General features: G+C 32.7%; 4 protein-coding genes across 5 annotated transcripts; 1 reads left to right on the top strand and 3 right to left on the bottom strand.

Annotated features, from left to right (window-relative positions):
• Positions 1–4,121: 4,121 nt before the first annotated feature.
• On the bottom strand, positions 4,122–4,813 carry LOC105775900 (cell wall / vacuolar inhibitor of fructosidase 1). Its single transcript, XM_012598395.2, has one exon. It carries the CDS (start codon positions 4,777–4,779, stop codon positions 4,255–4,257), a length of 525 nt encoding a protein of 174 aa, XP_012453849.1. The 5' UTR covers positions 4,780–4,813; the 3' UTR covers positions 4,122–4,254.
• An 8,512-nt stretch (positions 4,814–13,325) lies between these two features.
• On the bottom strand, positions 13,326–14,976 carry LOC105775091 (uncharacterized). Its single transcript, XM_012597629.2, has 4 exons — positions 14,857–14,976; positions 13,975–14,566; positions 13,794–13,897; positions 13,326–13,714 (listed from the first exon to the last, which is right to left on the bottom strand). The coding sequence occupies exons 2-4, from the start codon at positions 14,525–14,527 to the stop codon at positions 13,682–13,684; spliced, it is 690 nt and encodes a 229-aa protein (XP_012453083.1). The 5' UTR covers positions 14,528–14,566; positions 14,857–14,976; the 3' UTR covers positions 13,326–13,681.
• Positions 14,977–40,429: 25,453 nt separating this feature from the next.
• On the top strand, positions 40,430–50,382 carry LOC105776489 (flowering time control protein FCA). Of its 2 annotated transcripts, none has more exons than XM_012599159.2 (19): positions 40,430–41,108; positions 41,484–41,566; positions 41,805–41,883; positions 45,297–45,379; positions 45,487–45,538; positions 45,975–46,042; positions 46,282–46,348; positions 46,500–46,579; positions 46,667–46,737; positions 46,972–47,034; positions 47,133–47,295; positions 47,761–47,835; positions 47,919–48,485; positions 48,784–48,957; positions 49,042–49,230; positions 49,315–49,353; positions 49,754–49,816; positions 49,892–49,937; positions 50,046–50,382. In XM_012599159.2, exons 1-18 carry the CDS (start codon positions 40,754–40,756, stop codon positions 49,934–49,936), a joined length of 2,316 nt encoding a protein of 771 aa, XP_012454613.1. In that variant the 5' UTR covers positions 40,430–40,753; the 3' UTR covers position 49,937; positions 50,046–50,382. The 2 variants fall into 2 exon arrangements, with proteins under 2 accessions (XP_012454613.1, XP_012454614.1); XM_012599160.2 differs by having other exon boundaries at positions 49,754–49,823.
• A 3,022-nt stretch (positions 50,383–53,404) lies between these two features.
• On the bottom strand, positions 53,405–55,291 carry LOC105776490 (probable WRKY transcription factor 48). The gene is made up of 3 exons (XM_012599161.2): positions 54,545–55,291; positions 54,215–54,358; positions 53,405–54,110 (listed from the first exon to the last, which is right to left on the bottom strand). Exons 1-3 carry the CDS (start codon positions 55,039–55,041, stop codon positions 53,681–53,683), a joined length of 1,071 nt encoding a protein of 356 aa, XP_012454615.1. The 5' UTR covers positions 55,042–55,291; the 3' UTR covers positions 53,405–53,680.
• Between the last annotated feature and the right edge of the window lie 16,798 nt (positions 55,292–72,089).

Raw genomic sequence — 72,089 nt, 5'->3', positions numbered from 1 at the left:
AAATATGAACTTAAATGATGTTTATATATTGATGATGGATAGTAACTAAATCTTATGGTGGTTGGTTGATGGAAATGTTGCATGTTTAGTTTTTGGGTCAAGGACTAAATCATAACAAATGGACTAAATGGAATAGACTTCAAACCTAAAACTAATGCCTTTAGGTGAACATTTAGATAGGTGAGACCGAGAGGAGAACCTATTAAGAACCAATGTGATTGTCCCAATTTAGTTTAGTGAGATCGAGAGATAAACCAAACTAAATCACCTAATTAGGCAAAATGATGACCAAAAGGTAAAATTGAACCAATTAGGAATTTGAACCATTTAGATCCCTAATCTAATAATTGACCAGTAACATGAAAGCCAACCGACCACTTTAGTAAATTGAATTGATATTTGTGTACTTTCATCTATTTTGCAATTTAGTCCTTCTAAGTGTAAGTTAGTGTAATTAATCTTTGATGATGACTTTTCATACTATAATACTCAGTGAGTAGCTAGCTAGACTTTGTAATTTCATGCATTTTCATTGTTAGTCACTTTATCACCCAATCTCTCTTAGGTTTGATCCTCAGAACACTCAGTGTTCCATTGTAACATAAATATTACAGCTGACCTGTCACACTTGTAGTTGAGTCATTTTAACTTCTGATAATTTTATGTTGATTCTTTACTTGATGTTCATGCTTAATAAGTTCAAGTTAAGGCCACCAATTATTCACCATTCATTTGGTGAATGAATACAAACATATGGCAAAACAAAAGCATAAAATCATTTTTTTGGAAGTAACATGAATGAATACAAAAAATTATTCACTATACCACCATTCATTTAGCAAAACAAAAGCATAAAACCAAGTTGAACATATGTTAATAAGTTCAAGCTAAGGCCACTAATTAAAAGATATGGCCAACACATCATGCTTAAAGGATCAAATTTTAAAAATTACACTTTAAAGCAAGCCTTTCAAGTAATAATGAAACTAGTATATATATAAATGAAATAGACTCCTTAGTACGTTCTATTTTAGCCACTAATCATATATAAAATAATTTCCTAGTCTTCTAGCCCCACAATGGTGCGATGTCCCATAGGTTAGGGCGAGCATAAAAACCTTCATGTAAAATCTACGCGCAAAAACAACACATAAGCATCAGCTTAGTAAGTTCAAATGGAAATCACAAACACTTACCTCATCCCACCGTTTTTTTGGCCAATGTGTAAAGTTTAACTCTTTGATAATGATGGCATAAATGAGGAGGAATTGTAAAAAAAATCTCCTATAGAGGTAACAAATCTAATTATTTATGCAATTACATTAATACCATCCATGGTATAAGAACTAATAAAATATGGCATTTATCACAATGAATATAACATTCAATTTACCAGGAATAATCCTTTTTCAATATTTTTATTTTTGTTGCCCTTAGTAATCTTAGCAAAACAAAGGTCATATATTTGGGGCTAACCAACCAAAGCAAAACAAAGGTCATATATTTGGGGCTAACCAACCAAACTCTCTGAAATACTATGCTAAAAGCGCTATCATCTGAATACTATAGAAATGGATCCATATACACTTGCCTTATGACATCAATCACGGTTTCAAATGCATCTTCTAACATATGTATACCATATTGACATGTCAACCATATCCTAACTATTTAACTAAGTTTACAAAGGCATTACATTCATTTTTTTTAAAGTCACATTAGCTATTTCATAACACTTTCATTGATATAAAATTTCAATGATCACAACCATGATTATCACCACTTCATGAAACTTCATATTTAAGACAATATAATTCAATCATGGAAATTATGTCCACTAGTCATACATATCACTGCAAAACAATATAAAATTTTTTATAACTCATTAGTTTAACTATAGCTCCATTTCAACACTCTTTACACTTGGCCAACATTAAAATTACCATTATGAATTAATATGCTCATTTATATTCACCCACTCAAGCACACAACACATTTAAACAAAAAAAAAGTAATATACCAAAATAAGAGTAGAGTCTCCTCAATCTACAATCTTTCCTTTACATTGCTTGTAGTCCCTCTCTCTACTTGTTTCTCTTTATTAGACGATAAATACTTATATTAATAATAAATAGCCATTAATATGGCTTAACTACTTTCTAAGCAAATAAAAACTCAATTTAAACATGATGAGATGATGGAAAAATCATTTCTCTTACCCATAATCAAGCTTTCTCACTCTACCCAACAAACTTTTAAGTTGTGGTTGGAAGAAAATGATGAAGAAAACTAGCTGGAGAAGAGGTATTTAGAATGGAACTTAAGAAAGAGGCAAGGTTGGTGGTGAAATTTGAGGTAAGAATGGAAGAAGGAAGCAAGAAAATGGAAAAAGAAATTATCCTCCTACTTCAAGTGGTTGACAACAAGTGCAGGAAGAAGTCAAATCTCTTATTGTAAAACCAAAATAAACCTTTGTTGTAAAACCATGATCCAATGGCCCTCATTTAATCCCACCTTCATCTAATAACTCCAATTATAAACTCTTATAAATTGACTAATTTACTCCTCTAATGGTAAAATTGCACATCTTAAACACTTCTCTCTAAGTCTATGACTCACTCAATGACATTACCACACTTCAATAATAATTCCCAATGTTACACTCTACTATAAAATTACTAATTAATGTAAGTTTTATTTTTTGAAAATTTACTACACTGCCTTGAATAGTGACACATAGGACATCATAAATTTTGGGATGTTACATCATTACTATGATAAAGTTGGTGACATTAGACCTTATTGTTATAAGCTCCTTAATAATTTGAGATGGGAGCAAAATATAAAGGTTGCACACAGTGTTCCTATATCTTAAAAGAAAATGCAGGTGAGAAAAGTTCAACAGGTAATCAATTATGAAGATCAAGGAAAGATTGATAATCAAGTCAAACGTGAAGTTACCCTTGAAGACCATATTGAAGATAAAGGGATTGCCATGAATACTCAATTAAAGTTTTATAAGAATAAAGGTGTGCAAACTTGTGAAGATCATAAAGGTGGTAAAGGTCCCAATTGTTCTACCAGTTAGAATGCTTATTCATATAGCACCATGTCATATCCCCTTAATGAACTTTAAAATGGAGCAAGGGGAGTGTATTATCCTTAGTACTAAGGGAGAGAAAATCTTATTTGTTTTATGACTTGATTGAAAATTGAGCTATCGAAATGATATTGCTCGGGAACTAGCCTAACGATATTTATCGTTCTCTTTGATGGATTGATTTAATAATTTTTTAGCCCTATGATAGGTGAGAAGTTTTGATATGGTGAAGGAGATGTGTAGTTTGTTGTTGAATCTGATGTTACCTCACTAGAAGCCCCATAGAATTCGTATACTTCAACCTTGCACTAGTTTCACTGTTGAATAAGAGGAAAGGTTTGGTTGTGCATTTCATCTTTAGAATTTTTTTTTTCAAAAGATGGAGAAAGGTGTAATCGAATTTAGTTAGTGTTTTGCTTTCTTGAATAATATTCCTGAGTTGATTCACATGTTATGCTGTCGTGAATGTATTTTGCTACTTAAGAACTTTTACCAAAAATCCAAACTTACGACAATTTTGATTGAGAATATATTTTGATTTTATTCAAGATAAATAAGAAGTAAAATTTATTGATAATCCCAAAATTTAATCAGTAAATATTTGAGTTTAATAACAACAGTATCTCAGTTGATAATATGAGGATATGGAGCATAAGAATAAGCAAAGCATTATCGGCGCTGTGTAGCCGATTTAATTAAAGCATTTTTCAATTGGGATTTCTTGAGGATTATTTGATGATTTTGATCAAGATAAAATAGAGATAATTGAAGATCATATTAGCAATAATTTAAGTCACTTGCTGACCATTTATGTTGTGAAAAACCAGCTAGTATATCAAAATATTATCTCACTTATCCTTTACTTCTAGTTGAAGTCGTGAGGACTATAAGCAGGTAGTAGTGGCATGAGATTAGCTAGTCGAGAGCTTAGAGAGCACGACTTGATTCCTTTGTGAGAAATTTTATTATGTGTTTTTATTTCACCTTTGAATGTTTGCGCTAAAAAAGTAAAAGCTAATTACACCGATTTTGTAATGGCATACTTCATCGATGTCAACAAACATGAAAAATCATCAGATAATTCATAAATATCTCATTTTGTTTTAATTTATTTATCATCATTTAATAGCAAAGAGAACTGACTTAACATCAGCCTATAGTAACAATGAGGCAATGGATTGAAGAACAACAGAAAGATCATGCACAGCTTTGTTTCCACTAAAGATTGGAGAATTGGATGGCTTTTCTGCAAAGCTGTTTTCACATGCCTGAGCTTCATTTCCAGCATCAGTTGCACTCTGAACAGCAAATTTGGGGTTGTTTTTCTCAATTGCATCAATTGCTACTGGGATATCAGCCTGGATAATGGTGTTATATGAAACAATGCAACCTTCCAAGGCCTTTTCCAAGGTGGGGTCTTTGACACTTTTAAGCAATGCTGAAATCTGATTCAATGTGGCAATGGCTTTAGCTTTGACACTGTCAGCCACAATCCGAGCAAGCCCCGACACATCCGCGGTCGAACTCCGGGGGTCGGATTTCAAAGTCAAGACGCAGAGATCGTAAAATGGAGTCTTTTTGCAAGTGGTTTGAATTAGGTTGATGTCTGAGTAGCTTACAGTGAAAAATGTGAAGCAAAATACAGCTTCAAGTATGAATAAAGAGATGATTTTGGTCATATTTGGGTGTTGGGAATTTGAAAGGTAACTGGAATATCGCTTAACTTGCACGTAAAATGGCTTTGGTTTAAAAAGAAAAAAACGTATTTATAGGCTCCAGAATGAATTTTCTCAATGAAGAGGAAATCATATATGGAGCAAAATAAGGCAAAAAAATTTGCTATACGTAATTTTGGCCCAAAGATTGTAATTGCCTTTTAGAATTTAAAAAAAAAAAAAAAAAGTTGTAAAGTAATCCTGTCCTGATAAATTCTATTAGTTCTCCAATTTCATAACAGTTGAAACAAAAAATTTGGATGCTAATTAAATAGAATTTACTAATTATAACGGTTAATTAAATATATATTATATGTAAAATTGAATCTAATTTTTTGAGGAAAAAAATCAAGATTACATAAATCATAACCAGCTAGACGTATTTATTACCACGGGTTAATTTATCATTTGGTACCGGAGTTTGGTCTCAAGGCTCAGTTTGATACATGAACTTGGCTTCAAAGTTCAATTTAGTACCTAAACTAAACGACATTATGCGACCAAATAAATGTTTGACACATGTGCTCTAGTAAAAAAAACATAAATACTTAATTGAATAAAAAAAACGTAGATGCTAAATTGAACATTGGAGGCAAACTATGTACCAAATTCGGACTAAAAGGATCTCAAATATCAAAATAAAAAATTAGATACTAAAATAAACATTAAAACCAAACTTAAGTACTAAATCAAGAAAAGAAACTCAGATACTAAATTAAACATTGACACTAAAATTTAGTACCAAATAATGTATTAAAGATAACATAAATCTAATTTCAATTTTTTATAGGTAAGGGTTAATAATTTATTATCATTTATTCTCAAAAGTAATAATTTATTATCATTTAAAGATAAGATCCATAAAATCACCTGTCATAATTACTATTTCACTTTTCGGGTCCATTAAAATTTTAACAAAATACTTCTTTTTAACATGTTTATGATTTACAGTTATGAGAATATTTTCATAGTACCTATATGATTTTCTTTTTCATGTTTGTTTTACTGTCTATATTTAGAGCTCGTAGTTACCCTTCCCAACAATGTTATCTCTAATGTTTAAATTTGTGTTCTCCCCAAAAAAGTGTAATAAACTTAAATACCAAAATTATATATGAACTATGATTTAATGTGCAATTGTATACATGAACTTTGATTTTGTGCAATTTTATACATGAAATTTTGATTTGATTCAATTCTTGTAAATTATTAACACAATTATTGATATAACATCATTTTATGTTTATATATTGCATACACAAAATAATTATATTTATCCAATATAAAAATAAATTGATGTATTTATTTCTTTAAATGTGTATGATTAAATTAAAATTAAAGTTTCAAGTATACATTTGAACCAAAATTAGAGTTTCATTGTATAATTGCATCGATTATAGTTCATGTATACAATTACACATGAATCAAAGTTTATATATAATTTTAAGATTTATCCCTACATAATACTTATATAATTATAACCAAACATATTTTGTACTGGAAATCATATTGTACTTCATAAGTATGCATTTAAATTTTTTGAATAAATAAATTCTCTCAGTTTTTATTCAACTTTTAATTCAACTGGTAATGCTATTGTTAGGGATGGTAAAAAAAACTCGAATCTAATGGATTTCGATTTGATTCGATGGGGTTAGGTTTTTTGTTTGAAATTAGGTTGCAGGTCAAGTTAGGTTTAATTCTCAAATTAATCAAGTTCGGGTTTAAGAAAAATGGACATGCATAATATAAAAATAATAATAATTTAAAAATCATTATTCTATTTAATAAAAATATATATATAAAAATAAAAGTGTGGCATATTGAGTAGGAGTTGAAAATAGCTTTAATTTTTGGGTCAAATAAATAAATTAATATTTAATTTTGATCGGATCAAGTTATTATTATATCAAAAATAAATAAATTTGAACATATTTAAACATTTATTATTTTTCAATTTAAAGATTTGAGGGTTAATAGATGGAAATTTATTTTATCATATAATATTAATGAAAAATAAAAAAGTAAAAGACATCAAATGGTCGAAATCTGAATGGTTATTACTATCAATATCAAAGCGTCAATTAATTAAGAACTGTGATTTTAAAACTTTGCTTAAAAATGATAAAAATTGTCTGCCGTCTCTGGCACGGGTTCTGTCTGCCGTCTCTGGCACGGGTTCTTTGGGTTTAGGTTTTGTGTTTGTGTTTTTCTGGATTGCTGAGGGGTTTTGATCTCCTTTTATTTTATCCCCTACGGCTTCACGATTGTTTCTCTCTTCAATTGGTGGGCTGAAGTGCTTCTTCAATTCCTGCAACCATGGAGACTGAATTAGCACAGTTATCAACTAATGAAGATGAAGAAGAGATCTTGCAGATTCAGGATGATCTACATCCGAATACAGACGTGGGAGATTATCAGCTTGTGGGGTGTTTCTTAACAGCAAGCATCATAAATTTTTCGGCAATGTAGAGTACCCTAGCAAATTTATGGCACCCCATCTGTGGGGTACAGATTCGTGATTTGGGGGAAAAAAGGTACCTTTTTAAGTTCTTTCATAGTATGGATATGGAGAGAGTTCTAAAGGGTCTTCCTTGGACTTTTAACAATCATCTACTAATTTTGAGCAATCTGAACAGAGGTGAGGATCCGTTAAAAATACCATTAATATTTGTTCCATTCTGGGTACAAATCCATGATGTTCCAATGGGTTTATTCTCTAAAAGTTTAGCAATGTTACTGGCGAATTTTATTGGAGAATTTTTAGAGTATGATGTATCAAATCTGGGAAAGGAAAACCGAAATTTTATGAGAGTTAGGGTGGAGATTGATGTCAGGAAGCCATTAAGGAGAAAGAAGCAGGCTATGTCTAATGGTGTTTGTTCGTATGTTAAATTCAAGTATGAACGCTTATCACTGTTTTGTTTTTTCTGTGGTCGGTTGGGTCATAATGATTCTTATTGTGAGGCAAAAATGATGCTTGGATCAGAACCCATAGAGTTGGGTTGGGATTTATCTCTGCGGGCTCCATCACGTAGAGCTTTGTCTAAAGAAAGTATTTGGCTGCGTTAAGAGGATGAGGGAGTTAGGGAAGTTTGTTGGATGGAGAACAGGCTAGGGGAGAAGGGTTCAAGTTGCGGGATTCTAAGAGTCAGTGAGTTGAAAACCATAGATCCAATATTGGGTTTCAGTTTAGAAGGGAAAAGTACAACTTTGGAGAAACCATGGTCATATAAGAAGCACACATTTATGGATCATGATCTAGAGGATGAAGTTGTAATGGGGGAAGAGGGGAAGAAGCGGAATAGGGGTGAAATGGAAGGACAGATACTTTTATCATCGGCGGCTAACAAGAGGTTAGCCGACCGGTCGCAATGAAAATTTTATGCTGGAGCGTCCGAGGATTGGGGAGTCATCGGACGGTTCGAAGACTTCAGTACGTACTGAAGTTAAAAAATCCCAAAATTGTCTTCTTCATGGTGACAAAACTTAACAGAAAGCAGATGGAAGTAGTTCGCAGGAGATGTGCGTTTTATAATGGGATTGAAGTAGATTCTGAAGGGACAAGGGGAGGGTTATGTTTGGCTTGAAGAACAGATATTGATGTTGGTCTTCGCAGTTTCTCAAAAAGACACATTGATGTGTTAATCGATGATAATGAGAAAGGTGTGAAATGGAGATTTACAGGTTTCTATGGTTCCCCATATGTACAAGACAGGAATGTGTCATGGGATACTTTGAAAAGATTGGCCTCAGGAGTGGAAATTCCATGGTTAGTTTGTGGAGACTTTAACGAAATCAGGTATGGTTTTGAAAAGTAGGGAGGGATTCCCAGAGATGAGAGAAGAAAGGAGTGTTTTCGAAAAACGCTTGATGATTGTCAATTGAACGATGTGCGTTTCGAAGGTAGTTGGTTTACTTGGGAAAGAGGTAATTTACCTGAGACAAATATACGAGAGCGCCTTGATAGAGGAGTCGCGAATATGGGTTGGATTACAATGTTTCCAGAGGTGAAGGTTAAACATCTTTCCCATTCATTTTCAGATCACTGTCCTCTTCTCATTGGTACTACAGAAAAAGGAGTAAAGGTAGGGAATAATGATTTTAAATTTGAAACCTGATGGTTATTGGAGGATTCTTTTATTGAGGTGGTTAAAGGCATATGGGAGAGTTCGACAGGAGACTTGATGCAGAAACTGGAGATTTTGAAAATAGGATTAAAGGAGTGGGCAGGAGAGGTGGAAATGAGCAGGAAAAGATCTAAAAAAGGATCTCTGTAATGTTATTTACAAAGTTATTGCTAAGGTGATAGCTAGTAGGCTTAGAAAGGTGATGGGGATTTGTATTGATGAAACCCAGAGTGCTTTTGTTCCTGGGCGATTAATCTCTGATAATGTGATGCTAGAATATGAAGTAATGAATAAGTTAAAACAGAAGAGGCTGGGGAAAAAAGGGTTCATGGCCGTTAAACTTGACATGAGTAAGGCTTATGAAAGGGTGGGATGGAGTTTTACTGAAGGAATTATGATAAAATTGGGATTTGATTCGGAATGGGTGAAGGCTATTATGAATTGTTTTTCTACTGTTTCCTACTCAATTGTTATTAATGGACATAAAGGGGATACATTTTCTCCTAGTAGAGGTTTGAGACAAGGCGATCCACTTAGACTATTTTTATTTCTCTTTTGTGGCGAAGGTTTATCGAGTTTACTGAGGCAGGCAGTAAAGAGGGGCTCGTTAAATGGCGTTAAGGTTAGAAGAAGTGGGCCGCAAATCTCCCATCTTTTATTCGCAGATGATTGTGTTTTGTTTGGTGAAGCAACAAGCAGAGGTGCAAGTATCTTAAAGGGCATTTTGGATGAATATAAATCTCAATCAGGACAGTGTAAATTTTGAAAAATCATCCGTTTTCTTTAGCAAAAATACTTCCGAAGAGGATAGAAGACAAGTTAACTCGCTGGGGGTCCGAAGGTCGAATGAACCAGAGAGGGAAGCTTTCCAAAATCTGAAGGATAGGTTCAAAAAAAGCATCGACAATTGAAGCATTCGATTTCTTTCACAGGGAGGCAAAGAAGTTTTTATTATAGCCATTTTACAGGCTACTCCTACCTATTCGATGGCATGTTTCTTATTTCCCAGAACACTTTGTGATGAACTGGAACACATTGTGGCCAAATTCTGGTGGCAGAAAGGGAAGGGAAAAAGAGGAATCCATTGGTGCACTTGGAAGAAACTTTGTTGTTTGAAAGAAAATGGGGGAATTGGGTTTAGAAATTTTGGTCAGTTCAATATTGCATTATTTGCGAAACAAGGTTGGCGTCTCATTAATTTTCCAAATTCGCTTTTGGCTAGAACTTTAAAAGCAAAGTATTATCCGGATTCTTGTTTCTTAACAGCGAAGCTTGGAAATTTACCTTCTTTTACCTGGAAGAGTATCTGGGCTGCTAAAGGTTTGCTCCAAAAAGGGATGTGCTGGAGAGTGGGCAGAGGAGATAGCATCTCTGTTTGGGACGATTGTTGGATTCAGGGGGTTGACAAAATCGACATAAACAACAGTACATCCAGGAGGGAAATTAAGTTGGTTGCGGATCTTCTTGATCACTCAAACAGAAAATGGAACTTGGGGTTAATTCAGAATACCTTTCCTGAGGATATAGTTCGGAAAATCCTTCAAATTCCCCTTGCAGAGACTGCGCATGATGATTTTCAAGCTTGGAAAGGGGAGTTATCAGGTGAGTTCTCTGTCCGCAGCGCCTATAAACTATTACAAAATGCAAATATGGATCCTAGTGACTATTTATTACAAACCGAAACAAAGGATTTTTACAAAAAACTATGGAGCCTTCAGCTACCATCTAAAATTGCGTTTACAGTCTGGCGAATCTCTTGGGACTTTATTCCATGCTTTGTGAACCTCAGAATAAGGAGAGTGGTGTCAAACGATAGATGTCCCCGATACAGTTCTGAGGTAGAAGGCAGCCTTCACGTCTTCCGAGATTGCCCTACGACAACAGAGGTGTGGCATTTGTTAAATTTCGAATGGGTTATGAATAATAGGAGCCATACTATATGGGAATGGTTAACCTGGGTCTTTAAGAGGGGAAACAATGACCAATGCTTTTCCTTTTGCTATGCGTTATGGTGGATATGGTTTTCTAGAAATCAACTTATTCATGAGAGAAATATCATTCCAGGAAGGGCTTTAATACTTAACATTCAAAGATATGTATCAGAACAGAAAGGATTAAATGGCCTAAAAACTAAGGCAATCACTTGCAGAAGCTATCGAGTTCAAGAGCTTACACCGACAGCCAGGATCCATTTTGACGCAGCATACGACAGTAATACTTCCAGCTCAGCATCCGGTCTTGTAGGTTGGGACACGAGGGGTATCTTGGTAGCGTTAAAAACAATTATTCATAGAAATGTTCCTTCTCCTTTCGCAGCAGAGGCTCATGCATGTTTAGAAGGAGTAAAGTTAGGGATTTCATTACGAATCCATTCAGTGAAACTCATGGGTGATTCAAAAACTGTTATAAAGAAATGTCAAGAGTCCTCTACAGACAAATCAGTTATTGGAGCCATCATCAGAGATATTCAACAAAAGAAAACCGTCTTTCAAGATCTTATTTTCCAGTATATTCACAGGTCGGAAAACTTAGATGCTCACAGAATAGCAAAGATTGCATTAGAGAAAGGAGAAACGTTTTACCTGAAGGGTGAGGAACTGGATAGTCAGAATCTGGCTTTGGTAGGATATCGGCCAAGAAATCCAGATTGAGGAATTGCTTCAGAAGAAATGCGACTGAAACAGATAGCAGAAGTGATAAATGAATGCTTAGGGGACTGCTATTAATTAAATGTGGGAGCTTTGGAAATTACAATTCGTCAGACGTTATGGTTGCCAGCTGCTCATTGATTTGACTGGGTTAGGTTTTAATAAGTTTTTTTCCTTTTATTGATTTGATGTTTCTTTTTGCAAGTCAGAAGTCTGATAGTTTTTTTAAGCTATTTCATTGTTTGTTTTTTCTGGTTTCTTTGTTTGGGCCATTGTTTTGGGCCTTCTGTTTTTAATTTATTTATTAATAAAACCCCAGTCTTTGCTTCAAAAAAAAAAAACTTTGCTTAAATTAATATAATTTTAAAATATAATAAAATACAAAAAGAATTTATGCAATGCATAGGTTAGAATTAAAAGTGTATCCTGACTTAGTTGGTTTGAGTTTGATCCATTTTATTATTTAAAGTTAATAAAAATATAAAAATGATTTTATATTAATGTTATATATTTTCGAAATAAATTTGAATAAAAATATTTTATATTATTTTTTAAATAGTAGAACAAATCATTTAGGCGGACTAGAACAAGTCTAACTCAAGCCCAAGTTTGGAAAATTTTTTGAAACCAAGTCTTGCCCTCCTGATCACCTCTAATTATAACCTCTAGTTACATAATATGTTATTATTACCAACCACATAAAAGGGTAGTGGTTAAGCCCCTTGTTGGCATTGTAAAGAATAGGGTTCGGATCTTGTTGTCATCTTCCTCCAACTTTGCAATATGTACCAAAAATAATATATTATTGTTGAGGATGGGATCTTGGGTCACACTATGAACACATCAAGTATTGTTTTATGTGGAGATTTTGTCTCGCAATTCAATTGAGATCTTGAGTTGGTTTATAAAGTGACTCTATCGAGAGTTCAAGTGCCTAAAGAGGCAATAAGTTTACAAAAAGGAAGTGTCTTATTGGGTATCTGAAAAGGTAAACCATACGTGTTGTGCATGGTTGAACTCGAACCTATACCTTATAGCATATAGGGCATTAATGAGTCAGAATGCTACCACTTGGGCTAGTTATAAGGCATTGTGCATGGTTTGACTTTTATGACACTCGATAAGGGGACCCTGTTCTATGAACCCGCTACTTATTTAGGCACTTGAGTTCTCAATAGAGTTAATGCAAAATCCCCCACCAAGGATAATACTAAATCTTGTTGAGGGATTCGTCAACTCCAGACGAATTATATTTTGTAAACTTCTCTTAAAGAATTGAAAATCTCTTTACAAAAAATTTTCAAGTCTATAAAATTTATAGTCATAACTAAGGGCTTAAAAAAAGCACTTTTAGCTCAAAAAATACTTTTGGAAGAAAAGCTGTGCTAAATAAGTTGTTTTTAGCTGAAATTTTTTACTTTTCAAAAAACACTTTTAAGAAGTAGAAACTAAAATTTTTAGCTTTTCCTCCCCAAAAGTATTTTTGGTACTTAATTACTTTTTATTTAAATATTTAAAATATAATTTATATATTCTAATTAAATTTTAGAAATAATTGATATTTATTACTTAAAAATATTTAAAATTTATAAGAAATTCTCAAATCTATAAAATTTAGGCTCCAATAACTAAATGTTGCCCATAGTTTTAGCTTGTATCAAACCAATCATCTAATACATGAGCTTCTCCAAGGGCGGCCTATTTTGAAGGGTCATATAGGAGATGTAACCATAATTTAATCTATTAAAAAGAGGACTATCTGGAATGGAAATAAAATTTTCATTTTGTCACCTAATCATGTACTGTAAATAACTCAAACAAGTTCCAAAGAATGGTAGGATGAATTCAAGTTGAATTTGGAGTTACATAATGAGAGATAGTTATAGAGAATAGATATAATCCCACAACGTACTGCCAAAATTTTACATGGTAATTTAACTCACTCCCTCTCCTCCCCATAACTTCAACTTGCAAACGAGGGATAAATTACCAGCAAAAAGTGAACTCCATAGAAACATATGATGTTGAACAACAAAGATAGACCAACAACATTTTTATTTCTATCCAAAAAATCTGCTCATTTTTCCTTCAGCAGCTAAACCAGCAACAAAGTCCATTAGACTGCACAACAGAAATAGAAATGAGAAATCCGTTTTCGAATCCAAATTAAAACTGTTTTGCCACAATAATTGTTACGTACTAGGGGGTTTCGAAGGAATGAAACTGAAGTTGGATCTCTCTCTGTTGCTCTTACCGGCACATGAGATCCTTGGGAAGCCATTGGTGTAGCTTTGGATGGCATTCCTACATAAAAAGGATTTGCATATGAGATGCAGAAAGTGGGTGAATTTGAAAATCCCATAAAATAAAATATTTATTACCTTGAAAGATTATGACAATACAGAAAAGGATGATAAACACCAAGGCAAGCATATTGCTACTAGAAGGAGGTGTTCCCTTAGTAATCTTAATATTCTTCAAGGCTTTCATCCGCTTGATCCTCGCGCGCTTTAATCTCGCAAGTTCGGCTAACTCCCGGATTAACTTCGGGTCGGCCGCATCCAATGATGGCGATCTCGGAGGTCGTGGAGGCTTAGGGGATTTTTTATTGCTCAAACTTTCACATTTCTCCTTCACTAATTTATTCTCTTTACCATCATCTTTGATATTATGATCATGTCCCACAACATTCATGCTCGTCATTGCCTGCATGTTCTTCGCATAAACACTACCTGAATTCGAAGCAACACTAGACAAAGACACTCCATCGTCCGACGACCCTTGGGTGAAACTGCCTCTAGCCTTAGCAAGCAGCAGTTCTGCCATGTTTTTAAGGCCTAAAATAGGGTTTCGTTTATGGTATTCTTCTTCTTCTTCACCAGTGATCGGTTCATTTTCAATGTCAAGTTTTAAATCTTTATCCCCATGAGCCATCTTTATTTGATCAGCTTCTCCCAATGCTCAAAGAACCAACTTTAAGCAAAAGATTCAATGTCAAGAATTAGCCCACCACAGATATACATTATAAACTGACAATGATGAGAAGACGATAAGAGAAAATAAAATTTGTCACAAAGCCCTAAAATGCCTAGAAAGAAAGGCCAAAGATTGGAATTTTAAAAATGGAAAATGAATAAAAAACTTGTAAAGGTGGCCAAAAGGCACACTTTGATTCATACAAATGAAAAAACGATTGAAAACCTAGAAAATGTATCAATCAAAACCCGACATTCATCAATAAAGAAAGATAAAAAAGGAAATACCTTGTGAAGAAAGAAGAAGAACCCAGATCCGATGATAAGCGCAAAGTCACAAGTGATAGGCTTTGCTTAATTTATCTGCAAAAAAAGCTCGTAATATATGAATAGATTGACAGATAAGCGTAGCCTAATTCATCATACGAAAATTCAATGTTGGAGTAATTAACAGCTTTGACTCAAAAAATAAAATAAAATAGAATATAGATAGGAACTAGAAAAGTACTACAAGTGGAAATAGAACAGACAAGACACGTATATGAAATGTAACAAACATGAAATAATATCTTATTTTAAAACACCCTTCATATTAGTAGTAACAAATTATGCAAATTCTGTTTTAGATCCATAAAGATTAAGCAATGGCCAGGATGAAATTTAGTAAATTTTTTAAGGGACTCGAAATTAAATTGTAATTTTTACGATAACGAAAATGCAATTTCACCTTTTTAATAGCTTATATCTTTATAATTTTTAAATGATTAAATCAAATTTTTATAATTTTAGGGGGTTAAAGTACAATTTTACCTTTACTAATAATCTAAATGGAAAATTTTCCATTTTAGGCGCCCAAGGTCCTAGCCCCCCTAATTTTGCCCCTGATAACTATTTCTAATAACCGGATATAATCAATGCAATTCTTTAATAAAAATGCTTATTTTTTGGATCATTAAATTAGAAAATATTTTGCTATAGTTGTTTTTCATGGAACAAGTATAAATAAATGAAATGTATTTGCTTTAACTTTTTTTAATTTTTTTAATATTACATGAGGACTTGTGACAATATTTCACCCTTACTTGTGGAGTTTTTTAACTCCACAAGTAAAGCATCAAATAATTTTCTTTCATGAATTAACCCAATTCTTTTTAACCATGATGATAAATAATAAGCATATCATGATATCTATATTGGGTTGCCTTTGAAAATGTAATGACCCAATTTTGATAGTGCTGAAAAATGAGGTTTCAGAATTCAATTTCAGAATCGAAGTCAATGAAAATGTGAATAGAAGTATTCACAAAGTTAGTATAAAAATATATTAGTAAATAATCAAGAAATCATTAATTAAGGTTCAGACTAAATTCTAAAAGTACAATCGCTATTGAATTTTAATTTAGAAAATGCTTGAAGACCTAATTAGCAATTAATCAAAGGACCTAAATGGTTATTAGACCATTTGTATTATATGATAGTGGATGATAATGATAACATCTACTTAGTTTTATTAAGGAAGATGATATAATTAATTAAACATGTTTTAAGGTTAAAATTAACGTTAATTAAGTTTAATTAAATTGTTAATCATCATATATAAGGAAATGTTAGTGGAAAGATGGAACGCATCCATCCTTCATCCTTCCATTGTGTCATCCAAGTGAGGAAAAGAAAAGAAAGAAAGAATAAAGTTTTTCCCTCTTGCAATTTAGTCCAAAATCCCTAAGGTAATCATGCTTTTCCTTTGAAATTTTATGTTTTTATGATCATCTAAGCTTGATTAAGCTTATCCATGCCTTGGATTTATCAGTTGTTAAATGTTTGTCAAGTTTCCATTAATGGGTAATTGATGAAATTGAGTTTGAATTTGATGAGAAATTGAAGTATGAGTTTTAAGTATGTTAGGACAAAGTTGAAAAGTAGAGAAAAATGTTGGAATTGATTAGAAAATTCAATTAAGTTATATAGTTAGCTTTGTGACATTAGGAACTAAATTGAATAAACTAAGAAATTATGCTATAGATTAGAAGTATAAGGTCCCTCATGAAAGGATATAAAATCGTTTTTAATTTGATGTTAGATATCGAAAAATATGAGTGTTTCGGATATAGAGACTAAAATTAATAAATTGCAAAATATGTTTGATTATATGCTTTCATGTGATTGAGTGGAATCTAAAATCATTTTTTACAATTGAATTATCGAAAGTACCTAAAGACGACGCTAGGTCGTCCTGAGAGAAAGGAAAGGCGAGAGCCGTACACGAGTAACAATTATGATTTGTGCTCTCATGGTTTGAATTCAATACATACACATATATTCATATGACTTGTATCAAACTATCTTGATTGAGGTAAAATCTCTTCTTGTCTCATGAATTTGGTAAGTATTTCATGGTTGATAACTCATAAAAGATGTGGTGATATGTATGTGATGATATGAAATGGTATAAATTGAATTGGATTGGATTGAGCATGATATAAATTGGTATTATATGAAACTATGATATGAGATCATGAATATATATGATTTTGAAACACTGGTTACCCTATTAACTATCTCAAGATGTGTCGGGTATAGTTGGCATGCCATAGGATTAGTTTGCGAGATTATACTTTGATTTATACTGATGAGGCACGGAATACAATTTATACTTCAAACGTTCCGATGATGCACTAGGTGTCAGATATATCAGTGTGATGGTTGAATGATCCGTGTATCCATCTTGAGTCCGTGTCCGGTTAATAGGGATAATAAAATCTATACCTTTCTAATTGACATTTGATATGTAAAGCTAATAACAAATGGTCTATCTTGTATATAAGTATCCATGTGGCAAAAGATGGCATGTGAAAGATCATGCAAACCAATTCAAATGAGCCCAAAGCGTTGATATGGATATAAAATGATATAGTGGATTCAAATAGAGATATGAAAATTAAATGAATGTTGAATCATGCCATGACATACATGTAATTAAGATTTGATGATAAAAGGGTTATATGGCCTTTGTATGAAATTGTCAAATGGAACTTGGTATGGAGTTAAGCATATGAGACATGAAATGTGAACTTGATATTATTTGGTAGTTGTCGCTATTGATTGCATTTTTTATCTTATTTCCATTTGATTATTGGTTCAAATCATGTTAGTACCATCGAGTAGTAGTTCTCAAAATACGGTTTATTTATTTCTATGGCGGTATCGTTAGATCTTAAGGTTTTGAGGTGAAACAACATCCGAACTCAACTCTCGACTTAAGAAAGTTTGCATAAGTTTTACTTTGTTTATAGCAATTGGTCATGAATTTCTATTGGCGTCCATTTTGGATGCTTTAGTCCAAATGGTAAGAATGTTATATTTTGTAAATTTCAATATATTTTGTTTATAGCAATTGGTCATGTTATACCATGTTAGCATGTTCATGATCAAAACTAGTAAAATAAGGATGTATATGCTTATTTAGTATATATATGATGTATGAGACTCAAATGGATGTAAATATGCATATGACCATATTCTTTAAGAGATTAAGAGTACCAATGAAGGTAATTTTGTAACATCCCTCACCCACCGCGGTCGTTGGACTCAAGCTATAGAATGCTACAAAGAATTAATAGAATATTTACATGAAAAACTAAATTCAAGAATAACAAATAACATGCAATTATTACATATATCATGCATAACAAACAAAATCGAGTCTAATTTGAGCTTATGAAAGCTCTAAAATTGACCTAGAAACAAATAGGGATCAAATTGTAACATTTTCAATTGATAAAGGTAATTATGTAAAATAGGGTCATACGGTACGTGTGTCCGTGTCGTATAACTCTCTCAAGTCGTGTGGATCAAATTCTAAAATTTCATCAAAAGTCACACGATCGTGTGGTTGGGTTGTGTAACAAACTAAGACCGTGTGAAACTTAAATGACCAAATCTACAATACTCACACAAACGTGTGGCTAGCCTGTGACAATCGAGAACCGTGTGGGTTAAATGCTTCGTAATTTCCAGATATACACGATCATGTCACCAACCCGTGTGTGACACACAGTGTGGTACAAATATGTCATTATGTACCTATTTCATGTCAAGACAAACCAAAGGCTTAAATGATACATATAAGGCTATTCAAACATGCACAAATACATTCCAAAAACATGTCTAAATATTCATTAAACCAATATGCCAAAAACAAGTCTTCCACACCATTCAAACAAAACATTCTAATAGCTAACATGTTAATATACCGGTTCCTTTGTGACTTTCATGTCACCTTAACTCAAACAACCAAAGCTAACATTGGCCTTTATGCATGCTTATGTACCTTTAATTTCAAAGCATGAAACATTTAAGATATTAGCACAAGCTAGATCCAAACATCACCATTCAAATGAATTTAAACACTTAATAAAACTTATACACCGATCATATAGTTATCAAGCACAAGTATTCATGCACATTATAACCATTAACATCCAAATGACACTTATACATATCAAGCCTATATAAATGCCACAAATTTGAGTTCCAAACAATTAAAAAGCCTACCGAGACCTGAAGTGGATAATGTGAGCTTTGGAGTGATCTAATCCGTCGAGTTTCAGAAAAGATAACTACATGCGAGAAAACACAACAAAGCATTATCTATGCCCAAGAAGTTCATGTAAAATTTTACTTAAATTACCTTGATCAATCAAAATTTAAAATATTAAGATATACTGAGACTAACATGGAAATTCTTTAGCATCCTATCATTTTGCATGTATATCAACAAGTACATTCAGAGGTTAGTTCATTTACATGACATAAATTTAATAGATAATCAAATACATGTTTTAACAACTCATTTCATAACATGTAATAGCCATTTCATAACTCATTTGCAAACACATACATGTATATTTATTTTCATTCATGTACCAACATTTCATCCTCTTCTTGTCTCATGAATTTGGTAAGTATTTCATGGTTGATAACTCATAAAAGATGTGGTGATATGTATGTGATGATATGAAATGGTATAAATTGAATTGGATTGGATTGAGCATGATATAAATTGGTATTATATGAAACTATGATATGAGATCATGAATATATATGATTTTGAAACACCTGGTTACCCTATTAACTATCTCAAGATGTGTCGGGTATAGTTGGCATGCCATAGGATTAGTTTGAGATTATACTTTGATTTATCTTGATGAGGCACGGAATACAATTTATACTTCAAACGTTCGATGATGCACTAGGTGTCGATATATCGATGTGATGGTTGAATGATCCGTGTATCCATCTTGAGTCCGTGTCCAGGTTAATAGGGATAATAAAATCTATACCTTTCTAATTGACATTTGATATGTAAAGCTAATAACAAATGGTCTATCTTGTATATAAGTATCCATGTGGCAAAAGATGGCATGTGAAAGATCATGCAAACCAATTCAAATGAGCCCAAAGCGTTGATATGGATATAAAATGATATAGTGGATTCGAAATAGAGATATGAAAATTAAATGAATGTTGAATCATGCCATGACATACATGTAATTAAGATTTGATGATAAAAGGGTTATATGGCCTTTGTATGAAATTGTCAAATGGAACTTGGTATGGAGTTAAGCATATGAGACATGAAATGTGAACTTGATATTATTTGGTAGTTGTCGCTTATTGATTGCATTTTTTTATCTTATTTCCATTTGATTATTGGTTCAAATCATGTTAGTACCACTGAGCCGTAGTTCTCAAAATACGGTTTATTTATTTCTATGGCAGGTATCGTTAGATCTTAAGGTTTTGAGGAGTGAAACAACATCCAGAACTCAACTCTCGACTTAAGAAAGTTTGCATAAGTTTTACTTTGTTTATAGCAATTGGTCATGAATTTCTATTGGCGTCCATTTTGGATGCTTTAGTCCAAATGGTAAGAATGTTATATTTTGTAAATTTCAATATATTTTGTTTATAGCAATTGGTCATGTTATACCATGTTAGCATGTTCATGATCAAAACTAGTAAAATAAGGATGTATATGCTTATTTAGTATATATATGATGTATGAGACTCAAATGGATGTAAATATGCATATGACCATATTCTTTAAGAGATTAAGAGTACCAATGAAGGTAATTTTGTAACATCCCTCACCCGGTCTGGTCGTCGGACTCAAGCTATAGAATGCTACAGCAATTAATAGAATATTTACATGAAAAACTAAATTCAAGAATAACAAATAACATGCAATTATTACATATATCATGCATAACAAACAAAACTGAGTCTAATTTGAGCTTATGAAAGCTCTAAAATTGACCTAGAAACAAATAGGGATCAAATTGTAACATTTTCAATTGATAAAGGTAATTATGTAAAATAGGGTCATACTGTGTGTGTCCGTGTCGTATAACTCTCTCAAGTCGTGTGGATCAAATTCTAAAATTTCATCAAAAGTCACACGATCGTGTGGTTGGGTTGTGTAACAAACTAAGACCGTGTGAAACTTAAATGACCAAATCTACAGTACTCACACAAACGTGTGGCTAGCCTGTGACAATCGAGAACCGTGTGGGTTAAATGCTTCGTAATTTCCAAGTATACACACGATCATGTCACCAACCTGTGTGACACATTTAACTGGTACAAATATGTCATTATGTACCTATTTCATGTCAAGACAAACCAAAGGCTTAAATGATACATATAAGGCTATTCAAACATGCACAAATACATTCCAAAAACATGTCTAAATATTCATTAAACCAATATGCCAAAAACAAGTCTTCCACACCATTCAAACAAAACATTCTAATAGCTAACATGTTAATATACAGTTCCTTTGTGACTTTCATGTCACCTTAACTCAAACAACCAAAGCTAACATTGGCCTTTATGCATGCTTATGTACCTTTAATTTCAAAGCATGAAACATTTAAGATATTAGCACAAGCTAGATCCAAACATCACCATTCAAATGAATTTAAACACTTAATAAAACTTATACACCGATCATATAGTTATCAAGCACAAGTATTCAGTGCACATTATAACCATTAACATCCAAATGACACTTATACATATCAAGCCTATATAAATGCCACAAATTTGAGTTCCAAACAATTAAAAAGCCTACCGAGACCGAAGTGGATAATGTGAGCTTTGGAGTGATCTAATCCGTCGAAGTTCGTAAAAGATAACTACATGCAGAGAAAACACAACAAAGCATTATCTATGCCCAGAAGTTCATGTAAAATTTTACTTAAATTACCTTGATCAATCAAAAATTTAAAATATTAAGATATCTTGAGACTAACATGGAAATTCTTTAGCATCCTATCATTTTGCATGTATATCAACAAGTACATTCAGAGGTTAGTTCATTTACATGACATAAATTTAATAGATAATCAAATACATGTTTTAACAACTCATTTCATAACATATCGTTAGATCTTAAGGTTTTGAGGAGTGAAACAACATCCGAACTCAACTCTCGACTTAAGAAAGTTTGCATAAGTTTTACTTTGTTTATAGCAATTGGTCATGAATTTCTATTACGTCCATTTTGGATGCTTTAGTCCAAATGGTAAGAATGTTATATTTTGTAAATTTCAATATATTTTGTTTATAGCAATTGGTCATGTTATACCATGTTAGCATGTTCATGATCAAAACTAGTAAAATAAGGATGTATATGCTTATTTAGTATATATATGATGTATGAGACTCAAATGGATGTAAATATGCATATGACCATATTCTTTAAGAGATTAAGAGTACCAATGAAGGTAATTTTGTAACATCCTCACCCGATTCGTCAGTGGGACTCAAGCTATAGAATGCTACAGCAATTAATAGAATATTTACATGAAAAACTAAATTCAAGAATAACAAATAACATGCAATTATTACATATATCATGCATAACAAACAAAACTGAGTCTAATTTGAGCTTATGAAAGCTCTAAAATTGACCTAGAAACAAATAGGGATCAAATTGTAACATTTTCAATTGATAAAGGTAATTATGTAAAATAGGGGTCATACGGCTGTGTGTCCAGGTCGTATAACTCTCTGAAGTCGTGTGGATCAAATTCTAAAATTTCATCAAAAGTCACACGATCGTGTGGTTGGGTTGTGTAACAAACTAAGACCGTGTGAAACTTAAATGACCAAATCTACAGTACTCACACAAACGTGTGGCTAGCCCGTGTGACAATCGAGAACCGTGTGGGTTAAATGCTTCGTAATTTCCAGTATACACACGATCATGTCACCAACCCGTGTGTGACACACAGCTGTGTGGTACAAATATGTCATTATGTACCTATTTCATGTCAAGACAAACCAAAGGCTTAAATGATACATATAAGGCTATTCAAACATGCACAAATACATTCCAAAAACATGTCTAAATATTCATTAAACCAATATGCCAAAAACAAGTCTTCCACACCATTCAAACAAAACATTCTAATAGCTAACATGTTAATATACCAGTTCCTTTGTGACTTTCATGTCACCTTAACTCAAACAACCAAAGCTAACATTGGCCTTTATGCATGCTTATGTACCTTTAATTTCAAAGCATGAAACATTTAAGATATTAGCACAAGCTAGATCCAAACATCACCATTCAAATGAATTTAAACACTTAATAAAACTTATACACCGATCATATAGTTATCAAGCACAAGTATTCTGTGCACATTATAACCATTAACATCCAAATGACACTTATACATATCAAGCCTATATAAATGCCACAAATTTGAGTTCCAAACAATTAAAAAGCCTACCGAGACTGAAGCTGGATAATGTGAGCTTTGGAGTGATCTAATCCGTCGAGTTCTGTAAAAGATAACTACATGCAGAGAAAACACAACAAAGCATTATCTATGCCCAGTAAGTTCATGTAAAATTTTACTTAAATTACCTTGATCAATCAAAAATTTAAAATATTAAGATATACTGAGACTAACATGGAAATTCTTTAGCATCCTATCATTTTTGCATGTATATCAACAAGTACATTCAGAGGTTAGTTCATTTACATGACATAAATTTAATAGATAATCAAATACATGTTTTAACAACTCATTTCATAACATGTAATAGCCATTTCATAACTCATTTGCAAACACATACATGTATATTTATTTTCATTCATGTACCAACATTTCATCCATTTCACTTTCTATTTTCGCTCAAAGAATTAAAGAATATTGAACTCAGATACACGGAATTGATTTAATTCCACAAACTGTAGAGTTGATTCGCTTATACAAGCTTTATTCGATAATGCTCACTCAAGCTATTGTGAATCCACAATATGTGATGGATCTCAGGTATCGATAAAGAATAATTCGATTTGCTCACAAAAGTTGTGATATTTGAATTTGCTCACACAAGTTGTAGGTCAGGTTTACTTTTGCAACTTTATTTTATGCTACTCACTCGAGATGTCGAGAATCCACAACACATGTTTGATCTTAGCCATTGATAAAGAAATCCCCGACCAATGCCAGATTGCCTTTTGAACCTTAGTGGTATGTCATTCATATTCTAATCATTTATTAAATTCATTTAGGTATCGTTACAATTTCTATATCATTTTAATCATGTAACCGTATATACACTTTTTATATATCGAATAACAATCCATATAAATTTTAAACCTCATAACATCATCACATACATACTATTCAATTACATAAATGATCACATCCATTCAATAGCATATACTTATTCAAATTTATCATTTAATTCATATTTTACAATTGAGTTCATTTGATGCCAAACGTTATAATCACAATAATACAACTAGAATATTACATAATATAACACAAACATATTATGAATTAATAAAATAAGTCTCATATGAGCTTACCTGGAAAACGACAACTACAAAGTGTTAGGGGCTAATTTGCAATTTCTCCTATTTCTCAATTAACTTCTGATTGATTTAAATCCCGATCTATAATAATTCATTTCCAATTATCAATTCCAATTACCTTATAACATCCTATTCAATTCATATGAAAACTTAATTTCATTTTAAACAATTTCTCTAAATTTTTCATTTGATTCAATTTAGTCCCGAAAACCAAGACTCATAATTTTCACATTTAAGCCCTTTTTTCATTTTGATTTCAATATCATCCTTGTATAGCCCTATAAATTCAATAATTATAGAAATTTCATGTCAATTTTGAAATATTTTCATTTTAGTCCTTAAAATCAAAACTAACAAATTTCACTTTACAAATTCATCCTATTACATTTCTAAGCTTCAAATGCTACCATTAAACATCAAAAACCTCAGAAATAATCAATTGAAAATTTTAAAACCTTTGGCAATTTTATGATTTAGTAATCAGGATAGCTAGATTAAGCTACACAATCTCAAAAACATAAAAATTACGAAAAATCAACTTGTTTAGGACTTACATGCAATGGCCAAAAGTATGAGCATCAACAATGGCTTTCCTAGTTTCACTTGATGAAGAAACGGTGATGAGAAGAAGAAAAATGATGAAGTAAACACTTTTTACCTTATTTTAACATATGCTTAATCTTTAATTAAACATTATTTAACATATTTTTCAATTAATTAGTGTCCCTACTGTACACTACCTTTTAAAAGTGGTTAATTGTCACTTAAATCCTTAAACATATACCCTTTAAACCCTTTTAACTAATAAAAAATCAATAGCGATTAACTTTTACGATTTTTACGATTTAGTCCTTCTACCCTAATTAACCATCCAATCATTAAAATTTCTGGACCAAAATTCAATTCATCTATATAAAAAATTCGTAAATATTTATATTAAATATTTATGACGGGCTCAGTTTACGAAAATGAAGTCCTGATACCTCATATTTTAAAACCACTAACTTTAGGGTCAAACCATTTGTACTTTAACTAACTATCCAATTAGTAAATTTATCAGATAAAAATTTAATATAATACTATAATTGACTCATAAATATTAATATTTAATATTTATGGACTCACTCGTCAAAAATAGGGTCCCGAAACCACTGTTTTCGACACCATTGAAAAACAAGTTGTTACAACTCTCCCTCATTAAGAAATTTCGTCATTGAAAATTTTTACCTATGAATTGTGTTCTCATAGATTCTTCTGTTTCCCAAGTAGCTTCCTCGATGCCGTGTCGGTGCCATAGAACTTTCACTAACAGTATCCTTTTATTGCGAAGTTCTTTTACTTATTGTGCCAAGATCTTTATCGGTTCTTTTCAATACAATAAGTCAGACTGTAATTCTACCTCATCAGGAGTAATCACATGGGAAGGATCCGACCTATACCATCGTAGCATCGAAACGTGAAAAAAATATTGTGAATCTGTTCAAGTTCTGGAGGCAATGCTAAACTGCAAGCCACTTAGGGGTGAGCAAAATTCGATTCGACTCGAAAAAATCGAAAAAAAATTCGAATTTCGAGTTAAACGAATCGAGTTATTCGAGTTAATCGAGTTATTCGAATCAACTCGAATTTTTTTTTCGAATTTCGAGTTCGAATCGAGTTGAGTTTTTGAATTCGAATAACTCGAATAATTCGAATAATTCGAATATCAAACTATAATATTTTACAGTTTTACCCTAAATCCTAAACTTTTTTACTTTTCCCTCAAAACTTTTACTCCTTCCCACTTTTCCCCCAAAACTTTTACTCCCCTCTCCTCCCAACCCCCAATCTACCCAAAATCCATTTCCCACCAAAATTTTACTCTTCAATTCATTTTTTTTCAAAATTTTACTCTCAAAAACCATCAAAACCTTTTATTTTCCCCCAAAATTTTTACTCCCTCCCACTTTTTCCCTAAAACTTTTATTCTCTTCCCATCCCACCTCCCATCTACCCCAAACCCTCCCCCTCCAAATTTTTTTTAATATTTTCCCTCCAAAATTTTACTCCCCTATTTACTTTCCTCAAACTTTTATTCCCCAAAACTTTTATTTTCCCCTAAACTTTTACTTCTCACCCTTTACTCTCAAATAAAAAATTAAAATTATTCAAAAAAAATCACTAAACATAAATAGTAATAATTTTATTTATATATACTATTTATATTATTAAATTAAATTTCACATTTTATATTATTTATATTATTGAATTGTTTAGTCATATTGAATATTTATATTAAAATTGAATTCTTAATTATGTCATAAAATATTCGTGTTAAAATTTTATATTGGTATCAATTTCAAATTTTATTTTTAAAATAAATTTTATTAAAAATCATATTTTTATATTTAATATATTTTAATTCCAAAATACATAGTGACAAGAATCCAAGATAATTGAAACAACTAAGCAAACAAATAAGCTAACCAAGATATAAAAATTAATAAATAAATTATGAGATGATGAAAGTTAATAAAAAATTTGATTAAGGTGGACAAATTTTATTACGATGGGTGACAATGGTTACAAGGACCCAAAATTAATTTTTAAAATTTAACTCGAACAAATATATTCGATTCGATTCGATTCGAATTCCATCTCACTCGACTCGATTCGAGAAAACTTCAAATAAAGTTAGGATGATAAAATGAGATTCGAAAACTCGATTAACTCGAAAATTTTCGATTCGATTCGATTCGATCGAATGCTCACCCCTAAAGCCACTAGTCTAATTCTCTTGATAATTTCATATGATCCTATGAACCTCGGTATGAGCTTTACTTTTTTATCTAATTGTAGAATCTCTTTCCCAAGGCGAGACTTTCAAGAGCACACTGCCACCAATCCAAGACTCGATATCCTTTCTTTTTAGATCAGTATACGATTTTTGACGGTCCGAAGCAGCTTAAAAATAGTTTCAAATATGCGGAATTTATATTTTGTTTCTCAAATAAAATCAATCCCAACTAGCTTTCTTTCACTTAATTCTGACCAGTACAACGAAGTTCTTCAATTACAACTATATAAAGCTGTATATGAGAACATTTAATACATGATTGGTAGTTGTTACGATGCAAAAATTTAGTTAACTTCTCGAGTGAGTAATCTATTCTAACTGATATGAAATGTATGAATCTAGTGAGTCTATCAACAATAACCTAGATTGTGTCTTTCTTTTTCGGTGATAGCGACAAACCTTATCTTGAGTCCACATTGACTTGATCCCATCTCCATTCCAGAATCATCATAGGTTGCAACAAACTTGACAGAACTCGATGCTTAGCTTTAGCTTACTGACGTATAAACCATTTTGTCATATATTCTGAAATCTCTCTTTTCATAATTTACCACAAGAACAATTGTTCCATAAAACTATACACTCTAATACTAATCTGCTGAAATGAATAGGTCCTGATATGAGTTCCACGCAATTTATCTCACTTCAGGTCTGAATATTTAGTACACACATGAATAATTTCGAAAACATAAATTTCCATTACCAATAACACTACTTTGAAGTCTGATCATTTTTAACAAGTCGTCGTTTAACTAGTAACTCTTGATCAACTTCCTGAAATTCTTGAATTCTGTAACACCCCTAACCCGTATTCGTCGCCAGACTAGGGTTAAGAGGCATTACCAAACAATTCACATCATTATAAAACCATTTCTGAAACTTTGATCATGTATCATCATATCACATTCATTCATAATCACATTGTCCCTTAAATAAGTCTACAATATCTAAAACATGCTTTTAAGAAGGTTAGGGACTAAAATGGTTACACAAAAAAATTTCTGAAACTTTAAGAATTTTTTAAGTAACAGACGTCACTCGCCCGTGTGAACAGCCGTGTGGACGAATATAGGTCATTTGCAAGGCCAATTTGCCACTCATAAGGGTCAACCCTACACAAGCACAAAATATACCATTTTTATACACAATAGGCAGTTTAAACATTATGAATTCATGCATCAAACATTAACCACAATTTCATCAAACATGCCATACCAATTCAACCATTTCATTTATTCATACACAAACTTTTGCCTAACCACAAACATACCAAATTGATGTGATTTATTATTTAACCAAACAATCATCATTAAAACCAATTTAACAAGGCATGTAAATCAATGTCTTTTAGACCTAAAATACTCCATTCCTTTTTCATCATCTCAATTACAACCTAACCTCTCAATACCAATATAAACAAACACATAAATACCATTATTCATCAATCGTGAATATCAATTTGGACACTTCTACTAATGCATCAATAACTTTACTAAAGCTTACCACATAACCACAACCACATACCAATTATAAGGCCATCTACATATCAAACCTCACATTATAAACAAGCCAAATCTCATGGCTCAATACATTTCAAACATATAGGCACCAATAGCCAAAATCACTTATAAACTTAATAAACCAACTAGCCTATACATGCCACATAACCAAAATTACAAATCTTTTAATTACCGAAACCATACCTGGATAGTATGATGGGATCTCCAATGACTTCCAACCCGAGCGAGCCTTCGAAACACTATAAACATAGAAAAATAACACAAAGTAAGCTATAAAGCTTAGTAAGTTCGTACGGGTAATAAACTCATATTAACAACTAAACACATTTTAAGTAATTATATAAAATATAATACAATTCATATGATCTCACAAATTCAATCACATAATCACTTACATAGCTAACCTTAGCTTTCACAAGTTTAACCAATTTAATTCTCATATAACATTCAATTCATACTTCCATATAGCCAAATGAACACATTTTGGTATACAACATATTTAAACATATATCTTTCTTATTTCATATACATGATACGGTATGAACTCACCAATTCATTTTTATTCGATTCTCACATAGGTTCTGTACGTACCTGTCTTGCTTAACTCGATCGTACTTTCATTCTCAACTTTCACTTACTTGTTGATTTCTGTCACGAATACCTTGCTTTCATTGTACCATCACTAATAACCATGTTTCATCCGCTTTTCCCATTGAACCATTTGGAATACTAAAGGATACTCGGGAATCTCGTACACATGGTACTGTAACAATGCCATATCCCAGATATGGTCTTACATGTAATCTATTATCGATGCCAATAGCCTAGTCATGGTCTTACGGGAAATCACATATCGATGCCAATGTCCCATACATGGTCTTACACGAAGTCTCATTTCAATGTCATATCCCAGATATGGTCTTGCATGTAATATCAATAACCCTAATGTCATGACATTTGTATCCTATCTATTCCTAAGGTTCAACCGAGACTTTTACTTTGTCAAATATCCGTCGAACATTTCCAAAGCATTGTAATACAATTAAATTCATTATTTAAGCATTCACCTTAATTATCCCAATTAAGCAGTTAAACATGTATAATTTAATGCTTATTAAACATACGAACTTACCTCATTCACTAAAACGACGAATTAGGTCAACTAATCCGATACTTTGTTTTCCCCATTCTAGATCCAAATCTAGTTTATCTCAATATAAATAAATATTTTGACTTTGGATTTGTGGTCCCGAAATCACTGTTCTGATTAACCCTAAAAACGGGTTGTTACAACTCTCCTCCTTTGGGATTTTCGTCCCCGAAAATCTTATCAACAAATAGATTAAAGATTTTATGCGGATTGTTTCTCAATCTCGATCAAAAAAATTTATGCGGAAAGCTTGATCTTTACCGTCTCAGCATTGATACATATAGTACAATATGAGCCTTCCCAAGTTAGTTAAATAAGTTACTGGTCTTACCTTTTTAATAATTTCATACAACCCAAATAATCACAAAACCAACTTCTCTTTATAGTTAAGTCGAGAAGTTCTATTCCCAAAGTAATACTTCCACGACCACTCAGTCCATTAACTGAAATTTAATACTTTTACGTATCAAGTCTGCATAAGTTTTCTGTCAATCTGAAATGACTTTCTAGCTTTTACAAATTACTTTCACTTTCTCTTCAATTTCTCTGATGAAATTTATCTCGTTAATCTTTTTCTCACAAAGTTCGATCCAGTACAATGGAGTTCGGTAACTGTAATCATACAATACCTCATACAATGTCATCTTTATACTCACATGATAACTCAACCAACAGTAGTAGTCGTTCTTAGTTGCTTCCAAACTCTAAAACACAGTGATCCACCATACTTTCGAGAACTTGAATCACTTTCTCTGTTTAGCTATTCATTTAAGGATGAATTACGATATTACAATACAACCTCATACTCAAAACTTACTGTACTTTCTCTTAGAATCACTATATAGACTTCGGATCTCTATCCGAAATAATGAAGAAAGTGATCTACCATACTTTCGAGAACCCGAATCACTTTCTCTATTTAGCTATTCGTTTAAAGATGAATTATGATATTACAATACAACCTCATACTCAAAACTTACTGTACTTTCTCTTAGAATCACTATATAGACTTCGGATCTCTATCCGAAATAATAAAGACTGGCACCATGTGCAAACTGACAATATTAAAAATATATAATTGAGCTAGTCTATCAAGAGAGAAAGTAGTACGTACGGAGATAAAATATATAGACTTCCTCAAACAGTCAACAAAAGTTCAGATAACAACTATCTTTTTCAATGATAAGAATAATCCCGATACAAAATTTCATCAAAACTCTATTTCATTACTACTCTGATACCAACACATGCTATAACAGTCCCAAAGACACTTAATAATCAATTTTAATTGTTGATAACTCAAGCATTTGGTTACAAAGTCAGAAATATCACATTTCATACTCATTCAGCCGCATAACTGTCTCAGATCATTATACATCTTATTACTCCCGTATAAATAGACTAACTGCCACTGTGAGCCACCTGTAACAATTGTTATACAATCTTTGAACTCTTCAGTATATGCACTCTATCTCAAAACAACAAGTAATCATCAATTCCACATCTGAAATTCTAAATCAGAAGTCGTTGACACATTTTTTAGCTCCACAAATTCACCGAATAAACACTAATTTAGCTTCTAACTCAACTAATAACTATTCATCATTCGATAAGATCAATCGCATAATCATCGCTCGTAAGGCACACAAAGGTTTCCTGTTTAAAATATTCTTGGCTGTAATCGTTTTTCCAGGATGATAACCAATTACTTACTCAAAATCTTTCGACAGTTCAAGCCATCTTTGCTGTCCCAAATTCAGATCTCTCTTTAACATCAAAGATTTTAAACTCTTGCAGTCATCAAATAGGTTACATTACTCACCAAACAATTAATGTCGCTAACTATTCAATGCAATTACAATGTCAACCATCTCTAATTTACGTGTCGAATAACTCTTTTCATGCAACTTCAACAGTATGGAAGCATAAGCCATCCCGATACATTCTTGTACTAAAACACACTCCAAACCATTCAATGACGCATGACTGAAAATCATAAACTCTGTACCCAATTCAGGCTGAACCAAAATTGATGCTTCAGTTAATAATGTTTTCAACTGTTCAATTTACAAACAGAACAACTTTCATTTACAATCACATTTCCAATTTAAAACTAATTTGATGGATATGGTTCTGTATCATGTCTTCTAGAATATGAATTCTGCATTCAGACTATTTATCTATTTACCCGTGAATGATCAAAATTTATTTCCGAACCCGATGATAAACTTAAACACATATAACTCAATTAACCCTTCAAGTAAATAATCTCATCAAGCTAAACAACTGAATAGATCCTGGCTGTCAAACAATAACTTTTCAAAGAGAACCTTTCTTATTGTTATCAAGATAACTCAGACATACAATTTGTCACAATTTCTTCAAGGTTCTAATCAAAGATATTTAAAAACTGCATAATTCAAACATAACATTCCGTCTTTGCTCATTTACATATATCAAGATTTACCTGGAAGTGATAACTATTATACAGATTTGAACTTGATCTTCTATCGCTTATACTTTTGCCGATGTCAATTCCCTTTCAAGAAAACTAGAAAGGATTATAATGAAGATATCTCAACCATTAATCATTGAATCATTGTACTATACTGAAGCCACCTCCGTCAGATAAAAAAATCATAATGCCATAATAAGACCGACATCTTAACCATATAAATAGATAATATCCCAGCTGTTAATAATGCATTTTGAACATAAAAGAAGATAAAATATGGTTTCAACAGAAATAAATGCAGCGATATAACCTCTATAAATCTGATAACAATACCTCTGTACTCCCATGATCAAACAAGAAATTATAATCATAATAGATATATTCATCTCTGTCAAAAGAATATCTCTTGCAAATAATCACATAGAATCATAATAAAACTGAAGTAGTGAAATCTCAAAGTATGGAACTATACAGAATTTCTGAAAATTACAACCCATATAGAATAATAAAGATTTCAATGATATCTCAGAGAAATTCCAAAAGAAAACATCACTCATAAGCACTGAAATCAACTGTGACAGAAGTAATATAATCTTCATGTATATTCAACAAAATAATAACCAGTAGGAACAGAATACTATCATCACACAAATTCTATCATTAACTTTTCTTTAACAAAAAGAAATGGAATACCAATGAAAGATAGAGCAATGCCGAACATAACCCAAACAGACCAACAATGATTTCGTCTATTAGTATATTTAGCTAATGTTCTTATACGATAAGAATTTCATTTGAAGATATTCAGCCATATATACCTCTGAAAGTAGACAAACACATAGAGTACCCAGAAGAAATCGTCGTAAACTATTCGACTATAACCGTTGTACTCAACTAAGTTTACAATTCAAATGTTATTCCACTGTCTATCTCTGACATTACTGATTTCTCATTATCCCATCATTAATAGAAATCAATTCAGAAGAACTTCCAATTAATATATTCTTTAGATATCATACCTGAATATTTTGTTTCATCAAATTCAACTTCTTCTTTAACAATGACTTTGCATAATCCGAATGGCCTTCAAAACAATCCACTATCTCTTCTGTACTGTCTTTACTTGCTGACTCATTCTCTTATCTGATCACAGTCTTAATCCTTCAATTCCGAAACTCTATAATTCCAAACTTGTGAGCTTATTCAATCTAAATCTTACGGATTTCATTGTAACACTTTACTGATGAATGGCGTGAGGGTCGTAAAGCCTCAAATTTAACTCTCACATATACATCCACATAACATAACATTTATCAATAACAAATATCATACACTCTCATTCATACCTTTATAAATCTCAACTCATCATAAACACATTTTCACTCAAATATTTGAGTATCACACTCTGCACTATCGGAATTAGCTCGATTGTAAAGCACATCTGTCTAAATAAAAAAATTTCATCAGAGTCGGGACATATCACACTATCACAGGTTAAATATAGCATGTATAGCTAAACTCACATATGCTACGTTAGTCTTAGAATTGACTAAACCATAGCTCTGATACCAATAAATGTAACACCCCTAACTCGTATCCGTCGCCGGACTATGGTTAAGAGGTATTACCAAACAATTCACATCATTATACAACTATTTCATACACATTGATCATGTATCATCATATCACATTCATTCATAATCACATTATCCCTTAAATAGGTCTACGAGATCTAAAATATGCTTTTAAGAAGGTTCGGGACTAAAATGGTTACACATAAAAAATTTTGAAACTTTAAGAATTTTCTAAATAACAGACATCACACGCCCTTGTGAACAGCCGTGTGGACGAATATAGGCCATTTGCAAGGCCAATTTGCCACCCATAAGGGTCAACCCTACACAAGCACAAAATATACCAGTTTTATACACAATAGGTAGCTTAAACATTATGAATTTATGCATCAAACATTAACCACAATTTCATCAAACAAGTCATACCAATTCAACCATTTCATTTATTCATATACAAATTTTTGCCTAACCACAAACATGTCAAATTGATATGATTTATTATTTAACCAAACAATCATCATTTAAACCAATTTAAGAAGGCATGTAAATCAATGTCTTTTAGACCTAAAATACTCCATTCCTTTTTCATCATCTCAATTACAACCTAACCTCTCAATACCAATATAAACAAACACATAAATACCATTATTCATCAATCGTAAATATCAATTTGGACACTTCTACTAATGCATCAATAACTTTACTAAAGCTTACCACATAACCACAACCACATACTAATTATAAGGCTATCTACATATCAAACCTCACACTATAAACAAGCCAAATCTCATGGCTCAATACATTTCAAACATATAGGCACCAATAGCCAAAATCACTTATACACTTCATAAACCAACTAGCCTATACATGCCACATAACCAAAATTACAATTCTTTTAAGTATCGAAACCATAGCTGGATAGTGTGATGGGATCTCCAATGACTTCCAACCCGAGCGAGCCTTCGAAACACTATAAACATAGAAAAATAACACAAAGTAAGCTATAAAGCTTAGTAAGTTCGTACGGCTAATAAGCTCATATTAACAACTAAACACATTTTAAGTAATTATATAAAATATAATACAATTCATATGATCTCACAAATTCAATCACATAATCACTTACATAGCTAACCTTAGCTTTCACAAGTTTAACCAATTTAATTCTCATATACCATTCAATTCATACTTCTATATAGCCAAATGAGCACATTTTGGTATACAACATATATAAACATATATCTTTCTCATTTCATATACATGATACGGTATGAACTCACCAATTCATTTTTACTTGATTCTCACATAGGTTCTGTACGTACCTGTCTTGCTTAACTCGATCGTACTTTCATTCTCCACTTTCCCTTACTTGTTGATTTTTGTCACGAATACCTTGCTTTCATTGTACCATCACTAATAACCATGTTTCATCCACTTTTCCCATTGAACCATTTGGAATACTAAAGGATACTCAGGAATCTCATATATGTAGTACCGTAAATATGCCATATCCCAGATATGATCTTACATGTAATCTCGCATCGATGCCAATAGCCTAGCCATGGTCTTACACAAAATCACATATCGATGCCAATGTCCTAGACATGGTCTTACACGAAGTCTCATATCAATGTCATATCCCAGATATGGTCTTACACGTAATCTCGGTAACCTAATGTCATGACATTTATATCCTATCTATTCCTAAGGTTCAACCGGGGCTTTTACTTTTTCAAATCTCTGTCGAAAATTTCCAAAGCATTGTAATCACAATTGAATTTAATATTTAAGCATTCACCATAATTATCTCAATTAAGCATTTAAACATGTATAATTTAATGCTTATTAAACATACAAACTTACCTTATTCGCTGAAACGAAGAATTAGGTCGACTAATCTGATACTTTATTTTCCCATGTTCTAGATCCAAATCTCGTTTATCTCAATCTATATAATATCAAAATTTTACTTATTTAATCATCATTTTATTCTACTGATCTTATATTTATGTTTCAAGTTTAAGATATCAAAGAGACTATCCTTCGTAAGAGTAAGCACGGACTATTATCCAAGCAAAAGACCGCCTGAGCTTATTCTTATGTTCAAGCTAGTAGGATTTGTATAAGTTATTTTTCTCAAGTCAAAACCGCAAAGATCTTCTTTCATATAGGAATCGGCCAAGGATTATCTTTAAAACAAGAGTTTGGTCGTGACAATCCTCCAAACAAGAGTCAGACAGTAACTACCATTTAAGAAAGAGTTCACAAGTAAGAATCTGCATATATGAATTTGTGATGATGATTCCGCATATAGAGGATTTGCAAGTATGGTCTGCAAGTATGTGCTTGCGATGCCTGAATCAGCGTTTGTAAGACTTTAAGTGTAAAATCGTAGGTAAAAATTCTCCATATGTAAATCTCCATGCATGAGTCTTCTGAAATTAATCCACCATACATTAGTCTGCAATGATAATAATTGCTAAGGTAATACGCATATGTTTTGCTGGCAAAAGATGTAATGATTTATCTTGTAAGAAATCCGAGCAAATGGGTAAGTGAAATCATTCTACATTGTAGCTTATAGCACGAGCGATTGAAATGGAGGATTATAGCAATGCTGAAGGTGTACGAAATTTTAAGTTTAGCCAATGTAAAGGAGGACAGGAGTACACTAGGAAGAATGTACGAACACTACTTGTGCAAGTGATGTCAAACAACAGATCAAACCTATGAAATTCTCACTTATAATTCACAAAGCGGTATATTATATTAGAAACTCACTAAGTTCATTTGAACTTAATTTTTGTTATGCTTTCCAGGTATAATGGTTTATATAAGGAGTTGAAGTGGGATTGAGCCAGAATTTGTTCAAGCTCAGACGAACATATATTATTAGTGTAACAGCCCGTTTTTCAGAGTTGTCCGAAACAGTAGTTTCGAGACCATAAATCTGACAAGTAAGTTCGTATAATTAGTATTTAAATTATACGAGTCAATAATAATTTTATATTGAATTTTGATTTGGTGAATTTTTAATTAACTAAATAATGGCTAGTATAAGTGATTGTCCCAAAAGTCAAGTGGTTTAGAAAAAAGAGGTATCAAGACCCCGTTTATGTAAACCGAGCTCATGAATATTTTATTAAATATTTATAGTTATATTATATGTGAATTGAAGTTTGGTTCGATAATTCTAATGATTTATTACTTAATTTCGGTAAAAGGATTAAATTGTAAAAGAGGTAAAAGTTAATCTCTATAGATTTAAATTAGTAAATGGACCAAAATGGTGATTAAACCATGGTCAAAAAGTCCAAGTGGTGGTGGATATGATTAATCCACTAACTTTTGGGTTATTTGCTCATTTAGTCTTAATTAGTTTAGGGTTATATTAAAAGCAAGCTTGTTTAGTAATTATACCATTTGTATAGTTAGTGGACGGTTTGGGTGATTAATAAGTTGAAATTTCATTAGAAATTAAAGGTTAATTTAGTAATATGATAAATCAAATAAGTATAATAAAAGATAACAAAAATTAAAAGCTGTCGAAACCGTTTTTTTGAAAACAAAAATTTAGCTGTCGACTTAATAATAAAAACTGGAGTCGCCACCGATCCTTTATTAAGGTGTTATCGGCCCACCTTAAAAATAATTTTGGTCTGCGAAATTTGAGAAAATAGGTTCGGGAGTCAGTTACGCACGAGGAAGGATTAGCACCCTCGTAACGCCCAAAATCGGTACCAGATTGATTATTTGATGTCTTAGTGTCGAAAGTTTAAAAGATTTAAAAATCAACTCAAATGATGAAATTTGAAAAAGCGATAATCAATTGTTCAAGTCATGTAAAGAAATCGAGTCCCAATACGTTAGGGTACAATTCCTCATAATCCCCGAACTTTGAATATCACTTTTATTTTATGCGAAAATCTTCATTTCGAGAAGGTAACATGTCACACCCAATACGTTAAGGGACGACAAATTAAGTTCCCAAAAATGAATTTTATGCTCATGTACTTTGAATAAAGAATATTCTCGGTTATTTAAGATTGACAAAGAAAACCAGAACCCAATACGTTAGGGCTCAATTTCCTTCGAAAAATCTCAAACTTCAGATAATACTTTTATTCAAAAAAAACCTTCGAATCAAGAAAATAACTTTGACGTACAGTTAAAACCAAAATATATTTTCAAAAAGGGTATAACGAAAGTTAATGCATAATATGGAGCTAAAACGTTAATTAAAACGTATATGAGTACATATTTACAAAATATATATATGAGCACAATATACAAGTATACATACAAATAAATGAAATATATCCAATAAAACAAACAAAAAACATGTATTTTAAAATAAAAAAGTAAATAAAAAATGCATATGTATATATTTACAGAATGAAATGTGTAAGTGTATATATAATATAAAGTATATAAAATAAGAAAATAAAATAAGGATATAAGGATATAAGGAAAAAAAATGTATGTATAAATATATGCATTATAAAATATGAGAATGGTGAAAATAAAATAATAATAAGTAAAATATAAATAAAATATGTACATATATAGATATATAAAGTATGAGGTTTATAAAATTAAGAAAGTAAAAAAAAAAATATATATATATATATATATATATATATATATATATATATATATATATATATATAGAACATAATGCATGGGAAAGTTTTTTAAAAATATAAACCGTAAAAAAAAATTACAACGAATGAAATATAAGCATGCGTGTGTTAGATAAGGGAAAAAAATGCATATATATGTATCAAATAAAAACAATGCAAATAAATATGTATATATATATATATATATATATATATATATGTATAGGTGTTTTAAAACATTTTAAAAATATATATCTATTAGCAAATACATTCGTATATATGTAAGTATAATAATAATACTATATAATATAATAATAATAATAATAATAATAATAATGATAATAATAATAATAATAACTAAAAAAAACTAAAAAAAAAACCCTAAAATGGAAGATTAAGGGTTAAACTGAAAACTAAATGAAATTAAAAAGCCGAATTTAAAGATAAAAATCACCAAAAGGGACTAAATTAAAGCGCGCGCTACAGAAAGGGGACCGAAAGTGAAAGTTACCCAAACCTCTCAAACGTTGCGTTTCAAAAGGATCAAAATGTAACAAAAATAAAACAGGCGGCCGAAATTTAAATGAAACAAAAGATTGATTTAATCCCGCTTTTAAAACCAAGGGACCAAACGCGCAAATATTCCATTGGAAGGAAAGGCGCGGATCCTGGAGCCGGGTCGGGTCGATGCGCGGATCCCCCACCTCCCAAAACGGCGCCGTTTGGTCCTTTCTATTTAAAACAATTTTCCTTCTCTTTTTCTTAAGAAATCTGCAGCCAACAAAATAAAAGAAAAAAAAACAAAATCCCTAAACACTCTGCTAGGGTTTTTTAAACTCTTTTCGTTTTGCGCCTCCGCTCGTCGGCCACCAAAGCTCTGATGATGGCGGAGATGGTCCCAAACGGCGGCCCGAACACGGAGGTAAACTTCTCTTCCTTCTCTCCCTTTTATAAATCAACAATAAACAAGAAAAATAATGAACACCCGAAAGAAGAAAAAAAAAAATAAAACCACCTTTATATTCAAAAAGTTTGTATCTTTCTTTCTTTTTCTCTGTATTTTTAAGTGTTTCTCTACACCGAAGCCTCTCCTTTTTACAAATTTTCTTTGGCTTTAAATAGCCGAAAATAATAATGCAAATCCCCTCTTTTTCGTTATTTTGCTGTAGTCGTTGGCTGTTTGTTGCTGTAGGTTCGTGCGTGACGTGCGCGGGGTGGGTGCTACGACGGAGGCGCAAAAGAGGGCGGCGATTCTGCTGGCCGGTGGTTTTTCTGCCTAGGGTTTCTGCTGTATTTTTTTAGGCTAAGTTTGGGTTAATGTTTGGGCTGCTTGTTGGGCTTTGTAAAAAAAATTGGACTTTATTTATTTATTTGGTTTATGCATGCGGGCCCGGGCTAATTGGGCCTGCTACAGGTATATTTTGGTAAATAAAAAAAATTATAATATTTTGATAAATAAAAAAATTATAATATTTTGGTTATTTTTTATTTTTTTTATAATAATTTAGTAAAAAACCCCCACCTTTTACAAACTTTAGTTGGTGATTGCAGGGTTCTCCTACATATGAAAGCATATATTTAGAGAAGCAAAACTCGAACTTTAATTTTCAGTTTGACTCTAATGAAGCTCCCTATGAGTTAAGTGATATTTTGTTGGTAGATGGCAATGAACTCATGATGTAGAGCACGAAAAATCAAACTCAAACTTCATTCAGATTGGGCTAAATGAGACCTCTAAAAGACCAAAACAATTAATTTGGGCCATTATTAGGGAGCCCAGAAACTACTTCATATAAAGGGACTTCTCCTGCCCTGACCTGACCTGCTTTGCCCCCATGAAAACTCCAACCAAAATTCTCTTTCACTTTGCGTACTTTTTGGTCTCCATCTATTTTCTTCTTTCAACTTGTTTTTACTAGTAACATTTTCTCTTTGTTTTAATTTCTGCAAATTTCAAGTTTAGGGCTTCAACTTTGAGCTTAAACACACTCAGCAAAGCTGGATAGGTACAGAGCCGACCGCTATGGCGATGGCAACAACACCACCACCAACAACCAAGACTCTTACTATAATAACAATAATCACGACCGTTACTATAGAGGACCCTCGCGTTTCTCCGACGCTTCTCCTATGAGCCGCTATAACAACATTAACACCGACACCAATACTAATTTCAACGATAAGTTCGATGCCCAAGATCCCTACCAACACCGTCGACGTAGCCCTAGCAACTTCCGTGGCAGTGGAGGAGGAGGAGGACATCGTCCCTTCGATAGTCCTCCTCGTCAGCATCACAACAGCGCTGGCGGAGGTGGAAGCTTTCGGCCAATTGGAGGTGGCGGAGGAGGGGGAGGTTTTCGGCCTATGGCCGGTGGTTTTGAGGGTAATTATCCAAACCCTTCACCGCATCATCTGCAGCCAGCTCATACGGGACAGAAACGCCCTTTTCCATTTTCTGGCCGTGGAGGTGTTTCCCCCAACAGAGGTTCGTTTTGTTGCTTACAATCCAGGTTATTTTATATTTTTCAATTGTAATTTTTCACTCATTTACTGCTTCCACTAATTGAATAATTCGTCAATACAAAGATTTTAGGGCATTTTCCTTAGCATTTGCTTCTATTTGATGGACTTTCGTTTTGAAGTATAAATTTACCAAGTTCTCAATATTTACTTGAATTTTTTGTTCCTTGGCTGCATGTATGGTTTTAGCTACAGATCATTTATCTTGAATTCTGCTTTCCATATTCGAATTTTATCCTTCTTTACTGAATTCTGACCATAATAATTGCATCCCCAGACCATTACATTACGTATTTTATCTACTTATACTTTTTTTTTATTTTCTTTTTGCTTTGTCAAGATCGATTTGGTGGTGCTGGCGGTGGGGGCAATTTTGCCAAACTTTTTGTGGGATCTGTACCAAGGACGGCTAGAGAAGAGGATGTAAGTCAGTTCATTTTTTGCATGATACTTTTGAAACTATCATACTCCTGTTTGTACTCTTCTTTTGCTTCCAGATATGTAATTTGATTCACTTATCTTCATATGCTGGATGTCGATTTGATATATCGAATGGATACCATTTAAGCATTAATGCCATGTAATATTAAGCTATTTTGCATTTTGGACTTTTTGGTATTATTTCCTGTACAAATGATATTATTTATTCATCTTTTGTCAGATTCGGCACTTATTTGAAGAACATGGAGATGTGATAGAGGTTGCTTTAATAAAAGATAAAAAAACTGGCCTACCTCAAGGTATGTATGAATGTTGTTTCATCCTTGGATATTTGTTATTATACCTATCTTATTTCAGGTGTGCTGAGAGGCTGATAGGAGCAAACTTAAGCTCATCTTCGTCTCAGTTTGTTTTTGATACAAGTTCCGCGCTTGTTGGTTTTGGTTGCTACCTCCTTTTTTTATGTCACTCCTGTCAAACAAGGAGAGAAATGTAAACTCGCTAAAAACTGGTTTATGTATAGAAAAAAGTAGGGAACTTGTACCAGAAATGGAACCTGTCCTTGAAATAATGGATTCTGTTGTGAGGGCATTAGCCAACAATAAACTTTCATGGCAGTGTTTATTTCCATTACTGTAGTATATCTACATATATACATTGAAGGATGTGCTGCTTTTGTATTATGTAAAAACAAGTAACTCTATGATTGTTGTGTTGAATGGTTTATGTCATATTGTTGGTTGGAGGATTTCTGTGGTTGACTTCTATCTTGGAGAATCTGGTAATTCTTATTTTAATACGGGGGTTGAAATTTCTATGGACCAGTTTTATTTTGTTTAGTTGGATTTGAATTTGGATGTTTATCTGATATGGATGATTATTCAGTTCTGTGTGTTGCAAATTCCTTGATTCTATGCTTTGTTACTTGGAGCTTTACAGGCATCACACTTTTTTGGGATTGCTTTATGTGCATGGGAGTTGATTTTTTGGTGACTCTGTATTTGGGCATGTTGGTTGAATTATTTTTATCGGTTGGATGGCTAGTCTATATTGGTTGCCGGCTCATTTTCTGTATCGATTTCTATCCTTATAATATTACTAAAAGTTCCGTGGGAATTCTCTTTTCTACAATAGAAAATTAGTTGCTGCTGCTGCTGCTGCATCTTGTGACTGCAACCTGATGCAGCAGTTAGCATTGGTTATTTAATCAGCAAATTTGCGCTTATGCTCCAGGCTGGCTTTGTGGTTGCACTAATCATTTTTTCTTTTGAATTTCCCTAAATTTATGTGATACCAATAGGATTGTGTAGTTTGAACTCATTGATTTTTATTTTATTCCACCTGTCATGTCCCGTTTATAATATAATCGCTGCCCTGCTCAGATTTTGGTTGCTTCTTGGTTTTTATTTATTTATTTATCTATAGTTTCCATTGTTGATTGTATCATTAGTGCTTGCCTTTTGTGCCAGATAGTGAGAATGCTGATGGATTTCTCATTCAGGGAACTCATTTTCTTTTTCATGGTTTGAATGCTGTTGTGTAATGTGAATGTTGTAATGTGCGTGGAGGAATGGATGTGTTTGAATTTAAACCAACATGGAGGTTTGGATTCTAGAATTGTGCAGCATGGTTACCTGAAATTGTTGTTCTTTTCTATCGGATGGCTTTGTGAAACAATTTTGCTCCTGCTTGTGGTTAAACACTGCAGTAGAGGTTAACCTTTAATGAAAATTCCTTGTTATGTTCTCCACTTATTTTATTGTATTTTCAGCAATTCTGCTCTGCTATTTTCAATCCATTTATCATTTTGGTTCGTTCTTTTTTATTTATTATTCATAGTTGTGAGCTGTCAAGTCAGGTTTGGTTATACATTATTCAGAGAGAACTATGGTCCATTCTCATGGGAATTACTTGTATGTTTGGTGAAGATTGATGTCTTCTCTGAGTGACTAAGTCTATATACTCATAGATGCTTGGTGAAGTGAATGCTTTGATGATTCTGTCTTGGTACGATTAGGTAGAACCTTAATAGGTCTGATCTATGTGCATTATTCTTATTTATTCATTCAAATCCAAAGCAGCAATACAATTATGAATTTTGGGTAGAGTTACTACATGGCACTTGGTTTCTTGTGCTTGTCAAGTGAGAATATATGCTTGATGAACCAATTTGATTCTTGAAATTTGTGTGGAGATGGTGGAATCCCATATTCCTTTTGTTTGGTATGAATATTTCTACTTTAAGTATACTAATGACGTTTCTAGGTTAATTTGTTATTTCCATACATGAATGAGTTAATAGTTTAAACAAGACGGATGTCTTATCTGCAAAGCTAGCTTAGTGCTGCTCATTATCTCTTACTTGGTCATGTGCATAGCCTTCTTATGTTATTTGCTTAGCTAGATTCCTAGAAAATGTATTGTGAGAGATTTGTTTGGATAGAGCAGGAAGCAACTGATGAAGGGGAGGCCTAAAATGCTTGTTCTTGTTTCTAGGTTCGTCGGAACCTAGATTTCGGTTGTGCTTGGCGCTTGTGCTCTACACATTGATTTATCTTTTTTGGGCCCATTGGGAGAGCTATAACGTAGCTTGACATACCGTCACGTTGTCTAATGTGAGTGACAAATAGTTGAGTTCTCGCTTCTCCGTGCACTAGGGCTTGGTGTTGAAACCTTTTTGTTATTTGTTTGGAGCTGGTTGGGGAGAGGTAGAGTTAAGATTTGAATATTCTTGTGTTGTGAGCTTGTAATGTTAGTGACTGATGGTTCCTTTTGGAGTATGTTAGCATCGTATGTCTGTGTGGCTCAATCTGTGGGAAAATTAAAAGAGTGGAAATATAAGATGATATATGGGTGCTTGCCTTGCTGTTCTCTTTAATGTTTGATAAAATTCCTTTCTACTTGTGCCCATGAAGTTCTGCTTGCAAGCACAGTGATGCTTATTGTCATGGCAAATTGATTCAGCTTCCAGCTTTATCTGGATTATTACATGGATTTAAAATACAATTACTGGCAAGATTTTGTGCTTATGGGTCATTTTCTTGAGAGTAGCAATATGTTGGTTGATTAGTTGCATGGTTGAAAGCTATTTTCTATGTAGGTTTGCAGCGTATATTGTCACAAGAATAGGATGTTGAGATGGTGCTATTTTCTGCAAGAAGGAATTATGTCCTGTTGTTCTTATTGGGCTCTTTTTCTATTAATTGTCTACTTATAAAAAGAAAACTATCTCTGCTGTCTTGTCTTAAATGATTTTTTTTTTTGTTGAAGGCAAATTATGATTTAGCAACAAATTTGTTCTAAAGAACTCTGCCACTTATATATTACATATTATCTAGTTCTGCTATGTTCTGTTAAGGGGTTATCTGGCAGGGATATCCTGTACATTGTTATATTTGTGGCATGTGCTGCCTAGAAAGAGATACGAATGATTTGGTTGAAGATATTTCTCTTTTGAACATTCGGATGTGGTGGTTGACATTCATTTTACTTTTCTGTGGGTTGTGCTGAATGAAAATAGATTTCATGGTAATTTGGATATTTTGGATATTTCCCCACCTTCGCTAGTTACATTCTTATGCAACTGTAATGGCATAATTCCATGACATTTATTTTATTGTTTTGTGATATTTTATGTTCCTGCCTATCTGCACCATCTGTGGGGGTGCAAGTGATCTAACAAAATCAGAATTAAAACGCTGTGGTTGTGCAGGATGTTGTTTTATAAAATATGCAACCTTAGAAGAAGCCGATAGGGCTATCAGAGCCTTACACAATCAACATACCCTGCCTGGGGTGAGGTCTTTTGCCTCTTGCGTTGTTTTTTGTCCATGTATGTATTCTGAAATGATTTTGAACTCTTACAACTGAATTATTGTACATTCTCGTTGTCATATTCACAGGGAGTGGGTCCTATCCAAGTCAGATATGCTGATGGGGAGCGAGAACGCCTTGGTAATTATTGCATATTTGTAGGGTTTTGAAGCTTGATCTGTAATTTATATGTGTGAATGTGTAAATAAATGATCTTTTTGATTGTTACATGCCAGTATATTCTCATTTAATTTCCAGCCTTATGCACGTAACATCCATGGCACTCACTTTTAGTGACGTGCGGTTTTTTAATTTAGATGCTGCATGCCCTTGTTAACGCTGATCCCTTATTTGCCATGATTTTTCTGACGTCCTTTAAATTCAGAATGGAGGGAGTGTAACCCCTTCGTAAAGGCATAGTTGTCAAGTGGAAGTTTTTCAAAGTCTAGACATGTTTATGCACATCATCTTGTGTGTTACATAATCCAAGCATATTATACATAATGGTCCATGGTTATGCTGCTTATCATACATGGTCTAATTTCTCCATGACAGATTCTTTTTTCCTTAATGACAGGTGCAGTTGAGTACAAATTGTTTGTTGGGTCGCTGAACAAACAAGCTACTGAAATGGATGTTCAGGAAGTATGTTATATAAATATTTTATTTGTTTAATTATGCTGTCGCTTTTACATGCTGGTGTGAAAGAAATTATTTATTTCTAATGACCTTTTGTGGTATCACTTCAATTGGTATATGGTTTTTCTTTCTCCTTGTTACGCATAACCTATGTACGTTGCCATTATTAACTGGTTAATTTTAGTTTTCTTTTTTCTTCATTTTTATACATGTTACCAAACTAGTAATTGTTGTTCCATTGGCAGATTTTTTCTCGATTTGGTCGAGTTGAAGATGTTTACCTCATGCGTGACGAATCAAAGCAGAGTCGTGGTGTGTCCTTGAGTTCTATATTTACATGACCATCTTGGATTTGATGAATTGTTTTTTTCTTTTCAATAATCTATGTTCAGGTCTTATATGTTTATGTAATTTCATGTTTCCACTTTTCTTCTCTCAAATATTTATTACATTCATTTTGAAGGCTGTGGGTTTGTTAAATACTCTGATAGAGAAATGGCACTAGCAGCTATAGATGCTCTCAATGGAATTTATACAATGAGAGTAAGCATCGTTACTTCTTTTTTAATGTTGTGTTTGCTGATTATATTATTGAACTACCTATTCATTATTTTGTTTTCTATATCTTAGGGTTGTGATCAACCATTAACTGTCCGTTTTGCTGATCCTAAGAGGCCCCGGCAAGGACCTGGAGACTCAAGGTTTTCCTTAAATGCACTTCTTTATGTGTAAACTTGTACAGTGGGATGTAAATGGGAAAGGGCCAGCCTTTGATGATTTGCTATTGGTGTTTCTTTTGAAGGACATGTTTTTACCTTTCATTATAGATGAAAGTTGGTTGTCTATCCGTTTGTCAATTCACTGTTAGCCTCTTTCCTATGTTACACATTGATTGAATTAATTGTAGGCTGTTTCTTAACTTGCTTCCTTTCCAGGGGTGGTGCTGCTACATTTGGAGGTCCAGGTTTTGGTCCTCGTTTCCAAACACCAAGGCCTAGGTACCCAAGAAAAGTCTAATGTTTTCAAGGGTTAAGCTATCTCCTTTTATCGTTTGGCTTGCATTTCTGAACTTCTGTTTTCTTGTTATCCTTTACAGACCAGCACCCAACTTTGGTGATGCAATGGGGGATCGTGTTCCACCTACTGCTTGGCACCCTATGAGTCCACAGAATATGGGACCAACTTCTAATCCTGGCATTCGGAGTATGGGGAACCAGTTGCTACCTAGGTCTGCTGACCTAGCAATACCTTTAAATCCAGTAAGAAAGCTTGGCTGGCACATTTCTAATTTTTACTATGAAATTGTGTTAATCAGCCATATTTCTCCTTAATGGCATGTGATAACATATTTTGTGGATGTTATGTTGAAGTTATTATTTTAGTTTGAGCAATCTACCTTGGACAGATAGAAACTCCTTTTAGGGTTGATTCTAGATTTTTGTTTTTATCATTGAGGTGCTAAATTTCTTTTCCTTTCCATCAAAGCAAGATTCTTTCTAAAGAATTGTAAATAACCTATAATTAGATTTAACTGTCATTTGGATAATTGGAGCCTGAAAGCCATGGGCTTGCGGTCATACTCTTCATCTTTATCCTATTAGTTCTTTTATGCTTGGCCTCTTGAAAGGTTGTCAATCATCGATTTTGGTGTTGTTTGGAAATTTTCTTATTTCTAATTTTGTTTTACATGCAAACTCTGGCTAACTATGCTTAAAAAACACTAGGGTGCTCCTTTTGGTGGCCCTTCAGATGGTTCTCTTCCTGGCCTTTCAGTTTCATCTTCATCTACTTCAGTACAGGTTTGTGAAAAATTGACATGCTTTTTATGCTTTCACATTCTTCATGTTTCATTTAAGATTGAATTAGGTTTGTTTCATTTCAGGGATTTAATCAATCTTCATCACAAATTCCAACTGTTGGTCACCAGATTTCACCTTTACAGAATCCCCTTGAATCACCTCAGAATCTACCGCCTTCCTTTCAACTACACCCCCAAGCACCTATGTCATACTCGCAGACACAAACTTCACATGTTGGTCAACTTCAAGTTCCTCCTGCTAGTCATACTCCCTTCAGTCAAGCTCTTCCCTCACAACATTTAGCTGGTTTGAGTGGCCAGTTGCCTGCGTCTCGGCCACTGGTTCAGCCGAATGTTTCATCTGGTGCAGCACTACAAAACCCTTTGAATGTCAACTTACCGCCCAATTCTGCGGCCAGTGCTGCAAATCAACAACAGTTACCTGCTCCTAACCAGCAGCAGCCGCTGCAACCACTTCAGCAATCCCCTTCTCAGCTAGCGCAGATGCTGTCTCAACAAACACAAACTCTGCAAGCAAGCTTCCAATCATCTCAGCAGGCATTTTCTCAGCTGCAGCAACAATTGCAGCTGATGCAACCTTCAAATCAAAATATGACATTGCGGCAGAATTCTCAGGCTTCTAAACATCAGGTATGTGGGGCTATAATTGTTGGATTCACACAGGAATTATATTATTTTTAGAGGTAAATTGTGGCAATGATGCTTCTAAAAACCAAGTCGATTTTAATTTCAGCTCAAAAGAGTTCTTTAGAAAAAATATTTTCTAAAAGTATCCTGCTTCAATAAAAATTTAAGGATTTTAAATTCCCGGGTTATCATTGGATAGTAACTCTCCTTCACGTGTATCTCATATATTCATGTCAACATGCCTTGTGAAAGTTGTGCTGTAATTAATTTACTCTGAGGATTATGGTTGGTGCATTGTCAGTGGGCTGGTATGATGCCGCAGGCTGTTGGCAGCGCTCCTGCCAAAACACCCGGTACAGATGTTCCTTCATCTGCATCTGCTGCTATGAAACCGGTAGTAGAATGTCATTGGACAGAGCATACTTCACCTGACGGGTTCAAATACTATCATAACAGTGTAACACGTGAAAGCAAGGTGAGACATGAATTTGATTTCCGGTTAACTGTTGGCAAATTATTTCTTAATTAACTGATTTATTTAATTCGAATCCTTATGCAGTGGGAGAAGCCTGAAGAATTAACTTTGTTTGAACAACAGCAGCAGCAACAACAAAAGCCACCTGTTCAACAACCTCAAACTCAGTTACATGCTGCTCAGCAAGCTTCACAACAGGCACAGCTGCAAACCCAGCTTCAGACGCAGATTCGCCATCCTCACCAGTTACAGCATCCTATCTATCCCACAGCGGTTGGTTTTTGACTTTTTTTAACTGGGTTTTATTGTATTAGATAACTCGTTATGCAATGCTAATTCTACTTTGTGGAATTCCAGTATCCAGCTTCTGGAGTTAGAAATCAACAAAGTACACAGGTAAACTTTATATTTAACAGCCCAGCCAAATAAAGAGAACCTCAAGAAGTTGATCGTCACCGGGTTAACTAGTTGTCAAATTGATTTTCAATAAAATTGTAGTTTATTTCTTCTTTTTTTTCTTTGGCAACCCTTCTCTTTTACAAAACTTCTGGAGTTAGAAATCAACAAAGTACACAGGTAAACTTTATATTAACAGCCCAGCCAAAAAGCGAGAAAACCTCAAGAAACATGTTGATTGTCACTGGGTTAACTAGTTGTCAAATTGTTTTACAATAAATATTCTCTGTTTTCCTTTCCAACCCTTCTTTTACAGTTTTGTAAAGCATTCTTGTTTTCACTTTCCTGTAATAGTTCATTGTCTCATAAGTCTCCTTTTTTGTATCTTTGGATTTTACAGGAACTTGGTTACGGACAATTACCAGTGGCACCATCACCCAATGATCCATCACGATTCCAACAAGTATAAGGTTTCGTAATTTTCATTATTGTATCTCAATAGACAACACTATTAATTTCTTTGGTCTATTTGCTGCAGGGGCCTCAGATGGTACAGGATTTAGCATGGAAGAATAAGCCATAAGGTGGTTAATTTTGCTTGCTTTTCGGTTAAGACTTGGTTAGGAAAATATCAGTCACAAGTTGAAGCTTTTTTATTGTATGCTTAATGCATCATTCATCATTTTGTTAAGGGACTTGAAATTGGAAGCCGAGGAGAGTCTCCTAGGGGGGATCGTGTTTCTTTTAGAAGAATGCCTGGCGATCATAATAACAAATAGTCATGGCAAATGGCAATGGCATGGATGCAGCAGCAACCCATTTTAAGCTAAAATGCCTGGCAGATCTGATGTGTAATAATAGAAGCTACAATATATGTAATAGTAATCTTCTCAGAATTTAGTGTGGTAAAAAGCCTTTGCCTGGTTACAGGCATTTTATGCTTTTGCCATTAAATATTAGGGCAATGAAAGCCATCTGTATTTGTGTAACATAATATAAGTTCCTATAATAACCCGATATTTAGAAAAAGAGCTCTCGTTTTTGCTCTGAGATGTCGACATACATCACCCTCCCAAGTTAGATTCTGGTCATTGGTTCTTTATTTTGGGGAAGGGGTATCATTGTACCAATGGTTAGTTGATTATTAGCCTTTTGATTATTTCAAAATTTGATATGCATATTAAAATATTAATCACACAGAAGTGAAGTCTAGATGGTGGCAACCTTTTTTCGATAGAATCCAAGTGCTCAAAATTCAAAAAAACTTTATTCTTCTCCTCAATTATTATTTCTTTTTAAATATTTGCATGACAAGATTTGATTTTGAACCTCATTCGCCCACCCTAGATGCTTTACTACCATTTGTCCATCCTCTTGGCATTTAGGAGACAACTTTTCATCATTTATAAAAACTTCATACCTGATTTCTTATAACACTAAATTTTTTAGTTAGTGAAAGGATGATGGCATATCATCTCAAATCGAAATGAGTGAATTTAGCTTCAAAAGTTTTGAGTAAGATGCGATAGTATTAATGTATAATGTAAATTAAAAATAGTTTTACATACACTTACTGTTTTTTGTACGATTAATTTCGTGACTTTTTGGAGAATTAATGATTTTGAATTTTATGTTTTATTTCACTTTAATCATGTCTAGTGAAGACTAAATTAAAAAGATGGTATTAATATTAAATTTTGGGAAAGCATGATAGTGAAAAGATTGGTCAAAAGTGAACCATATATCCATAAAAGGTAACCTACCATATCCCTTTTGAGGTCGACTTAAAGAAAGATGAATGGTTTACAAAACCAAACAAATAAAGAGGAGAGCCAACGATGGCTCACCATTAAATGCAACACTTTTGCTTGTAAATTTGAAGTTCAATTCAGACTTGTTTGTATTTCAAAAAGAACAAAAAATAATTCCCTCTCACCATATACACACAAATATCCTTAATATAATATCAATTTAACGGTTAATTTTATCTATTAGGATTTATCATATCAAATCATTAAAAAAGAAACTAGATACAAAAGCATACTGGAATGAGTTTGTGACTTTAATATTCCAAAGCAACACATAAATATTTCAAAAAGTTGGGTCTCTCAATTTTATGTATTAATTTTAATTATTAATTAGAAATTAATTATTTGAGTATCTGCACATATTTAATTCATACTTATTTGATAATTGAAGTCCAATTAATATTATCTATACTAAATCATTTTTAATTTGAATTAACCTTTTATGATGATAAATAATAATATAACTTCCCTTTTACAGTATATACATATGAATTATATTGGGTTGTAAAATGAAATAGAAACAATATTTGCATGTTATTTCTTGATTAGATGTTTAATATGCCAATAAGTGTTAGGTGCAATAGTAGGAGAGCTTAAGTTACAACATTGAAAACAAAATTTTTGAAAAATACAATCATAAATTCTGAACATGAGTCATGAATGAAAGTCACTAGACCTAACTTTTTAGGATATATAGGTGTAAGGCAGAAGATCATCCATATCATATTTTGCAAATTGAAATGGTATGCATTCCACATTTTCCATTCCAATTTAATTAGTGACTAAATTAGAAAGTACAAGAACCTTTTGGTAGCCAACATGATAGAGGTGAAAATATTGAAAGCTGAATGTTGAGATAATTATATAAACGTTTCTCTCTACTCTTTCTTCTTTGTGGTATTAAGTAAACCAGTGACTATCCTATATTTACACACTCTCTCTCTCTCTCTCTCTCTCTCTCTCTCTCTGTCTATATATATATATATATATGAAACAAGAATAGTTTCCACAAGTTATGCTGCTTTGGACGGCCAACTTTTGCTGACAATATACTCATTCTTTCATGCTCGTGGTTCAGAATTTTAACCCCCCCCCCCCCAAAAAACATATCCTTTCTGGATCGATGGTGTGTGTATATATATATATAAATTAACATTAGCAGAAATAGAAGATGCTGTCTAAATTTCAAGCCAGCTGTTGTATGCAAAAATCTTCCAACGGGATACTGATAACACAATCCAGGAAATTTCCATTATTCTTTGCCTCACCTTCTTCTTTATTCTTACATCTTCGAACATACATATATGTCTTGTTCCTGAGGTGGCCGGTTCTCCCAAACTAATGCTAAGTATCTTGACCTGGAACACTCTCATATCACAGTATGCTTTAACAGACAATACTGTAATTTTTATTTTCATTTTATATAAACAACAAATAATAAATAAAAAGACTATATTACTGCTATATATACAGTGAATTCAAAAAGATTTTACTTTCTCTTTAGTTCCATTTATGAAATTCAAGTGTGCATTTGGAGACTTTCGATAACAAAGAATATATGCATATATGCTTGGTCTATAGTCTGTACATGACATGAAATATTCTTTTTTAAGTTAAAGCTAAAGGATGGGATATTTAATATGATACAATGCCATTACTCCTCAAAGCAACTTTTCTTCCCAACCCAGATTTCATGTTGTCAAACCGGATCGTATAATTGACATTAGGTCTAAGGCTCGATTCTTGGACATCCCTAACCTCTTCCGCTTTCATTATAGTTTCTGCCCATAGATAAGTAGCGAAGCATGTGTGGTAATAGCTAATACGGGGAAGACTTGTAGAAAGAGATATTATGCTCACATTCCATAATTTAGTGACTTGTATCTCCATAGCTTGGAAAGGAAGAAAAAGCCATGATTTTTAGCTGCTTTTTTTCATCTTTTTCTTTGCACTTCCATCAATGAAACATATGGCATTCAAATAATAATTTAACTTTTAACACATTGTTTTCACTGCCCTGCCCTCTCTCTTTCTCTAGCTTCCTAGGGTAGATTTCCCAGCTTCCTTTTTCTACAAGTTCAAGAGCTTTGACCCATCCAATAAAAAGTTGCTGCTAACAACTAGTCTGCATGACGACTTTTTCATGAAAAAAACCCTAACCCTAAAGTCTTCTTTGTACCTACGTTTTCTCTATTGACAATGCACACAATGAAAAAGAAAAGGAGAAGAAAATGACTAACGTGTAGCAAAAATGGAAGAAATTAATAATAATAAAAAACCCCAATATTTCCATAATTGAATTCTCCTTAAATACAAAGAATAATAACCACAAGAAAAACCAAGTACAAAACCACTTCTCCTGCAAAAACACTATAAAGAGACAGGTGATTTTATACAGATGATAATAGATTGAATAAAAAAAGATATAGTGAATTGGGTTCTTTATCAGTTAGTAAAGGATTAGGAAACTACATACCAGCAACCATATAATTACATATAAAAAAAGAACCCATACTGTCTTACTGTTCCTTTGCCTCTTTCCTCATCTGTGTTGGAACAAGATCCTGAAGGAGTCCATGGTCTCTTAGTAACGAAGCTGAAGAAGTAGGAGGAGTATTAAAACGTCTGTCTTGAAGGAAATCAGGAATCGAGGCATTGAAGCTAGAGCCACTCCTAGTGATACTAGTAATGTTCAAAGAAGGCGATGAGTTATATATATAGGGTTGCAATTGTTGCTGCTGATGTAAATATTGAGGTTGAGGAACAACAAAAGATGGGCCAAAACTAGAGGAGGGATCCATGTTGATTCCAATGCTTCCTCGAGGGGTTATCGGGTAGGGATGCTTGTGTTGGCCTTCGTAAGTGGTGACAACGATGGAGGGATCATCGGAGGATCTCTCGACTCTCTTCTTCACCCCACAGCCAGCGCTGGTGCAACGATAATAGCTCCTGTTTTTCAACCACACAATAAAGCAATATGCTTACTGAAAATGAACATTAGTGGACCAATATGAAAAGGGAGAGGGGTTATTAGATTAGATATTGATTGATACCTGGGAAAAGGGCTGTTTTTCACAGCTTTTTGGCCATACTTTCTCCATCGGTAACCATCATCTAAGTGATCAACTTCACTCTTTGTCATGAACGCAAATCTCGGTTCCCTTTGCCTTTTTTGGTTCTTCTTTTTGGGTTTCAACCTAAACCCATAAAAGCAAAAGCAAAGCTAAAAAACAAAACCTTTACTTAAAAAATCAGCAACACAAAGCAACCAAAAGTTTACCCACACTACCCCAAATATCTAACTCAAAAACAGAAACAATAAATAGAGAGAGTGAGTATTGAATCCAAAACCATAAATGATAGTCAAAGAGAGGTTAGCTTACTGTTTCTTTGTCTTGTCTTGATCCTGCTCTTCTTCTTCATCATCTTCAGCTTTGGTTGGTTCATGATCATTTGCAGCTTCATTAGATGAAGAAGAGAAGGAAGAAGAGTTTGGTGTTGCAGGGTTGTTTAAAACTTCAGAAGATTCCGGCACGATGGAGGCCGGCGATGGAAGGGCTTGAAGCTGCTTCGTGTCCAGTTGTTGGTGAAGAAGTGGTTCAGATGATGTTGAGGGAGGTGGTGGTGGAAGAATCGGTGGTGGCTGAAAGGAATCGAATAAAGAAGGGGCAATGAAATCTTGATGGATGCCAAGCAAGTCCATGAAACCTAAAGAAGACCCCCACTTAGTATCTCCATCACATGCCCCTGCTCCAGTTGTCATGTCAAAGATGCTTCCACCGAAACTGGTCGCTGCTGCTGCTGCTGCCACCGCCGACGGATTCTCATCGGAAAACCTTAAATTCGCCATGGAAATTAAATTCTCTTTCTTCTTCTCCATACACTTTTTCACATATTCTCCTCCATATTTTTTGTTTATCTAAGAAACAAAAGAAACCCAAAGTTCTTATCTTTGCATTAAACCAAAAAGAGACTTTTTCATAAGAAAAAAAAATGGTAGAAAAAGAGAGTGAGAAAATGGGGTGAAGTGTATGTGAAAAGGACTTTGGGTTGGGAATTTGGAGAACAGCTTGGGATTATAGTATAAGCATAGGAGAAGAGTAGAGACCGGCATTTGCCGGTTGATTAGGTGTACGGTACGTGGCGATTAAGGGAGGCCGGTGTTGGACCGCATTTATTGCTTTTGGACCGCCCCCTCTCTTTTAGGTCCACCTTTGGGTACGCGTTGACGGGGGCCGTCTTTTTTACTCCCTTTCTTATTTTATTTTTTAAACAAATCTTTTCTCTTTTAATTACTTACTACCTCTAATCTATTATGGTTTTTTTTCCATCTTTTTGGCTTTTCAAGGCCACCCAACTTTAGTCTTCATTGTTTAACTTCATATCACAAAGTAGTACGTGAAATCTATATCAAAAAATAACCAAGCGCGTTATGAAATGCTGAGCCAATGTATGCGTCAGCTGAGTTTCCAACTCATCACTCGCCCACTTCTTCCCCGACAAAACCCACACCCCTCACCAGACACTGTCCTACAAATTCAAAATAACCTGGTTCAATCCGAATTCCGTCTATATTTACTAATTATAACAGCAGTATGCAAATTCAAACTTCGTCTCTTACAAATTTATCAAATACAAAAATATGTAACTTCGGTTTTGTCTATACTTGATATTTGGATGGATGCAAATTGCTTCAAATGTCCTAATGGTTTGCTCTTTAAATAGATTTGGATTCAAAAATATTAGTTTTTATTTATTTATGTGAGAATTTTGGTCTAGGGATTTTCAATTTTTGTCATTGCCGACAAAAAAAAAATAGTAATCGTGTTTTCAAAGGTACAACCAAACTTCTACGGAGAAAATCCCAGAAAAAGAAGAAAAGGAAAAATAAGTTACAAATTTCTGTCCACCATTCTGTGCTGCTACATAAAAAGTGGTTTTGTAATTTTGTAATAAAATTGATTTCCCCTGCATTTTGGTCCCCGAATCACGGCCGATGTCGCCTCCCTTTTCCTCTTTTCCATTCCTACGTGTCCCATCCAACGGCCACCTTCTCTTCCCAAACCACATGCTCTTTTACGCGGTTTTGGTATATTCTTTCCTTCTCTTGTGGTTGCTTCCCCTACACGCCATCTTCATTTTCCACTTTTAATAATCTTTTTTTTTTCTTTTTATATTCTTCTCCCCCAGGTTTTTGCCATTTCCGCCTGATTTCTATTTTTCAACCATTTTATTTACGCTTGTTTCTTTCTTTAATTATATATATATAATTTAAAATTTATTTTATTTTGGTTTTAATTATTTCATCAGACTATAGTATAGTAGACTTTTAATAAATTTACATTTTAATGCTATCGATTTAAATTTTAAAATATTATAAAAATACAAGAGAAGATTAAATTGCATGCCTAATTAAAATAAAAAAAAATTAAGGCAAAGAAGTTACATTTACAGTGGTAAAATTGTTGTAAGTGGAGATTCAATTAAGAAATAAGATATTAATTCCGTTTATAATTTTTATTAATGATATGGATAGGGCATTGGATTTGAAAAATGTTGGAATTACTCAACCCATCACCGAGTGAGAATACTAATAATGTTGACCATTGTTTCCTCAAACTACATCTCATTTCTCACAACTTACACCTGCTCCCTTCCAACTTTTAATATATTTTCATTTATCACTTTAATTTTCATACTTATTCAAATTCACCATTACAACTCTCATTCTATAATTATATGAATGTATTACTGATTGGGGAATGGGAAGATAGAGCAAAAAAGTAATAAAATGATCTGAATGAAGCGATGAATTCAAACCGTATTATTCCATTTCCTACTCTTAATATAGTATTGAAAAAATAAATTATTTTAAATTTAAATTATAGAAGGTGTAAGCCAACTATGACTATATACAAAAGGGTGAAAAAGACTTATTTTTCTTACCAAACACATTGATAAAATATACTTTTGTTTTCTAACTTCTCAGATCTACATTATCAAGAAAACCCTTGAATTATTTAAGCATCACCTTGTGGGAGATAAATTAATTAGCAATGGAGTGTAAAAATGTTGATTTAGAAGGGCATATATGTGCATACATTCAGGGAACATAGAATAACGTAATCAATATATTTATAAAATATCGATATAAAAAAGCAAATGTCCGGATTCAAATTCTATTATATGTATATATTTTTCTATAAAAAAATAAAATAACATAGAATAAATATATTTTTATCATTATTTAACTAAATTAATGTTTTTGATACAATGTTTAGAATTACCCATAGTCCTTCCCTAACCCATAAATAGGAGGATAATGCGCTTCAGCGCACTCGAACCTATGTCCTCTTCTACTGGCAACAATGTCTATGTAATCGAGTTAAGAATCAATCAATACTAAATTGATGTTTAATTGACACGTAATAAAAACTAAATCAATCTTAATATATATAATATTATAAAGATAGAGTTTAATTGAGGTGGTGTTGCAGGTACCAACTATATAAACCAAACATGTTATTGTTATTTTCCTTTTCCATCTATGGATTCCATTCTCATTTTTGTTAAAAGGGGTTAGTGTTTTCAATTTTTATTCATGTATTTTGTAATTTCACTTTATAATTTTTGAAGTTTAATACATAAATATATTTTTTATGTAAATTTGATCACGTTGGAATATTTGTATCATATTTTGACTATAGATTAAAAAGGTTTCAAAGTTATTTTAAATATAAAATGAAGAAAATATCATAAGTTGATGATTGGTCGGTGTGGCCATCATCTCATGTGCCAAGCCATCGGGGGTTCAATAAAAATCAGTCATCCCATGTGTAAATATAGTCGATGTACCAGTACTAGATTTTGCCTTCAATATTTTCCAATTATTTTACTCACTTACCCATATTTGGATATCTCACCTCTCACCATATTTTATACATATTTGTACTTATTCTGTGGTTTCAATGTTTAGGTTAATAAAAGATTTTGCATTTAAAAAAAAAAAAAACTCTTGTTACATATAATTTATGCCTGAAGAGTTAGCATCTTCTCATAAATCATGGTGTATTTGAAAAAATGGTGTAACTAAATTATTTAGTTAGAAAATAAAAAAAATATGGGTAATTAGGAAGTTTACCTTAATGTCGAGATAAGAGGAGAAAACGGGGGACGTAGTGGGGGAAGACATCAGCGGAAACATATGGGAGGCTGGATCTAGCATTTCTTTTATGTTATTTCATGAAGATTTAAGGGATTAACTTAAAATTTTTTGTAATTTTTAAAGGGACTAGAAGAACAATTTTTCCTTTTTTGCAAGTCCAGCCAACAATTCGTTAAGGGTTTAACGATTGAGCGATTATTTTGGTCAATTTTTCTAACAATAATAACTAAATTGACAAAAAATTTAGAGTGACCAAAATAGGAACAATGTTGTTTTAGGGTGATCTCTAGTGTAGTTTACCTTTTTTTTCTTTTACATTTGGAGAAATGGTTAAATTTTAGTTTTAGTCCCTCTATCATGTCCAAATTTGAGATTTAATCTCTATACTTTAATTTATAACAAAATTTGATCTTTATATTTTTATAATGTTATCAATTAGTCCAAATAATTAATATTTTTAACTTTTCGATTAAAATATTATATGGTTATATATAATTTGATTGTCATACAAGTCTTACAGACTAACTCATGACTTCCCATTTCTTTTAGATTTGTGCTGCATTTTTACATTATAGGAAAATATTCAAATTTCAATTTTGGCCTATAAACTATGCTGAAACTTGAGATTTATCGATTTACTTTACTTTTGACATAATTTGACCTATTTGCTTTTGTAGTGTCATTGGTTAATCTAAATAATTAATATTGACTATTTCAATAAGAAATGATGGCGTAAAAATTTTTAAGAACATTATTCCATAAAAATAATTATTTTATCATGACGAGTTTGAATGAGTGTTTTCAAGAAAAAATATTAATCAATATTTTCAACATTATTTTTATTGTTATATGACTATTAAGTGTTTTTTTTCAAAATGTGACACTAGAAAATTTAATAGATGAATTTTAAAATTGTAATAATTGTAACTGAATTTTTTAATCAAAACTAGAGGCACTAACTTTCGAATATAAACGTAAGAGGACTAAATTCCAAATATATAACATATATATGAACCTAAAGCAAATTTTATTCTTTAAATTTTTACCTTATAATTTAACACAAATAAATAAGAAACCCAACAATACAGTTAAGAACCATACTAATATATCATAGCAATGCCACCGATATTACACCCATTAAGCTTCTTGTTGTTATTTTTGGATATATAGACTTTTTTCCCATTATTAAAAGGAGTTTTAGGAGTAAAATAATTGGTGCCCAAGGTTGAAAGTTGGACTAAAAATTAAAATATGTTTTAAGTTTATGTATTATTTATAAATTTGAAATTTAGTTTTATATTTTTATTTTAAGAATTTAATTTTTATTTTTACTTTTCACATTTCAAAATTCAGGTTTAATTGTTAATACTGTTAAATTTTTTATTAAATTTGTTGGTGTGACATTTTAAAGTAATAAAATAGTTTACTTGGTAGACATGTAATTAAAAAATGATGTTGTAATGAACCTAGATTTAACAAAATATTTTTAACAATGTCAACAATTGGATATAAATTCTGAAATCAAATTATAAATATGAGAAGAGTATAGTGTGTTATTATGATGTATTTTATGAGGAGAAAAGAAGTATCCAAAAGCCGAAATTTGTAGCCTTTTATGATCTTCCACAAACCCTAGCTATAGGTTAAGGAAGGCAATAGAATTATATTGGATTCAAAAAGATATGTAATCACATTTGTTTTAAATATAAAAATTTTATCAAAAAAGAAAATCATAAAGCTGATGATAAGTTGATGATTGGTGTGCCCCCACATGTATGAGATACTTGCACTACCCATCATTATTAGCATTTTTAAGAAGAGGAATCAGTTCCGTTTAAGTTCAATTTGCGTTAATCATTACTCATGTTGTTGTTAGGACTTTCTCGTGAATAAAAAAGAAACCGTAAGTAAACGTTGGGTGGAACCACTTTTTACTCCTTTCATACCCATCACAAATTTTAGAAGAATACACAAATTGAAGTACAATTATGTTGAGGGCAAGTGATTGGTTTGGACCTTTAATGGTAGAGAAGGGTTGAAGCTCAACTGCCCCATTCATTGCTTTGCAACTAAATAAACTGTCTGGCATTGAATAAATAATGATATATCCAAAGGTTTAGCTTCAACAAATAGTTTAATTATTTCAAGTCAGTATTTTAATGCATAATCTGTAACCGACCTTTTTATTTGAAGATGACGATTGTTGACTTCCTTAGTTATTAATGGACTTAGTTGAAACTAATTAATGATTCTTAGTAACCATCAACCTACCATTTGTCAAAGGCTTTACAATGTGGAAATTCAGATATAAATTAGGTTAATTCCAAAGTTTTTACATAAACCCCATTTCATACTATTTTATATTTTAGATTCTCCTACATATCTTGAAGGATAAATTCACACATATCTACCAACTTATTAATTTCTTGCTCCCACGTACATGAAGTATCAAATCCAGGTCTGGGTTCATTGAGTGTTTGTTTTCAATTTCTTTAAAAGGAGTATTAGGTTTTCAATCCTTTTCTAACGAAATCATCATTGGGTTGACAATACTTTCTTCATGATATATTTCATAAACTATGAAATATGAAATATGAATTCTGATTCTGATTCTAGATTAGTGTTGACATTATATCCACTAATGGCGGTTAGATTCTAGAGAACCACCATTATATGGGGAGCTAGTTCGGAGGCGAGGAAACCGTCTCTTTTGTCATGGGAAAAGTGTCGTCGACCTTTAGCTGCGGGTGGGCTAGGATTGAGAAGGTTATCTGGTTAAAATAAATTATTTCTAATAAAATTTGGATTTCAGTTATTCACTGATACAAATGTATTGTGGGCTCGGTTTCCTATATGTTAGAGATTGACCTGATTAAGCAAGGAACAAGTAAAAATAGTAGAAGAAATTGAGAAATTGAACACACAAATTTAACGTGGAAAAACTCCTCCAAAGAGGATAAAAAACCACGAGCAAAGATAATTTTACTATAATGGCACAAGAAACGAAGAGTGCAAAAAAAAGATTGAGATAAAAATTAAACCCCAAAAATCCAAAAACAAAGAACGCTCAAAACGTAAACACAAAATTCTCTAAATGTGTTATGAGTTCTAATATTTAATGGGTGTATTTTCTAATGTTGTAAAAGAGCTTATTTATAGGCTAAATTCATATGTCAAATAATAATAAAATAATCTAAACTAATCGGTGTTTAATTGAAACAAATAAACAGAGTTTAACTAGAAGATTATTTCTCAAACTTGACTGAAATAGGAGTCATACTTAACACTATAAATAAATATAATATTCATGGGGTGTTGCCAACATCGATTTCAAGGAGTAATTATTCGTTTGTATGGAGATATTTGATAATGGTATGGCTGGATGTTAATGCCAATGTTTATTGGTCATTAGGGGGTGATCAACTAACGAACTTTTGGAATGTTGTGTGGATTCGGGAGGTTGGTCCTCTTAGAACGTTTTTCAAAGAGAGTGGCAATTCAGATAACACACTACGTGTCTGTAATCTGGTTGACGAGTCTGGTAACTGGGATTGGAATCATTTAAGTAGCTTAGTTCCTGATCAGATTCTCTACCCGAGTGAGGCTGGCGATTTTCCTAAGGTTTGGAAGATTATATGGAAGGCTAAGGCACTCACACTACACCAAAACAGGTCTTTAGCGGTGTTTTTTTAGGCCTTTAGCGGCGCTTTTTAACGCCACTAAAGGTATTTGCGGCGCTTCCACAAGCGCCGCAAAAAAGGCCGCTAACGAAAACGTCGCAAACTTTTGCAGCGTTTACAAACAAAAACGCCGCTAAAGACCATGTTATTTTCCTAATAAATAAATCACATAGTTAGGAACTCAATATATATTAAAAAACATATGCAACATAACAATAGTCGCATTACAAGCAATGAATTAAACCATTAGAAAATAAATACTATAAATAACTAAAACAAGTCAAATCGTATTAAGTAAACGTACCATTATTTCACCAGCTTCAGGAGTCATGGGAGATCCATCATTCTTCCTACGTGTAATTTCAAAAAGTTGAAGGCGTCCAACTTTTTGACCGGATGACAGTTTCTACAATATAGTAGTAAAAATATTATTTAATGGAAAGTTATACATATTTGACAATATTAAAAATTAAAATACCTCGCCTCTCGCTACACATGCAAAACTTCTAATCTTACTGTGTGAGTGAATTTTATTTACACTGCTTTTTCCAACTTGTTCACGATCTTATGTTATGAAATTTTTAGTACGTAAATAGTAAATACTATAAACCAAAATAATTAGAATAGTTTGAAGTACGTCATACCTCACCTTTCTTGAATGCCAAAATCTAACCGCATCTTCCCATTGGTACCTCAAAGATACCCGTGGGACATTTTGCAATTTCTCATCGAGGGTTGTTTTTGTCTTATAATAATTTTTCTTCAAAGTACTTTTATTGTCTCTCCATCTTTTTCCCAATGCCTTCTTTACATAAGCATCCGAGAGCTCTAAAGCAAACCTCGCCTACAAAAAAAACAAGTTAATAAAGTAAATATAAATGAAACTATTTCCCAAGCATTACAGATGACATTAAGTAGCGCGTTACCTTAATATTATTGAGGGCTTGGTTTTTGTTGCTATCGGGCATTTGATGCCATGACTCGTAGTTGATAGGCAACATATTCGCATTTCGTGCTAAAATGCCCATGTATCCTGCTAAAAGTCGAGCTTCTGATCCAACAGGCTGACCAAAACTGTTTCGTCCAACTTTGACACGCTCGACCGGATCTAACTCGTATAACTCTATAAGTAGCGTACGTCCTCGACCTCTACACGTCCCACCATTTTCAGCTACAAATGGTATATTATAATATAAGAATTTGAAAAATAAATCAATTATAAGTCAACACGCATGTAAATTAAATGTAAAATTACTTTGAACTTCTGTAGGATCCTCAGTTGTAATCGTAACATTCAAGATCCAATTGTTGTCATTGTTCAAGACTATTTGTTTCATCGAGTTTGGATCATTTTGAACAATGCTTCCCCTTAGAATTTTTCTTCTAGGCATTTTATCTGCAATACACATAAAATAGTTGAAAACTTAATAACTAATTACAACAACAACAACAACACATATAAAATAGTTGAAATATATAATAAGACCAAGATTTAAATTATGATATTACATATAATTAAACAATCGTAAAATCTTACTACATCATTATTCGTAAATATCTTCATCCGTATCCTGACGAACCCATTAAAATTGTGTACTAGTACTAGGGATATTATCGTTTAAGTTTTGTTCTGGAAAGGGCAAAGTTTCTGATCTGTTGTCGATGTTATCTCTACTTCCACTGCCCATGTCAAACAAGTCTCTAGGGATGTTACGGAGTACAACGTACCAACCCTCATCAGTTGGATCTTTTGAGTAAAAAACTTATTTGACTTGAGATGAGAATACATACAGCTCATCTATCAGTTGTTGTCCTGTGTGAATCAATCGGTCAAAGTTCACCATTGTAAAACCAAATTGATCTTGCTTAATTCCACGAGCTGTATTAACATCGGCCCAATCACCTCGAAATAAGACAACTTTCCATTTGCCGTAGTAATCCAACTCAATTATGTCAGTAAGATGTCCGAAATATTCCACATTTCCCTCGACAGGATTATTGTCCCTAGCACTAGCATAACTTGTAATTGCAGAATTAACAACTATTCCACAATTTTGCGTTCTTCTCAACCTCTCGCGATATTTTGTATGAAATCTAAATCCGTTGATGAGGAACGCACTATATCTTTTAACCACTCGATTTGGACCTTCGGAGAGCCATTTAACTTCGTCGTTTACGTTCTTCCCACTCTAAACCTATTGAATGGAAAGTAAACTGAGTAATTAAAAATGTTATGAGAAAACATTATTATTTGTAAGCGGAAGCTCCAACTGCATACCGTTTGGCTTAACCATTCATAAAAAGATTCTGTAAACAACTTATTGATATCTCGATGTTGTGTTCTTCGGGAGCGCGAATGAGATCTCAATATTTGTTTGTACTCACTGTGTTAAAAAAAATGTTCACTTTGTTAGAAGATAAACAATTTTTAGTTTGATAAATATTTATCAAATTTGTAGAACTTACTTCCGTAAAGGTTCCATTGATTCGTGGTGAAATAGAACATATCGATGTGCTTGTACCCACGATAAATGATCTAATTCTGCAAATTCAACTTTGTCGATTGGTTCTCCAAAACTTTGGAACAAATAAGTATCGGCTAAGTTATGGTCCATGAGTCCAGCATTCCTATTTGGTCTGTTCAACCTTGTTTCAACATCTTCCAAATATCTTGAGTAGAAGGTCATACATTCCTCTGCCAAGTAGCCTTCAGCAATCGATCCTTCTGGATATCGCTTGTTGCGGCAGTAAGACTTTAATTTAGATAGGAACCTAAACACGTTATACAACATTATCAAAAGTTGTAACTAAAGGGCATAGAGGTGAATGAAGGAAAATTTTAAAAATTTTAATTAACACCTTTCTATGGGATACATCCATCGATAGAAAACAGGTCCGCTAAGAATTGCTTCGTGCGGGAGACATACAACACCGTAGAACGACCAATAGTAAATCTTGCATCAAGATGTGATAGTCATGTGATTTTAGCGAATATAATATTCTATCTTTAACACTAACACATCGAGATATGTTTGATGCATACGCATCTGGAACCTTTATATCCTTCAACACCATGCAAAACAGTTCTTTCTCCGTCTTGGACATTGAAAAAATAGAAGGCGGCAACCATATTTCCCAGTCGGAAGTGGATTCGGATGAAGATCAGGTCGAATTCCCATCTGAACTAAATCAAATCGACTCTGAAGATTGTCTTTTGATTTTTCGTCTACATTCAAAATTGTACCGACAATGTTCTCACAGACATTTTTCTCAATATGCATAACATCAAGATTGTGTCGTAATAGGTGGTGCTCCCAATAAGGCAACTCAAAAAAAATACTTCTTTTTTTCCACAAGTCCGCCTCATACGGATCATCCTCTTCATCGTAGTCATCATTAGCTTCATCATTTGATCTTTTATTTCTTTGTGTGTTTGCCGGTTGGTTCATCTTCCCATAACTAAAATTCATATCTTCCAACATTAACAAGATTTCAGATCCACTTGTCTGCGAGGGAGCTCCTCTGAACTCTTCAGTACCATCAAATGCCGAACTCTAAAATCTAAATCTATGATTTTCCGGTAACCACCGACGGTGCCCCATGTAAGAGAACTTCTTCCCATTGTATAACCATTGCGAACATGTTTGTACAGCACAACAAGGACACGTATAACGACCCTTGGTACTCCAGCCGGATAAATTGGCATAAGCGGAGAAGTCATTAATGGTCCACATCAAAGCTGCACATAAATTAAAGTTCTCATTTCTCAGCACATCGTATGTCTCGACACCATCCCATAATTATTTTAACTCTTTAATAAGTGGCTGTAAATAAATGTCGATATCATTCCCGAGCCCTTTCTCTCCAGGGATAATCATAGATAAGATAAGGGGAGATTGCTTCATGCAAATCCACGGAGGTAGAGTGTAAGGAACAAGCACTACGGGCTACGTACTGTATGTAGTACTCATGATCTTGTAGGGATTAAATCCATCAGATGCTAAGCCAAGCCTTACACTCCTAGGATCGCTTGCAAAGCTTGGAAATTTATTGTCAAATGATTTCCAAGCTAAAGAATCTACCGGATGTCTCATCTTCCCATCATCGGTTCGTCCATCATGGTGCCACGTCATAGACTCCGCTGTCTTCGACGACATGAAAAGCCTTTGAAGCCTTGGTATCAGCGAAAAATACCACAAAATCTTGACCGGCTTCTTTCTTGGCTGTGCATCATTTTCATCATCGTTCCCATCTTCTGCGTTTCTATTTATCCAACGTGATTGGCCGCATATGTGACAGCACTGTTGGTTTCTCCGATCGTCCCAATACAACATGCAGTCATTCGGGCAACTATGGATTTTGGTGTACCCAAGACCTAAATCTTTTATCATTTTCTTCATATCTTTGCATGATTGAGGGATTTTTGCAAACATAAACATCTCTCTCAAAAACTCTAACAGCATTGTCAAAGAGTTCCCGGTCCACCCTCCCAAACTCTTTAACTGGAAAAGACGAATACAGAAAGACAATTTTGAGAATTTTGATCCCTCAAACAGTTCTTCATTCATGTCATTAAGTAACGCGTAGAACTTCACCGCTTCTCCATTCGGCTCTTCATGATGTACACTTCTTCTGGGTTCGGTAAAAGTATTTCCACCGATATTACAATCATCAGATTTCACAAAGTTGGCTGGGAACGACTGTAAACCATGATTGTGAATATTAAATGCTTCCCGCATTCCATGTCAGCCCCTCTAACAGACTGATGGTAAGTAGTACTGTCATAAGATACATCCATCCTTGAAGAGGAAGTACTAGACGGGCATTCTCCATGAAAAAGCCATTGTTTATAACCCCGAACAAACCCATCAACAATTAGATACTCGTATACAAATTCACGATAATGCCAGTTTATGTTGACACACTTCTTACACGGGCAAAGAATCATGTTCTCTTGGCTTGCATATTGAAATGCAAAATTTAGAAAAATCTGTACTCCATTTCGATAACCGTCGCTTACCCTTGACAAATTCATCCAAGACCGGTCCATTTCTTATTTCTTGACGTCTGATTTTCACCAGAAATTACAAGGGTAAGTTGTTCAGTGGCAAGTGTAAATGAGTTATGTAAGTATATCATGAAGATAAAACTAAAAATGTATAATCAATGCTTTGATGAATTGCAGAAGTTAGGGTTTTAACTTGGACCAAAGAAATATTTATATCAGTTATTTGAATTGTAAAATTTTAATTTGGACTTGAAATTAAAATTTGAATTACAAGTTAACTCGAAAAAATTAAATAATTTGATTTGATTAACTTAAAATTTAATTTTTTAAATCGAATCAAATTTTACTCAAATAATTTTCCATTTTTCCATACATGTTGAAATTAATTTCTTGTTTAATAAATTTATTTAAAAGTGAAGTCTCCATATAAATATTAATAAGTTATGTAAGTTATTATAAGTAAGTTATGAAAGATATATAAGTTGTGTATTATGTAAGTTTTTAAGTTATATAAGTTGTGTATTATGTAAGTTGTGTAAGTTGTGTATTATGTAAGTTATGTAAGTCGACAAGTTATGTTTAGTATTAATTAATTAAGTTATGTAAGTTATGTATAATATTAATGTAAGTTATGTATTATGTAAGTTATTTTAGTTATGTAAGTTGTGTATTATGTGAGTTATGCAATTTACGTAGGCTATATAGTATGTACGTTATTATGTTATTATGTAAGTTATGCAAGTTGTTATATAAGTTCTATATAAGTTATGTAAGTTATTATGTAAGTTATGTATTATGTAAGTTTATATATAAGTTATGATATGATTGATAAATTTGAGTTATATAACTTATGATATGATTGATAAGTTTTGAAAAATATATAAATTTCAGTTATGTAAGTATATCGGTTTTATGTATCTTATTTATAATTTGGTATATACAACAATGGAAATTTATTACCAATAAAATTTGAAATATATGTTACATATCCATACCATATATTAAAAATATAAATTGCATCTATTAAAATATATGTTACATATCCATGCCGTATATTAAAAATATAGATTGCATATATTAAAAATATCTTATATTAAAAAGTATAATTGATATTTCTAAAAAATCCATTTTGCATATATTAAAATAGAGGTTTTAATAATTGTGCATATATGTTATGTATTTTGAAAATAACATTTACAATTATTGGCAAAATTATAAAATTTATTATCAATAAAATTTAAGTATAGGTTATATATACATATATATACATGTTATATATATGTACAAGATATATTTTAATAGATAAGTTGTAATATTTATGTCCCCAATTGGTTGCATTTTTTTCATGAAACATTTCGTGATTTTTAAAAGTTTTGCCATAATTTCAGAGTAAAAGGTTATATAGCAACCATTTAAGTTTTGAAAAACATTACAATCATGAAAAATAGGATTTTGTGAGGAATAAGATATTATGTTTCAAAAATATTAAGTTAAAACAGAACATATCTTCCAATATGTTATAAAGAAATATTACAAAAAAAACAGAACAATTGATCAAATGGCTGTTAAAACAATTTGCATTCGATACTACTTGCATAAATTCATTCAGAAACTGTGAGATACCAACTTCTACAACAAATAAAATAGAAAAGTATTATGTGCATAACTAAATAAACAAAGTCCACTTGCTTAAAACCATTTCGGGATTTGCATAATACATGTCAGAAGCGCCAAAATGCAACGAGTATATAACTACCTCGAACAGTAAGATGATTAACTAAAGATGATTAACTAAAAAACCTTTTATTTGCAACATAAAATTTACCTTTACAAAATTTACCTCCACGCCAAAGAATATCCAAATTCTGCAGCAATGAAACTAGCTCCAACCCAGCAAGCAAAGAAAGCAACGCAGACAAAGGCCCAGCTTTTTTATCCAATAGTACATAAAAGAATCATAGGAAAACAGAAAAACCAGATCCAGATTTCAGAACCAAAGCATAATTCAGAACATAACTGCTAATCAAAAACAAATTATTTCATCTCCGTTTCTATTTCATATATATATTGAAAATCTATGTAAGTGGTTTCATAATCTAATTTTCATGCGTACGACAAACCAAATACAAATGATCTACACTTACCCACTAATTGGATAATTTTGACTCTTCAGTAATATAACCTTTATTGGGTTTGTACATTTCAAATGAGTATAACTTTAAGAACCTCATTCAAATCAGTATTACATCAATCCGAAATATTCATGTATTTCAACATATTTGTAAGAACATAACATTATTTCATAACAGTTTCAAAATTTAGCACAGCACCTGACCAGATAACTTATCTTTGCATTGCTCAGTTCATTATTGAAGACAGTATGGTTGAATGGTCGGTCCCATCTCAAACATGATTGAAGGAACACCTCCACTAACCCAAGAAATATGGTTTCAGTTTTCAGAGTTCATTTCTTTGTATGTTTCATTTTTAAGTGTCTTTGAATGCAGTTTCATTGACAGCAGTTATTGGAAATTTTAAGATCATCTCGATGGCACAAAACAATGATTTCCAGAAACATGTTGAAGGGAATAAGACGACTGAAACAAATTCTTCTTATTTCTATTTGGTTTTGCGAAGATTAACTCATTCAACACGGCTCTTTTTCTTTTTACCCAATTAGTCGATCTAACTATATTAATTCAATACATTGCTCAAGAAAAGACTGCTGAGAAATAAACGGGTATAAAAACATTGCTTAATACAACCGAATGATTTTTTAGCAAAATAGAAGAATCTTACCTATTTTTCTGACGGCAGAGGAGTGCGACGGTAGACGAGTGCTGGCAAAAGAGATGGTCGACGACAATGCAACAAATTTGGGAAAGGTTCGGGTCGTCGACGGCAGCAGGCTAGGGTTCTTGATTTGGGGAATTTTGGGGAAAATAGGGAGGGGAATGGGATTTGAATCAAGGTTTTCGGGTATGAGGAAATTTGGAAGCAGAAATAAATTTGCAAGTTACAAAAACGACGGCGTCTTAATTACAAGAGATTGAAGATTTGCAGCGATTTAGAATAGCGCCAGTAATGGCCTGAAAAAACGGTGTCGTTTTGTATAAACCAGAGGCCAATAATTTGCAGCTGCGCCGTTTTGGCTACAACATTAACAATTTGTGCGGCGTTTGTAACAGAAACGTCGCTAATGTCTCGTTTTTTGCGGCGTTTTTAATGAAAACGCCACTATGAAATCAAATTTTCTTAAAAACGACGCCGTTTTGATATTCCTTAGTTTTGTTAAGTAATATTTATAATATATAGTACTAATAATTATAAATTTTAGTGTTTTCACTAATATTTTTAAATTTTAGTGTTTTTATTTCTTTTTTATTTTTTTATTTAAATTTAATTCCATTTGTTAATTTGGTACTCTCCTAAAAACTCAAATGTTATATATTAATTTTTTAACTTATTTATTAGTTTCATTTAAGTAATATTTATGATAAATTAGATAAAATTAACAGTTTTAGTGTTTTAATTTCATTTTTATTTTTCTATTTTAATCTTATTTATTAATTAATTAGATTAATTTTTTTATTATTTGTATTTAAGGTAAATAAAAATTAATTGCGAGGGATTGAAAAACGACGGCGTATTAATTACAATAGATGCAAACTTTGCGGCGTTTTCAGCCTAGCGCCACGAATGCCCTAATAAAACGGTACGTTTTGTTTAAACCAAAGGCCAAAATTTGCGGCGTTTTTATCAACGCGCCGCTAATGCGCACCCACCTTTAGTGGCGTTTTCATCTAGCGCCGCTAAAGCCATTAAAATCGCACAAAGCTACGTCGTTTTGTAACAAATTTAAGAATTTTTTCCGGCGTTTGGAACAAAAACTCCGCCAATGACTCGTTTATTGCGGTATTTTTAGTGAAAACGCCACTATTACATCAAATTTTCTACTGAAACGGCTCCGTTTTTCTATTCCATGGTTTTGTTAAGTAATACTTATAATATAGTACTAAAAATTATAATTTTTAGTGTTTTAACTAAAATTTATAAATTTTACATAAAATTATAAATTTTAGCATTTTTATTTTTTTATTTTAATTTAATTCCTTTTGTTAATTTGGTCCTCTCCTAAACCCTAAATTCCTAAATCTTAACCACTAACATCTAACCCCTAAACCCCTAACCCCTAAATCTTAAATCTCGGCCAACCCTTAATTAAGCATAATCCATAATATATAATCCCTAAATCCATATATATATAGTACTCCCTAAACATTAAAAAGCATTAATTAATTGTATAAAATTCAAAATCTCAGTTAAACTTTAATCTTATTAAACCCGCCTAAATTAACCATTGAAGGGATATAAATATTTAAGTATTCTATCTATTATATATCTCTCTCTCAAGGCATAATTTAAACCCTAATTTATACATCTTTTACAATTACATAAGAACATATTTAAAATATAAATAAAAAATTAATCTAAACCCAAAATTGTAACCAGGCCTCTAAAACCCTAAACCTTAAATCCCTAAGTCTTAACAACTAACATCTAACCCCTAAACCCCTCCCCTAAACCTTAAATCCCGGCCAACCCTTAGTTAAGCATAATCCATAATCTATAATCCCTAAATCCATATATATATAGTACTCCCTAAACATTAAAAAGCATTAATTAATTGTATAAAATTCAAAATCTCAGTTAAACCTTAATCTTATTAAACCCGCCTAAATTAACCATTGAAGGGATATAAATATTTAAGTACTCTATCTATTATATTTTATTTTTTGCGACGTTTTTTTTGAAAACGCCGCTAAAAACACATACCATTAGCGGCGCTAGACCAAAAACGCCACTAAGGCCACTGAAGGCCACAAAACGACGCCGTTGTATTTTGCTAAAAACACATACCATTAGCGGCGCTAGACCAAAAACGCCACTAAGGCCACCGAAGGCCACTAAACGATGCCGTTGTATTTTGCTAAAAACACAGACCATTAGCGGCGCTAGACAAAAAACGCCACTAAGGCCACCAAAGGCCAATAAACGACGCCGTTGTATTTTGC

This window comes from Gossypium raimondii, chromosome 10, assembly GCF_025698545.1.
Source record: "Gossypium raimondii isolate GPD5lz chromosome 10, ASM2569854v1, whole genome shotgun sequence".
Classification (NCBI taxonomy): domain Eukaryota; kingdom Viridiplantae; phylum Streptophyta; class Magnoliopsida; order Malvales; family Malvaceae; genus Gossypium; species Gossypium raimondii.
This window is presented reverse-complemented; position numbering and strand designations above follow the sequence as displayed.

Bases quoted from the DNA above. Each gene is read 5' to 3' on its own strand.
- LOC105775900 (XM_012598395.2), bottom strand. From the start codon at position 4,779: ATGACCAAAATCATCTCTTTATTCATACTTGAAGCTGTATTTTGCTTC.
- LOC105775091 (XM_012597629.2), bottom strand. From the start codon at position 14,527: ATGGCTCATGGGGATAAAGATTTAAAACTTGACATTGAAAATGAACCG. The intron at 13,898-13,974 runs GTAATAAATATT...CTTTTTATGTAG, and splicing joins TATTGTCATAATCTTTCAAG to GAATGCCATCCAAAGCTACA. The intron at 13,715-13,793 runs GTACGTAACAAT...TCTGTTGTGCAG, and splicing joins CATTCCTTCGAAACCCCCTA to TCTAATGGACTTTGTTGCTG.
- LOC105776489 (XM_012599159.2), top strand. From the start codon at position 40,754: ATGAGCCGCTATAACAACATTAACACCGACACCAATACTAATTTCAAC. The intron at 46,349-46,499 runs GTGTGTCCTTGA...TTCATTTTGAAG, and splicing joins CGAATCAAAGCAGAGTCGTG to GCTGTGGGTTTGTTAAATAC. The intron at 49,817-49,891 runs GTATAAGGTTTC...TATTTGCTGCAG, and splicing joins ATCCATCACGATTCCAACAA to GGGCCTCAGATGGTACAGGA.
- LOC105776490 (XM_012599161.2), bottom strand. From the start codon at position 55,041: ATGGAGAAGAAGAAAGAGAATTTAATTTCCATGGCGAATTTAAGGTTT. The intron at 54,359-54,544 runs GTAAGCTAACCT...TTATGGGTTTAG, and splicing joins CAAGACAAGACAAAGAAACA to GTTGAAACCCAAAAAGAAGA. The intron at 54,111-54,214 runs GTATCAATCAAT...GTTGAAAAACAG, and splicing joins AAAAACAGCCCTTTTCCCAG to GAGCTATTATCGTTGCACCA.